This window comes from Oryzias latipes, chromosome 10 (assembly GCF_002234675.1).
Source record: "Oryzias latipes chromosome 10, ASM223467v1".
Classification (NCBI taxonomy): domain Eukaryota; kingdom Metazoa; phylum Chordata; class Actinopteri; order Beloniformes; family Adrianichthyidae; genus Oryzias; species Oryzias latipes.
The window spans coordinates 13008415-13080503 of NC_019868.2; the positions used below are offsets into that span (position 1 = coordinate 13008415).

The 72089-nt window shown below is 40.8% G+C and overlaps 2 protein-coding genes across 2 annotated transcripts; both read right to left on the minus strand.

Annotated features, from left to right (window-relative positions):
• Nucleotides 1-10431: 10431 nt before the first annotated feature.
• LOC110017657 lies at nt 10432-13259 on the minus strand. Its single transcript, XM_020714314.2, has 2 exons — nt 11365-13259; nt 10432-11255 (listed from the first exon to the last, which is right to left on the minus strand). The coding sequence occupies exons 1-2, from the start codon at nt 12277-12279 to the stop codon at nt 11061-11063; spliced, it is 1110 nt and encodes a 369-aa protein (XP_020569973.2). The 5' UTR covers nt 12280-13259; the 3' UTR covers nt 10432-11060.
• Nucleotides 13260-17935: 4676 nt separating this feature from the next.
• On the minus strand, nt 17936-20763 carry LOC111947982. The gene is made up of 2 exons (XM_023959098.1): nt 18869-20763; nt 17936-18759 (listed from the first exon to the last, which is right to left on the minus strand). Exons 1-2 carry the CDS (start codon nt 19781-19783, stop codon nt 18565-18567), a joined length of 1110 nt encoding a protein of 369 aa, XP_023814866.1. The 5' UTR covers nt 19784-20763; the 3' UTR covers nt 17936-18564.
• Nucleotides 20764-72089: the final 51326 nt, after the last annotated feature.

Consider the following 72089-nt stretch of genomic DNA (forward strand, 5'->3'; position numbering starts at 1 on the left):
GGTATGGAAAGTATGTTTTTATGTCACACAGAACTGAGTTTTACATTTATTTTAAAAAGGTAAAGATTATTTTGAGAAATATTTACAAATGATAGACGGAAGTGTTTCGTAGTCATTGCAGATTCGGCAAGTTGTTCCACTTGAAAATATGAGAGGTCTGTTCAACTGTAAGAAACAGAATGAACCAAAAGAGAATTCAGACAATCACAAGTGTATGATTTTTAAAGAACCTGTTTGTATAATAGAGCACATAATAGGAATTTGGTCAATAACTAAAAATCACCTCAGTACTCTCCAACACAACCCTGGTTGGCATTGACAGAGGTCAAACATTTCCTGTAGGTTTTCAGCAGGTTTGCACTTTAGCTACTCTTTTGTTCCATTCACCCATATAGATCTTCTCAAGAGCAATCGTGTTTTGGGGCTATTGTTGGGCAACACACAATTTTAACTCTCATCACAGATTCTTTATTGGATTGAGGTCCACACATTAGCTGGATCACTCCAGGTCTTTGATGTGCTTTTTATGTGACCACTCCTTTGTTTCACAGATGGTGTGTTCAGAATCATTGTCACACTAAAAGATCCAGCCATGTGTCATCTTCAATGCTCTCACTGATGGAAAGAGGCTTTTGTCGAAAATGTCTTCCTACGTCGTCCCTTTCATCCTTTCCTTAATACAGAGCAGTCCAGTTGTCCTGTCTCCTTTGTGTAGAAACAGCCCCAAGCCTCAAGCTTCACATTGGGTATGGTGTTCTTGGGATGGCAATCCTCCTCTTGATGATCCAAACAGTCTCTGGCAAACTTTAGATGGGTCTGGACATGTGCTGATTTAAGCACAGAGACATTTGGAGCACTGCAAGATTTGAATCCATGACAATGTTGTGTTTTACCATAATAACCTTTGTTCTTGTGGTCTCAGCTCTCTTGGGGTCGGTGACCAGCTCCCTTAATGTAGTTCTCGGCTGTTTCATGGATGTTCTCAAGATCATTAGTACCCCACCAGGTGGGATTTTGCATGGAGCTCCAGGTGAGGGGAGATTGACTTGTACTGTATTTTCTTCCATTTTCTAATACTTGGCCCAACAGTTGATCTTTTGTAGATTGGCTGATCCCAGTCTCGTTCAGGTGAACAATCTTGTCCCTGGTGTCCTTCAACAGCTCATTTGTCTTGCTCATGGTGGAGAGGTTGCAGTCTGACTGCTTAACATGGGTGTCATTTTGGTTTAGGGGCCACATACGACCTGATCTCAAGTGGGCTGGACCAGTGACATATAAGAAAATGACCTAAAGTCAACTTGTGATATGTACAGGTAGATTTGTTTTGTTTTTTCCTCAGTTAAAAAATGCCCTCAACCAACATAGGAGCCAAATAACTTATTATTATACATTCATTTACAGAGGCCAATGAATTTGAAATAAATTGTCCGCGGGTTCTCCAATGAGTCTTGAGCAAGTCATTTGTTGACCAAAACTCCTGAGCATGACGACAATTGGGTCTATCCGCACTAAAATTGAAGTTGTGTATCTCCTGGAAAAATTCAACAGACCACTAACATAAACAGTGTTTTTGACATTGGGTATGTGAATTGTGCCATATAGCTGACAAAATTAACACCACCTATTGGGGAGCGGTTCGCAGAACTGTGCCGGGACTCAAACAATAAAGTAGAATTTTGAGTGCAGCCAAACAAAAACAGTTTTTTATTTTTATTTTTATTTTTGCCTGAATTGTGTATATGAGAAATGTAGTCTGTGCAATACTTGGATGTTGACAAAAAACATACTATGAAAAAATTCACAGTCCAAATATTGGTGTTTGTTAGGAAAAAAGGAGTGCCAAACCTGTTTTTTTTTACATTGTTTTTTTTCTGTATGATTCTCCCAGACATTTGGCCGAAATGATTAGTGAGCACACATGTAAAGTGGTAGCTGCAGCCCTGTTTATTATAGAAGCCCCACTTGCTCCTCTTTGCAGTTCTAGCTTCCAGCTGTTTCCTATCAGAAAACCTTTTGAATGTTAGATTTAACTTTGAAGGTGGGGATTGTGCTATCGTTCTGGGGTGAAGCTGCTGAACTCAGTGACTACACAAACACACCCACTTTTTTGTTTTTTGGAAGCTATGCCTACTCAAATATCTGGATTTGCCATATCCATTCCATCAACGCAATCAACTCTGTTTGAGCAAAAATGAAACGGATGGAGATAATAGTATACAATCTAACCTAACAAACAAAAACACAGAGACGTCGGGAAACCAAACTATAAGAAATCATAATTGAGAAAACATTTTCAAAAACATTTTTAGGGAACATCAAATCAAAGACTTTTTCATTATTTTTTTTTCCATTAATTTTTTAAAAGAAAAAAAAAGTCAAAAATGAAGTCCAGGAAGAAAGAACACGTTTCTCTATGCAACCATTTTTTTTTTTTTTTAGCCAGAATTAATGTTTGCAAACTTTGAGTTGAATGTGCTTCCTAACAACCTCAGTTAACCTAATTTACCAGTGTTCTACGGGTTGACAGTATACACACCATCTCCCTGTGACATATGAGAAGGATCCAGCCACAAGAAAACAAATAAGTGAACCTGTTTACTTATTTAAATGCTGCAAAGTGCCTGAAAAACATTTTGGATTGAGGTGAACTCTTTGGAAAACAAGGCTGAGGACAAATAAGACGTTTAACTAACACAATGTCAGTAGCATTAACATAAGTATCCCAATGAAATCCACTCATTTTGAAAACTCTTTGGTCTACAGAAGCATTTGGGTCTGCGCTTTTATTTTGACAGTGTTGTTCTTCTTCATCCATGGTTTTTCTAACTGCTTGGTTTTGTTTTTTTCCTTAAATTGGGTTTTATTTATTAACGGCTGCTCTGTTGGCTGCATGTAGGACAGTCGCATAGGATAACAGGGTTCGTTTCCCAGGGGGCACGATGAGCTTCATCCAACAGTGTGGTTCATTGGGCAAGACCCTTAAGCGCTACTGCCTAACTATGTAGCTACAAGGGGCCCTGGTCTGGGTCTCCTTGTGCCAGTTACCAGCCCACACACAGGGTTTGGTTGGGTTACAGGGTTGTGTTAGGAAGGGCATCCAACATAAAAATCTCTGCCACAACCCCTGTGCGATTTACTGGAAGCTGATTCACTGTGGTGACCCCAAAAGGGATGTGCTGAAAGGTAAACAATGGGTTTTATTGTGTAGGGGCCTTCTTTTGGGCCCATGCAGACTCATTGGACAGGAATCGTTGTGTGGAGGCCTCTAGCCAGGTCATCATTGTAAATGAGACAATCTCCTAAACCGATCCTCCTGGTGAAAGAAAATGTAGAAAAATAATTTCAAGGGAATCCATACTGAACTTCCTGTCTGTTCTTGATTAACAAAAAAGATGTCAGGTGGAACCAAAGAATAAGTCTCCCATTGATTTTAATATAGTCAGGGACTACAAACCTGCACAGACATTTTTTTTCCTTTAGATGATTACATTTTTACTGTCTGTGTTTTTCATTTTTTGTTTACAATGTTTTCATTCCAGAGTAAGCACAAAAGCAATCGTCTGTGTCTAGTGCCTGTTTAACCTGGTGATATGGAGGTCTCCATGTGGTTTCCTGTTGCTTATGACTGTCCTGTCTTCTATAGATTAATTTTGTTTCTATTGCAACAATTTCAAATTTCCTCTCTGGTTCATATTGTTTTTGGTTAGTATAAGGCAACAACCTAGAATCTGTTAGATTTCAGCTTTAAGTTCCAGGATGGCGCTCTCAGCATCTTGCAACAATCAAAGCTTGCCATCAGAAAAAGAAAGTCTACAGTAAATAGAACAGAAATGGGAAAACAATCATCCATGGCTAGAGCATGGGATGAGTGTGCAAGGTGCACCCCTCACTCCTGGCACTGGCTTTTCTGAATTAGTCATGGAGGATTTTATGACATCAAACAGCATGAAGAGGAGAGGAGCACGAAGCAGCTGAGAGCACTTATGAAAGGAGCATCTTCAGGGTTAAGTGTCTGCCAGGCATCACTAGAAGCAGGCAGATTATGCAATAAAAAGTGGAAAAAAAACCAATGAAACACCAGCTTTGCCATTTGCTATTTATTATATATATCACTAACTGTTTTAAGATAACTCTACTGAGTGACCCTGCACCCCTCGTGTTCCAAATAGGAAGGACCCGCTGATTCTAAGAAGTCAAAATACCATAAACCTCTATTGAGAAACAAACAGCTGTTACTCAGTCATATTTGTCAGAACAGCTATTCTTGCTCTGCCACCTTTTTCAGTGTTTTTTCATGATATTTTTTTTCTTTATGGCTACTTATTCAGATTAAAAAACTGGCCAATCAGATGCCTCAATAAAATCATGTGGTGCCCACTGGCCCCCACCTTGATTGTTTGAAATGTTTGATTGACAGATTCTCCTGAGCCTTCTTTCAGTGGAAGGCGTGTGGACTTTGAAAAAGCTTATTCCTGATTGGCAACAGTAGATGCCATAGAAACATTGACTCAGACCAACCACTGCTTGCTAATCTCGTCTGGCTCCAAATGGAGGCGTCCGTACCGCAAGGAAACGGCAACTGAAATGGCTGGAGCCTGAAACAAGGCCTTTTCAGTGGGTGATATCACAGTCGCTCAGTACAGTTTTTCTTATACAGTCAATGATAATTACATAAAAAATCAAAGATGATTTCTTTAAAACAGGATCAAATTTGTAATTAATCTCGCTAACATCAAAGGCAACAGACAGTTTCTGAACTGGTTACAGGCACAAGGCAGCCTGACTTACAGTATAAAGCATTTCGCGGAATCTAATGCTGCTAGAATTAAATTATGTTCACTAAGAAATTAGTTTTAATTTGTATCAGTTTAAGATTAAAGAAAAAAGTTTTACCCAAAGGGACATCAACCTAGTGTTGCAATTAGCACTAAAATGGGAAAAAAACACAAATTGTGAAATAAAAACTTAAAAATTGTTTTCTTTTAAATTTAATTATTACTTTTTAATGCAAATTAAAGCACGTTTTCATCCAGATTCCATGTTATTTTTTTTATCACAAGAGGTGAATGACCAAAACACTCCACACATCTGCTCCTAGTCTGCCCTTTCTGACAAATTTTCACGAGTGAAAAAGTTTGCCCACCCCTCGTCTAGCCTCTATCCCTTAATGAAATTCGCTAATAACATGTTTTGTTCCAGGTATATGGACGTTGGTTTAGTGATTAGTGCTGTACATTTACAGCGAGAAATCCCTGGTTCACATTCCAATTGGGACCTTTCTGTGTGGGGTTTTAATGTTCTACCCATGCATGCGTGGGTTTTCTCGAGGCACTCCGGTTTCCTCCCACAGTTCAAAAATATGCTTCATGGGATGATTTGCATCTCTTAGTTGTAGGTGTATGTGTCTTTTGAGTGTGTGACCCTGACCTGTTGTAGTTCTGGGCCTGTCCGATGTGTACCCTAAGTTTGCTTAACAGTGGCTGGCAGTGACGTGCGGTGAGGTTAATGGCTGGTGAGGTATGACGTCATCAGTCAGATTTACAAACATATGAACCATACTGAGTAACTTATTCACCATTTGATTGACAACAGTTAACGTGTTTTGTTTAAAATATCATTTCAACATGTTTTTTTTTTCATATACAAACTGCAGCGTGGAAAAAAGCACAAACGTTATTATCGTCTTACCTTTACTTGTAAATAAAGTCCATACGCCGCTCCTTCTGAAGAAAATGAGTTGCCGCTTGCCATCACTTCTTCTATTCTTTTTTAGCGTCATAATCTCATGGCTCACCGGCGCCCCCTAACATGAGGCACGAGAACTGCTGGCCTCACCCAGCGGCTTTTTCGCCGGCGTTTAGCGCTCAGCACAAGAAACACGTCCCTCACATACAGTTATTTATAAAAACTAACACTGTACATCATATACATCTGCTAAATTATGTAAACTCAGCTCATATAGTACAAGTGATTGAACCGACATACAGAGAGACAGCAGTACCGTCTGACTGCATAGGTATTGCGCAATCCAAGGTGAGGCTCAGCGGGCTGGTTCCTCATCGCATGTCACTTAGTATCTGAACGGCAAATGCGGAAATTCAGCGATTTTGAAAAGAAAAAACACCCAAAAATGGGACATTTAAATGGAAAATGACTGCAAAACACAAATTACTGATTTAATATAATAATTGAATTTATTTTTTCTATTTTCTTCCCATAATGACAGGTGAGGCACAGCCTTCTCATTTGTGAACCTCACTGGTGTCCATGGATTACATGAAATCTTTCCACCTTTATCCACCTTTGTCATGGTAGGGAGAACACGTCAATGTAAGGGTGGGGTCATCTAGCACAAGGGTTATAAAGGTTTTGCTTGTGAATGAATAAAACATCCTGGGTCTTCTGGGGCATGAGAGCAAATTTCCTTCATGGGATACACAATTTTACAAAAATCACACAAAACCTGATCTCTTAAAACTGGAAGGTGTGGTCAGAGTAGACTAACTTTTTCTTTATCTCTAAGCCATCATTAGCCGCGGTTACATGGGCAGAATATCTTGATCGGATCAATGGTCGGGTTAAAATTCACCCGTGCACATGGGCACAGAAAACCTTTTTCCGATTAGAACAAACGTTCCCATGGCTCACACTTTCATTCGGAATGAATCATCTAGGCATGCGCAGTAGTGTAAAATCACCCGGATTAGGAAATAGGTCCCGTTGTAAACAAACCACTGCCACAGACAGACAGCATGTGCTGCAGCTCCGTAATACGAGACGATAATAGCGCACATAAATGTATGGAAATAACATCAGCCTTTATTTTGGTGGGACACAACTGGAAACACAAATCCACGTGACACCACGCGACATTTATTTCTGCTCTGAAAAGTTCACACAGGCCGCCCCAAAGCCACTCTGTGAGCTAGCGGCCCGAGCTCTGTTCGAACACGGTTCCTCCTGAGTCCTGCAGCCGCTAACCCAGAGCGGCGGGGCGGCTCGCAGTCTGGATTCTCCCACACATAAAACGCACACGTAACAAAGCATCCTCCCCCCTCGGACACAAAATTATTAATCCAGCTCCTCTGCTCACTCGGGTGCCAGTGGACTGAGTGAGCGTCGGGGAGCACGAAGCGAGAGGGAGGGAAAAGAGGGAAAGAGAGGGGAGAGCCAGAGGGGCGAGAGCGGAGCGGCGCTTTTCACGGGGCGTCCGCAGAGCCACACACCATCTATGCGTGACGTAACCCAGAGCAGCAGTGACACACGATCGGAATGACCGTTTACATGCTCCACGATCGGATAAACGATCGGTATAACCCACCTATCTCGATCGGAAAGAAATTCTGATCCGAACGAGTCTGATCGGGGCAGAGTATTCCGAACGGCGTGTTTACATGACGCATTTTCTTTCCGATCAGGCGTTCTTTCCGATTACTTTTGCCCATGTAAACGCGGCTAATGATGGACGTTTCAGGACCTTTTTTGGATTTTTTCTGGTTTTTAATGCAAGTTAATGAACAATCTTTAGAAATACTGATACTTGTTTTCTTAACCTTTAAAATATAATCACATGCATGTTTACGTTTTTCTTATTTTTATCTTATGGTCAACAGTCAGTCACGAGACAAGTAGAAACAACTTTCTGTCTGTCTCTACAATCAGTTTAGTGTCACCAGTTAAGCAGACAAGCATGTTTGATGTTGATAAATCCGTCAGTTTAATCCCAATTTACGAAACAATGTAAAGAAGTTTATTAAGCCAACTTCCACCATACTTAACTCAATAGATCCACTGCATTATTATGGCCCGCAGCACTCACAGAGTGCAAGGACCATATTGTAACTGGTACGAGAGTCGAACACTCAAAAAGGTCCAAAACGTCAAAAAAACGCGTCAAAACGCCAAAAAATGGGGTCAAAAGTCGCCCAAAGCACAAAACGACACGACAATTGTGTAACGCAACAAAAATACACACACACACGCACAACACCAACGCAAAAACGTAAAAATTGTAGTCGCAAAAATGACGACAAAAACCCAAAAAAGCCCCAAAAAGCCCTCAAAAGACGGGTTTAAAGCCAAAAAGACATGCCCAGCCTATAGTAAAAGACAGGCCGCATTGAAATACATAGGCCACCTGACTGCAAAAACTTCTATATTGTTTTTCGAATGTTTTTAGGGCCCGAGCACGGAGTGCAAGGACCCTATTGTAATTCGAATGTTTATTATTATTAGGGCCCGAGCACGGAGTGCAAGGACCCTATTGTAATTCGAATGTTTATTATTATTATTATTATTATTATTATTATTCTACCGGAAGAGTCGCCTTTTTGAGGCCTTTAACATACCCCAAAACTCACCAAATTTAGCACACACATCAGGAGTCGCGAAAAATTTCGTATTTTATAGGAGATTGGCATGGGCGCACAAAAACGGCTTGATAGCGCCACCTACAGTGACTTTTGTCCCGACGCCCCGCATACGCTTTAACGTACAAGCTTGATTTTTACAGGGCATGTTCTTCAGATGGAGACCTACAAAAAAGTCTGAAAGGACCCACCTGTCACTCGCACAGGAAGTCTGATATATTGAGGTCAATATGTCATTTTTGCTTCATTTTGGACATTTGCAGGCCTCGCTCTAGAGCGAACTCCTCCTAGAGATTTGTGAATAATGACTCCAAACTTTGGTTTTGTAAACTAAACACATGTCCAATGTTAAATTGCGAAGCTTTTACGTTTTTACGGTTGTTTGTGACCGTGGCGGCGCGTCGAAAATGGAGGTCATTTTGAAAACACGCCATGAAAAGAAAAATGGCCATTACTCAGCCATGCAAAATCCAATATGATCCAAAGTTGATATGCATGATTGTAGTCTGACTCTGAACACATCTGCAGTGGAAGAATCTGGAATAGGTGTAGCGCCACCTGCTGGTAAAAGGAAATGACATGTTTTACTTGGAGCATCACTGCTCCAAGTAGGATGAGCCGACACACCTCAAAATGATGTCCACCTGTTGAAAAGCCATTGATGTTTACTCTGATAAAAAGCCATAACTTTCAATGCGGGGGTGTGGTCGTGACAGAGCGGCGAAGTTGGGCGTCTCGCCATGCACACAAAAGTTGCTCTCACGTGCACATTCCTTGTCCAATCTCACTGAAATTCAATAGAGGTGATGAGGCTTCCATTCTGAACCCATGGATATGACAATCTTGGACGAGCTCTATAGCGCCACCTAGATATTGACAAATACATTTTATGTCACATTCTGACCTATCTTTTCTCTGTGCTTTGTCCGACATTCATAAAATTACAACAGGAGATACTCATAAGGGTCTTCTCTCATCGTCTAAAGTTTCATGGGTGTACACCTGACGGTGCCTGCGTAAGCCACCACCAAACAGGAAGTGGTTGATTGCGTTGCAGTCAGGTAATTAAAAATTCATAAAAAATCAGCCGTTTGTATCACGAGGCTGAGATTTCAGAATGAGAGGCCTCTTACATATCTCCAACTTAGATACACAGCACTTGCATGGGTGAACAAGAAACGGCTCAATAGCGCCACCTACCATGTTTGTTTTTGAGAGCCCCGCCATGTTCTTTAACATACAAGCTTGATATTTACAGGACATGTTCATCAGATGGAAACCTACAAAAAAGTCTCTTGGGACCAAGCTGTCAGTCGCACAGGAAGTCTGCTATATTGATGTCAATATGTCATTTTTGGTGTATTTTGGTCATTTGCAGGCCTCGTTCTGGAACGAACTCCTCCTAGAGATTTTTGAACAATGACTCCAAACTTTGGTTTTGTAAACTAAACACATGTCCGATCTTAAATTGCGAAGCTTTTAAGTTTTTACGGTTGTTTGTGACCGTGGCGGCGCGTCAAAATTTGAGGTCGTTTCGAAATCACGCCATGAAAAGAAAAATGGCCATTACTCAGCCATAAATAATCTAATCTGATCCAAATTTGTTGTGCATTATTGTAGTCTGACTTTGAACACATCTGCAGTGGAAAAATCCGAAACAGGTGTAGCGCCACCTGTTGGCAACAGGAAATGACATGTTTTACTTGGAGCATCACTGCTCCAAGTAGGATGAGCAAACACACCTCAAAATGACGTCCACCTGTTGAAAAACCATTGAAGTTTACTCTGATGAAAAACAAATCTTTCAACGCGGGGATGTGGTCGTGACAGAGCGGCGAAGTTGGGTATCTCGCCATGCACAAATGTTGCTCTCACGTTCACATTCCTTGTCTGATCTCACTGAAATTAAATAGATTTGATGAAACTTCCATTCTGAACCCATGGATATGACAATTTTGGACGAGCTATATATGTTCATGTTACGGCCCCCGACAGGCAAACCTGTCCCAGTCTAGGGGTAAATCAAAAAGGGGCCAAAACATATGGACGATGGACACCAAAGTTTAGGAACACAGTTTATTAGATGGTAGAAATAACCTGTGTCCTGTAAAACAGAAAGCAATAATTACTGTGCTGGTCCCAACAATAGACAAAACAAAGGGATTGGAGCCTTGGCCAAACAGAAAATAATTCAGGGAGACAACTGACCCAGCCACGTTGACCGTCGGAGTCAGCAGGTCCCTGCTAAGGCTGCCTAACAAAATGTAACTATTGAAACAAAATAAACAAAGCCCGCAAATAAGGACTACCAAGGTCCAACCCCAAACTAAAATAACAAAACCCAGCAGTATAAGACTGCTGAGGACCAAGAGGGAATCAAAAATGGAAACAACCAACCAACCAGCACAGCTCCAACTCAACCCACTGTTCCTCAGCCTCCTGCTCTGCTCTCTCTGCATGCCTCTCTCCTGGTTATGGCCTCCTCTGACTTAAATACCTGGCAGGTGCTGATCAAGATCATTGGCTTCACCTGCCAGGTGAGCAGAATGACATGGAATGCAGCAAAGCAGAAGCAGCAAGACATAACACCTCCACCCATAAACTTGTGAACATGGGGGCCAGTTTCCTGCAAGTAGAAAAATGAAAAAATAAACATGTTCACAAGCAATACTGTCAGACTAAATGTTCTTTTTAAAGGCAACTTTGAGGTCTTGCTGATCTTTTGCACTGATTCATTCCACCAACAGGTTTTGTGGTGGAATAACTCAAAACCTGTAGGGCCCAGTCCTTGAAGAACAAATGCTCCAGAATTCTCAAGTTCATCATCACAGAGCCACCTCTCCTGTAAAAGGTCTGCCTTGGTTGTGTGTGAGTTGAGGATGGCTTCTGTGAAGAGAGATAATAGATAAATGTTTAAAGGAAACTGATGTGTACCTTCAGTGCCTGGTAATAGGGTGCTGTCCACAGTGACCTGCTCAGATTGTTTATCCATTACCAGAAGCTGGCACTGAAGTCCAGTCCTGCTTTGGTTCCTTGGAGCACCTATTACTAAGTGGGATGTTAATAAAAGGTAACGCATGTTTAAGATCAGTTGCTTCAGAGGAAACACAGTTGGTCCCTTTGAAGCAGTTCCAGAAAAGGGTAAACACCCAAGCGGAGGGGGATCAGGGACTCTGGCCTCATGGCCACCAATGCAAACATGAATTTCGACAGGCTGCAGGCCAGGTGTTTCAAAATGAGCCATGAAGCTGTCACTCAGGTCTAGAAAGTCCTTTTCTGCAGATTCGTCCTGCTCCTGCCTTCTGGCTTGGGCAGGAAAAACTTCAGGACGTTTCCCAACCAAATCAGAAACCTGATTAACAGAGACGGGATCATCATGTTGGTTTATCAGGGCTTTGTCGTCAGCCAGATCATTTGTTTTCCTGATAAATCCACCATCACCTCCACAAACCTCAGGCTCAAGTGCATATGCATGTAGCACCTCAGCCTTCACCCTGTCATAGTCCAGACTCTCAGTGGCTGGCAAGGACACCACCGCTTCTTGTGCCTTCCCAGTAAGGACTCTCCGCAGCAAAAGTGACCAGACAGTTTTAGGCCACTGCAACACCCTAGCAGCATTCTCAAACAGAGCAAAATACTCATTAATGTCCCTGTCACCTAGTGGAGGTACAGATTTAACACATTTGTCCACATCAAATGGTGTCACACAAAAGGAAGGAGGTGGTACAACTGAGGTGGCTTGTTGCAATTCGAGCTCCTTTAGGCAGATTTGCCTGTAGTTTTCCTCCTTAATTTTTCTGAGCTCAAACTCATAACAAACTTCCTTCTTTTTGATTTTCAAACGGAGCAGTTCAACCTCAAGCTCCTTAAGACGGAGAGACGTAGAAGCTTCGCTGTCCGGCAAACTCATCTTCCCAAACAAAATACCTCCAACGGGAGCAACAAAATTTCACTCAGGTCAAAACAGCAGACCCTCAGTCAACTGACAGGCAGGGGCTTAACAAAGGAGTAAGAGAGAGAGGGAAAAAACCGAAGCAGAAGATTACACAAAAACCACAAACTGGTGTCCAAAGATGTGTAAATAAATCTACACAAATGAGCAAATAAGCCCAAACAAAGTGTCAGCACGAGGCACAAAGAAAAGCACCCCAAAACGGAGTGCTAACACGAGTCACAAATGCGCATTCCAGCACCCCAAAACCCTGGGCAGATGACAAAGACAATACAGGCTGTATAAAGACAGACCTCCAAATAAGTATTGCCAACACAAAAACTGCCACTGGTCAAGCGGGATAAAGCTTTAAGGACGAGCCCCCAAATATGTTACGGCCCCCGACAGGCAAACCTGTCCCAGTCTAGGGGTAAATCAAAAAGGGGCCAAAACATATGGACGATGGACACCAAAGTTTAGGAACACAGTTTATTAGATGGTAGAAATAACCTGTGTCCTGTAAAACAGAAAGCAATAATTACTGTGCTGGTCCCAACAATAGACAAAACAAAGGGATTGGAGCCTTGGCCAAACAGAAAATAATTCAGGGAGACAACTGACCCAGCCACGTTGACCGTCGGAGTCAGCAGGTCCCTGCTAAGGCTGCCTAACAAAATGTAACTATTGAAACAAAATAAACAAAGCCCGCAAATAAGGACTACCAAGGTCCAACCCCAAACTAAAATAACAAAACCCAGCAGTATAAGACTGCTGAGGACCAAGAGGGAATCAAAAATGGAAACAACCAACCAACCAGCACAGCTCCAACTCAACCCACTGTTCCTCAGCCTCCTGCTCTGCTCTCTCTGCATGCCTCTCTCCTGGTTATGGCCTCCTCTGACTTAAATACCTGGCAGGTGCTGATCAAGATCATTGGCTTCACCTGCCAGGTGAGCAGAATGACATGGAATGCAGCAAAGCAGAAGCAGCAAGACATAACAGTTCATAAATGATCATGAAGCATGATCATATAATCAAGCTTCATAGGAAATCAGCCGTTTGTCTCAGGAAGCTGAGATTTCAGAATTAGATGCGTCTTACAAAGCTCCACGTTTGAAAAGCAGCACTATACGTACGAGAAACATTTAACCACCTTAATCACCCTATTGTGCTGAAAGCAAATTTTTGGACATTTTGACTCAAGCAAATATTTTTATCATAACATCTGTTTAGTTTATCAGCACCAAAATAAAAAATATTTACATTTATAAAATGAACTGGTCAACTCTAGGATTTTATTTATTCAATCTTACATCCTCAAGCTTTTCATCAGTCTCCCCTGCTGCAGGAGTGGAGTTAGCCCCCCCCCCCCCCCCGGCTGTGTGCTCACATGTAAATTAGCCAGGAGTGGCAGACAGAAAGTAGAACAGTTAGAAGGCCAAGTTCAACACTAAAATACAGCAATTTCCTTTGTTTTGTTTGTCTTTTATACATCCTTAGCACTAATCATTGCTTTTTTATTCATCCAAAATACAATTAACTTTATATTTTATCTTTTTTTTTTTTCACAAACAAAATATATGAATGTGCTCCAAAACAGAACCCAGCCTCAGTACACTCAAACAGATGTAACATCAGACAGTAAATGTCTCTTTTATGCTTTTTTAATCAATGCTGCAACTTCTTTTCATTTCCTTTCAATACATCCAAAGAAATTAAACTACAACGACAACAAACACAACATATAGCAAATGTCTCTAAGAAGATTGTGTATATACATTATGTACCACCTTTAAACACCAAATAAATAACAAATCTTTCTAATACAATCACAAAAAATGGAACAAAAAATGTAAAACCCAAATTAGAAATTGCAATTTTAAAAAGATACATTTTTCAGCAGCTTTTCAAAATCAATCACATATTTTACTCTTCTGTGGATGAAACAAAGAAGTCCAGAGCAATGTAGCCACTTCTCCAAAGTCTCTGTCACCTTCAGTTTTACACAAAGTCTGTGAAAATCCACCATACATTGGTCACATGTATTCAGAGACCTGCTAAAAGTCCACAATTGTAAAAGCTCTTATATAGACAACTGTTTGTTTGCTTGGAGCTCTAAATATAAAAAAATGCTTTTCTATCACCTAGACACAGATAAGAACCATATCAACTGGATTAGTAACAGGGAAACATGTTTAGGCTTAAACTTACATCAATAGACATCATGAAGCTGTTCATCACATTTTTGACCTAAACATGTAAACACATCCTTGGCTCTGCGGTTAGGAAATGGTACTTGGGAATCTCTTCATACCAGGAGCCAGCCTGAACATTGGAACATCACCACAGTGCCCATCCAGACTGGGACACCAACGGGGTCCACTTCACAGCCGTGAGGCTGCTGTGTTTAACTCCAGCTGTCCCAGCAAGGGAGACAACTGCAGCAACATCCACTGACCAAGCTGGAAAGCCCTGGCAGAAAAGATCCCCACAAGAAAAACACTGGCTCAGGCAGGCTGGTCAATAAAAAAATATAGTTTTACCAATGTCTTGCAGCTCGCAGATCAAGTGGTTTAGTTTTCCAGTAATGTCAGTCAAGAATACAAGTTCAGATTCACCATATTCAGCAGATATCTCCACCAATAGCACCTTAAAAATCCTGTTCTGTTTTGCTTTGCAGCTGAGGTTTTTTATGATTTTCACAATAGGAGTCATTATATGTCCAGAGCCAATCACTTCTGCACATAAGGCCTACTGGTGAAAGAAGCAGCAGTAATGCAGACATTTTGGAAAGTCTTGGTCAGCTTTACAGTGAGTGATGAAACCTGTTTGTCGTCAATCATAGCAGGAGCCCCGTCTGCAGGTATGGCTACCAGCTTTTCTAATGGTACCTTTTTCTGCACAAAAACTCCTTCACCGTGTTATACATTTCAACTCCTCTTGTAGTTGTCTGTTAGGGCAGATGTGTCAGGAATTCTTCTCTTGTGGAAACCAAAAGCTATGCTGAACTGTTGCCGTCCACAGACTCATCACACTGGACGTTAAACCACCTGCACTTTGTAAGATCCCGGTCCAGCTAATTGGCCAAGTTATCAGACATAGCTGACACTCATCTAGACATTGTAGTGAAAATTGAATGAGTTCTATTGTTCTCATCCTTAGGGACAGTGATAGCAATTATCATCATTGCTTGTTTCTTAATCTGATAAAAACCTTCTTCTACTTGATGAGAAAATGAGCAGGTCTAAACGAGCTTAGATTTAAGAATTTTTTTCATGCTATATGCAAAAGTCTTTGTCCTTTAAGGCAACAGATTATAGTCCCCCCCCCCCCCCCCCCCACAGGCTGCTGTCATATTAACATTAGCTTGGAGCTCCAGAATGGACAAGAAAAAACGACGAGAATGGCTCGAGCAGGGCGTTGCTCACGGGGCGGTCGCTCGTGCCAGGCGGTGGCACGTGCTCGGGCCCGCTAAATGCTACTTGTAGCTTTAATTATTATTATTATTATTATTCTACCGGAAGAGTCGCCTTTTTGAGGCCTTTAACATACCCCAAAACTCACCAAATTTAGCACACACATCAGGAGTCGCGAAAAATTTCGTATTTTATAGGAGATTGGCATGGGCGCACAAAAACGGCTTGATAGCGCCACCTACAGTGACTTTTGTCCCGACGCCCCGCATACGCTTTAACGTACAAGCTTGATTTTTACAGGGCATGTTCTTCAGATGGAGACCTACAAAAAAGTCTGAAAGGACCCACCTGTCACTCGCACAGGAAGTCTGATATATTGAGGTCAATATGTCATTTTTGCTTCATTTTGGACATTTGCAGGCCTCGCTCTAGAGCGAACTCCTCCTAGAGATTTGTGAATAATGACTCCAAACTTTGGTTTTGTAAACTAAACACATGTCCAATGTTAAATTGCGAAGCTTTTACGTTTTTACGGTTGTTTGTGACCGTGGCGGCGCGTCGAAAATGGAGGTCATTTTGAAAACACGCCATGAAAAGAAAAATGGCCATTACTCAGCCATGCAAAATCCAATATGATCCAAAGTTGATATGCATGATTGTAGTCTGACTCTGAACACATCTGCAGTGGAAGAATCTGGAATAGGTGTAGCGCCACCTGCTGGTAAAAGGAAATGACATGTTTTACTTGGAGCATCACTGCTCCAAGTAGGATGAGCCGACACACCTCAAAATGATGTCCACCTGTTGAAAAGCCATTGATGTTTACTCTGATAAAAAGCCATAACTTTCAATGCGGGGGTGTGGTCGTGACAGAGCGGCGAAGTTGGGCGTCTCGCCATGCACACAAAAGTTGCTCTCACGTGCACATTCCTTGTCCAATCTCACTGAAATTCAATAGAGGTGATGAGGCTTCCATTCTGAACCCATGGATATGACAATCTTGGACGAGCTCTATAGCGCCACCTAGATATTGACAAATACATTTTATGTCACATTCTGACCTATCTTTTCTCTGTGCTTTGTCCGACATTCATAAAATTACAACAGGAGATACTCATAAGGGTCTTCTCTCATCGTCTAAAGTTTCATGGGTGTACACCTGACGGTGCCTGCGTAAGCCACCACCAAACAGGAAGTGGTTGATTGCGTTGCAGTCAGGTAATTAAAAATTCATAAAAAATCAGCCGTTTGTATCACGAGGCTGAGATTTCAGAATGAGAGGCCTCTTACATATCTCCAACTTAGATACACAGCACTTGCATGGGTGAACAAGAAACGGCTCAATAGCGCCACCTACCATGTTTGTTTTTGAGAGCCCCGCCATGTTCTTTAACATACAAGCTTGATATTTACAGGACATGTTCATCAGATGGAAACCTACAAAAAAGTCTCTTGGGACCAAGCTGTCAGTCGCACAGGAAGTCTGCTATATTGATGTCAATATGTCATTTTTGGTGTATTTTGGTCATTTGCAGGCCTCGTTCTGGAACGAACTCCTCCTAGAGATTTTTGAACAATGACTCCAAACTTTGGTTTTGTAAACTAAACACATGTCCGATCTTAAATTGCGAAGCTTTTAAGTTTTTACGGTTGTTTGTGACCGTGGCGGCGCGTCAAAATTTGAGGTCGTTTCGAAATCACGCCATGAAAAGAAAAATGGCCATTACTCAGCCATAAATAATCTAATCTGATCCAAATTTGTTGTGCATTATTGTAGTCTGACTTTGAACACATCTGCAGTGGAAAAATCCGAAACAGGTGTAGCGCCACCTGTTGGCAACAGGAAATGACATGTTTTACTTGGAGCATCACTGCTCCAAGTAGGATGAGCAAACACACCTCAAAATGACGTCCACCTGTTGAAAAACCATTGAAGTTTACTCTGATGAAAAACAAATCTTTCAACGCGGGGATGTGGTCGTGACAGAGCGGCGAAGTTGGGTATCTCGCCATGCACAAATGTTGCTCTCACGTTCACATTCCTTGTCTGATCTCACTGAAATTAAATAGATTTGATGAAACTTCCATTCTGAACCCATGGATATGACAATTTTGGACGAGCTATATATGTTCATGTTACGGCCCCCGACAGGCAAACCTGTCCCAGTCTAGGGGTAAATCAAAAAGGGGCCAAAACATATGGACGATGGACACCAAAGTTTAGGAACACAGTTTATTAGATGGTAGAAATAACCTGTGTCCTGTAAAACAGAAAGCAATAATTACTGTGCTGGTCCCAACAATAGACAAAACAAAGGGATTGGAGCCTTGGCCAAACAGAAAATAATTCAGGGAGACAACTGACCCAGCCACGTTGACCGTCGGAGTCAGCAGGTCCCTGCTAAGGCTGCCTAACAAAATGTAACTATTGAAACAAAATAAACAAAGCCCGCAAATAAGGACTACCAAGGTCCAACCCCAAACTAAAATAACAAAACCCAGCAGTATAAGACTGCTGAGGACCAAGAGGGAATCAAAAATGGAAACAACCAACCAACCAGCACAGCTCCAACTCAACCCACTGTTCCTCAGCCTCCTGCTCTGCTCTCTCTGCATGCCTCTCTCCTGGTTATGGCCTCCTCTGACTTAAATACCTGGCAGGTGCTGATCAAGATCATTGGCTTCACCTGCCAGGTGAGCAGAATGACATGGAATGCAGCAAAGCAGAAGCAGCAAGACATAACACCTCCACCCATAAACTTGTGAACATGGGGGCCAGTTTCCTGCAAGTAGAAAAATGAAAAAATAAACATGTTCACAAGCAATACTGTCAGACTAAATGTTCTTTTTAAAGGCAACTTTGAGGTCTTGCTGATCTTTTGCACTGATTCATTCCACCAACAGGTTTTGTGGTGGAATAACTCAAAACCTGTAGGGCCCAGTCCTTGAAGAACAAATGCTCCAGAATTCTCAAGTTCATCATCACAGAGCCACCTCTCCTGTAAAAGGTCTGCCTTGGTTGTGTGTGAGTTGAGGATGGCTTCTGTGAAGAGAGATAATAGATAAATGTTTAAAGGAAACTGATGTGTACCTTCAGTGCCTGGTAATAGGGTGCTGTCCACAGTGACCTGCTCAGATTGTTTATCCATTACCAGAAGCTGGCACTGAAGTCCAGTCCTGCTTTGGTTCCTTGGAGCACCTATTACTAAGTGGGATGTTAATAAAAGGTAACGCATGTTTAAGATCAGTTGCTTCAGAGGAAACACAGTTGGTCCCTTTGAAGCAGTTCCAGAAAAGGGTAAACACCCAAGCGGAGGGGGATCAGGGACTCTGGCCTCATGGCCACCAATGCAAACATGAATTTCGACAGGCTGCAGGCCAGGTGTTTCAAAATGAGCCATGAAGCTGTCACTCAGGTCTAGAAAGTCCTTTTCTGCAGATTCGTCCTGCTCCTGCCTTCTGGCTTGGGCAGGAAAAACTTCAGGACGTTTCCCAACCAAATCAGAAACCTGATTAACAGAGACGGGATCATCATGTTGGTTTATCAGGGCTTTGTCGTCAGCCAGATCATTTGTTTTCCTGATAAATCCACCATCACCTCCACAAACCTCAGGCTCAAGTGCATATGCATGTAGCACCTCAGCCTTCACCCTGTCATAGTCCAGACTCTCAGTGGCTGGCAAGGACACCACCGCTTCTTGTGCCTTCCCAGTAAGGACTCTCCGCAGCAAAAGTGACCAGACAGTTTTAGGCCACTGCAACACCCTAGCAGCATTCTCAAACAGAGCAAAATACTCATTAATGTCCCTGTCACCTAGTGGAGGTACAGATTTAACACATTTGTCCACATCAAATGGTGTCACACAAAAGGAAGGAGGTGGTACAACTGAGGTGGCTTGTTGCAATTCGAGCTCCTTTAGGCAGATTTGCCTGTAGTTTTCCTCCTTAATTTTTCTGAGCTCAAACTCATAACAAACTTCCTTCTTTTTGATTTTCAAACGGAGCAGTTCAACCTCAAGCTCCTTAAGACGGAGAGACGTAGAAGCTTCGCTGTCCGGCAAACTCATCTTCCCAAACAAAATACCTCCAACGGGAGCAACAAAATTTCACTCAGGTCAAAACAGCAGACCCTCAGTCAACTGACAGGCAGGGGCTTAACAAAGGAGTAAGAGAGAGAGGGAAAAAACCGAAGCAGAAGATTACACAAAAACCACAAACTGGTGTCCAAAGATGTGTAAATAAATCTACACAAATGAGCAAATAAGCCCAAACAAAGTGTCAGCACGAGGCACAAAGAAAAGCACCCCAAAACGGAGTGCTAACACGAGTCACAAATGCGCATTCCAGCACCCCAAAACCCTGGGCAGATGACAAAGACAATACAGGCTGTATAAAGACAGACCTCCAAATAAGTATTGCCAACACAAAAACTGCCACTGGTCAAGCGGGATAAAGCTTTAAGGACGAGCCCCCAAATATGTTACGGCCCCCGACAGGCAAACCTGTCCCAGTCTAGGGGTAAATCAAAAAGGGGCCAAAACATATGGACGATGGACACCAAAGTTTAGGAACACAGTTTATTAGATGGTAGAAATAACCTGTGTCCTGTAAAACAGAAAGCAATAATTACTGTGCTGGTCCCAACAATAGACAAAACAAAGGGATTGGAGCCTTGGCCAAACAGAAAATAATTCAGGGAGACAACTGACCCAGCCACGTTGACCGTCGGAGTCAGCAGGTCCCTGCTAAGGCTGCCTAACAAAATGTAACTATTGAAACAAAATAAACAAAGCCCGCAAATAAGGACTACCAAGGTCCAACCCCAAACTAAAATAACAAAACCCAGCAGTATAAGACTGCTGAGGACCAAGAGGGAATCAAAAATGGAAACAACCAACCAACCAGCACAGCTCCAACTCAACCCACTGTTCCTCAGCCTCCTGCTCTGCTCTCTCTGCATGCCTCTCTCCTGGTTATGGCCTCCTCTGACTTAAATACCTGGCAGGTGCTGATCAAGATCATTGGCTTCACCTGCCAGGTGAGCAGAATGACATGGAATGCAGCAAAGCAGAAGCAGCAAGACATAACAGTTCATAAATGATCATGAAGCATGATCATATAATCAAGCTTCATAGGAAATCAGCCGTTTGTCTCAGGAAGCTGAGATTTCAGAATTAGATGCGTCTTACAAAGCTCCACGTTTGAAAAGCAGCACTATACGTACGAGAAACATTTAACCACCTTAATCACCCTATTGTGCTGAAAGCAAATTTTTGGACATTTTGACTCAAGCAAATATTTTTATCATAACATCTGTTTAGTTTATCAGCACCAAAATAAAAAATATTTACATTTATAAAATGAACTGGTCAACTCTAGGATTTTATTTATTCAATCTTACATCCTCAAGCTTTTCATCAGTCTCCCCTGCTGCAGGAGTGGAGTTAGCCCCCCCCCCGGCTGTGTGCTCACATGTAAATTAGCCAGGAGTGGCAGACAGAAAGTAGAACAGTTAGAAGGCCAAGTTCAACACTAAAATACAGCAATTTCCTTTGTTTTGTTTGTCTTTTATACATCCTTAGCACTAATCATTGCTTTTTTATTCATCCAAAATACAATTAACTTTATATTTTATCTTTTTTTTTTTTCACAAACAAAATATATGAATGTGCTCCAAAACAGAACCCAGCCTCAGTACACTCAAACAGATGTAACATCAGACAGTAAATGTCTCTTTTATGCTTTTTTAATCAATGCTGCAACTTCTTTTCATTTCCTTTCAATACATCCAAAGAAATTAAACTACAACGACAACAAACACAACATATAGCAAATGTCTCTAAGAAGATTGTGTATATACATTATGTACCACCTTTAAACACCAAATAAATAACAAATCTTTCTAATACAATCACAAAAAATGGAACAAAAAATGTAAAACCCAAATTAGAAATTGCAATTTTAAAAAGATACATTTTTCAGCAGCTTTTCAAAATCAATCACATATTTTACTCTTCTGTGGATGAAACAAAGAAGTCCAGAGCAATGTAGCCACTTCTCCAAAGTCTCTGTCACCTTCAGTTTTACACAAAGTCTGTGAAAATCCACCATACATTGGTCACATGTATTCAGAGACCTGCTAAAAGTCCACAATTGTAAAAGCTCTTATATAGACAACTGTTTGTTTGCTTGGAGCTCTAAATATAAAAAAATGCTTTTCTATCACCTAGACACAGATAAGAACCATATCAACTGGATTAGTAACAGGGAAACATGTTTAGGCTTAAACTTACATCAATAGACATCATGAAGCTGTTCATCACATTTTTGACCTAAACATGTAAACACATCCTTGGCTCTGCGGTTAGGAAATGGTACTTGGGAATCTCTTCATACCAGGAGCCAGCCTGAACATTGGAACATCACCACAGTGCCCATCCAGACTGGGACACCAACGGGGTCCACTTCACAGCCGTGAGGCTGCTGTGTTTAACTCCAGCTGTCCCAGCAAGGGAGACAACTGCAGCAACATCCACTGACCAAGCTGGAAAGCCCTGGCAGAAAAGATCCCCACAAGAAAAACACTGGCTCAGGCAGGCTGGTCAATAAAAAAATATAGTTTTACCAATGTCTTGCAGCTCGCAGATCAAGTGGTTTAGTTTTCCAGTAATGTCAGTCAAGAATACAAGTTCAGATTCACCATATTCAGCAGATATCTCCACCAATAGCACCTTAAAAATCCTGTTCTGTTTTGCTTTGCAGCTGAGGTTTTTTATGATTTTCACAATAGGAGTCATTATATGTCCAGAGCCAATCACTTCTGCACATAAGGCCTACTGGTGAAAGAAGCAGCAGTAATGCAGACATTTTGGAAAGTCTTGGTCAGCTTTACAGTGAGTGATGAAACCTGTTTGTCGGTCAATCATAGCAGGAGCCCCGTCTGCAGGTATGGCTACCAGCTTTTCTAATGGTACCTTTTTCTGCACAAAAACTCCTTCACCGTGTTATACATTTCAACTCCTCTTGTAGTTGTCTGTTAGGGCAGATGTGTCAGGAATTCTTCTCTTGTGGAAACCAAAAGCTATGCTGAACTGTTGCCGTCCACAGACTCATCACACTGGACGTTAAACCACCTGCACTTTGTAAGATCCCGGTCCAGCTAATTGGCCAAGTTATCAGACATAGCTGACACTCATCTAGACATTGTAGTGAAAATTGAATGAGTTCTATTGTTCTCATCCTTAGGGACAGTGATAGCAATTATCATCATTGCTTGTTTCTTAATCTGATAAAAACCTTCTTCTACTTGATGAGAAAATGAGCAGGTCTAAACGAGGCTTAGATTTAAGAATTTTTTTCATGCTATATGCAAAAGTCTTTGTCCTTTAAGGCAACAGATTATAGTCCCCCCCCCCCCCCCCCCCCCCACAGGCTGCTGTCATATTAACATTAGCTTGGAGCTCCAGAATGGACAAGAAAAAACGACGAGAATGGCTCGAGCAGGGCGTTGCTCACGGGGCGGTCGCTCGTGCCAGGCGGTGGCACGTGCTCGGGCCCGCTAAATGCTACTTGTAGCTTTAATTTTTTTTAGGTTTACAGAGGTTTATAACCATGTGGGTTCAAAAAAAGTGTAGCCAGAAATGTCTCAATTTTATTCTTTTTTTTCTATTGAATTCCAAAACTTTAAAATCATGTCAGCCAAAATATTACACCCAATAATAACAAGATTACAAAAAAGTGGTACACAATGAAGTTGTATGCTATTTTGCATAGAATGTACCTCATTTTAAATGTAATGTCAAGTCATAATATTGTTAAAACACGCAATTAATTGGAAAACTTAAGAATGAAAGAATAAGTCAGTGAAGATGAGCTACTAATTGTGGTAATTAAGAATGCAACTTATTTGTTATGTCATGTTATCAAGTATTTTTTGGAGTATAAGTCGTGGTTTTTTGCATAGTTTGGCTAGAGGGCAACTTTTAAAGATATATAGCAACAACCTCTAGAGGGCACTGTGGGCATGTGCATCAGTGTTTGTTACTAACAGCAACAAAGAAGAAGTAGCGCTGCACAATCTTAAGCCAGACTTACACTGCTCCATATGCGGTGCGTCTCTGTTACATTTATAAAGAAAATAGAAAATTCATTATTCAATGATAATGTTTAGTTTGGCTTCAGTGCCCTACCCGCCAATTTTAACTGCACCCCCTTAGTACACACACCCTTCACCCCTCAAAATATACATTCCAACAATAAAAACACACACATGCACACACACACCCTCAAAAACACACACACACACGCATTTCGCAAGGAAGGTGGGACCTTGGACCATCTGTCCCCTACCCCATCCCTGGTAGGGGGTACTGGACCCTTGGCAACGGCGGCCGTGTCCCCTGGGTGCTGGTTTCATGGGCCCGGCGGCCCTCTCTCCACGCAGGGAGGGGGATTCCTGAGCTTTCTGGCAAGGCCAGAAGCCGGGAATCACATCACACCTGAGCCGGGGGTGTCCGTTTCCATGGGGAGTGGGTTCTGGTCCTGGACCTCTGCAAATTTCCAACTGTGGCCGAGCCTGGTCGGCCCACGTTTACAACACCCCTCGTGCCCCCCCCCCCCCCCCCCCTTTCCCCGGGGTGCCCCCCTCCTGGGCGGGGGTGGCTGGCCCCTGCCTTGCTCCTTCTGGACCAACCGTGGGCCGGGTGGGTGGCTGCCTGGGGCGCAGAGCGGGTCTCCCTTTGGGGGTCCTGGCTCGTACCTGGGGTTGGGGCAGGGGGATGCCCGGAACTCCTGGGTGGTGATGGGGTGCTACTCTGGGGCTGTGGGCACCCTTTTCGTGTGGGGCCCTGCGTTGGGCCCTCCTGGTGCAGCGGGGGGGCTGCTCTCCTGGTTGGGCTGGGGCAGCACTCCCTTTTTTATAACATTTGAGTGAAATCAGAAATCAGAAAGCCTTTATTGTCATTGTAACACAAGAAACTTGTGACAACGAAATTTCTGGTGCTCTCCAGCTGCTTAAACAATAAAATAGATAATCTTCTAAAGAACAATAAAATTGAGTTTAACTGAAAATATACATATGTACAAAGCTACATAACTATTCTAAATTGCATTATATTGCACTGGGAATTGTTAATATTGCACATTGGCTTCTGATATTGCACGAGTTACAGTTTTGTGGGGTTCACATTTATTCAGGAGGATGACTGCTCTGGGAAAAAAACTGTTCTTTAGTCTATTTGTGCGAGCCTTGTGGGATCTGTACCGTCGGCCTGACGGTAGCAGTTGGAACAGGTGGTGGTTGGGATGGTGGGAGTCCTTGATTATTTGCCTGGCTCTGCTCGTGTAGCGAGAGCTAGCAATGTCCTCTAGGCTGGGCAGGGGGGAGCCGGTGATTTTCTGGGCCGTGTTGATCACCCTCTGCAGCGCCTTCCTGTCTGCGGCCGAGCATCCTGCATACCAGGCTGTGATGCAGTACGTGAGGATGCTCTCGATGGTGGCTCTGTAGAAGGTCACCAGCAGCTTCTTGTCCAGGTTGTTCCTCCTGAGTATTCTCAGAAAGTGGAGACGCTGCTGGGCCTTCCCTACTGCCGCTGTGGTGTTTGCAGTCCAGGAGAGGTCCTCTGTGATCAGCACACCTAGGTAGCGGATGGAGTGAACCCTGTCCACGCTGACCCCATTTATATAAAGTGGGGGTGGGTCCACTCTCCCCTTTCTGAAGTCCAGGATTATTTCTTTCGTTTTGGTGGTGTTAAGGTGGAGGTTGTTTCCTGAACACCACTTTTCCAGTCTGCTGACTTCATCCCTGTAGAAAGTCTCATCTTCCCCTGAGATGAGCCCGACCACAGCGGTGTCATCAGCAAAGTTGATGATGGTGTTGCAGGGGTGGGTTGGCGTGCAGTCCGATGTGTAGAGCGTGAAGAGGAGAGGGCTCAGTACACATCCTTGAGGTGATCCTGTGCTGATGGTGATGGTGGATGAAAGGTGGGGTCCAAGTTTAACAGATTGTGGTCGTTCTGACAGAAAGTCTTTAATCCATGAGCAGATGGGGGAAGAAAGGCCCAGGTGAAGCAGTTTCTCTGTCAGGATCTCTGGGATGATGTTGTTAAAGGCTGAGCTGAAGTCCAGAAAGAGCAGCCTTGCGTAGTTCCCTGGGTGGTCCAGGTGGCTTAGGGCAGAGTGAAGAATGGTGGAAATAGCATCATCTGTTGAGCGATTTGGTTTGTAGGCAAACTGAAGCGGGTCGAGGGTGGGTGGGAGATTATCTTTGATGTGTTTTGCTATCAGTCTTTCAAAACACTTCATGATTACAGGCGTGAGGGCGACTGGCCTGTAGTCGTTGAGACTGTCTGCTGCTGGCTTTTTGAGAACCAGAATTATGGTGGAGGTTTTGAGGCAGGCTGGGATACTGCACTGTTGTAGGGACTGATTAAAGATACTGGTGAAGACGTCCGCTAATTGGTCGGCGCATGCGCTGAGTACTTTGCCTGGTACTCCATCTGGTCCCGTTGCCTTCCTAGGGTTGGCTGATTTAAGCACCCATCGTACTTCCTGCTCCTGGAGTACTAGGGTGCTGTTGGTGTGGGGTGGTGATGATTGTGGCGTGTCTGCTGGGGGCCTCTGCGTGTCAAACCTGGCAAAGAAATGGTTTAGCTCCCTTGCCAAGGAGGCATCCGCTCCAGTGGACACTGTGTTGCTGCTCTTTTGATTTGTGATGTGGTTTATCCCCTGCCACATCTTCCTGGGGTTGTTGTCAGCGAAGTGCTCTTCAATCTCCTTTTTGTAGGCCATTTTGGCCTTCTTTATGCATTTTTTTAGGGCAGATCTGGCTGCGCTGTATTGGAGCCAGTCACTGTCCCTTGACCTGAAGGCGGTGTCTCGTTTTTTAAGGAGAGATTTTACTTCGCTGGTCATCCATGGTTTCTGATTTGGGAAAGTTCTTATCCTTTTGTTCACAGTCACATTGCCTATGCAGTGGTTTATATAGGAAAGGACTGTGTCCGTGTGTTCTTGTAGATTTTGGCTGTAGAAAGTGTCCCAGAGTGTGTTTGAGAAGCAGTCCTGCAGTTGTGTGAGGGCAGCTTCGGGCCAGATCCTGATGGTCTTTGTTCCTGGCTTTGTTTTCCTTCTTAGGGGGGTGTAGGTGGGGGTGAGGGACAAGCAGAGGTGGTCTGAGCCTGCTAGGTGGGGGAGGGGGGTGACTTTGTAAGCCTGTTTAATGTTTGAGTAAACTTGGTCTAAAGTGTTTACTCCTCTGGTGGCAAACTTCACATACTGTGTGAATTTGGGGAGCACAGTTTTAAGACGTGCTTGGTTGAAATCCCCAGCAATAATCAAGAGTCCATCAGGGTGGGCGAGCTGTTGCTTGTTGATGATAGTTAGCAGGAGGTTGAGAGCCGTGCTAGTGTTAGCATCTGGTGGTATGTAAACAGTTAGCACCAGAACAGCTGTGAATTCCCTCGGGAGGTAGAAGGGCCTGCATAAGATGGCTACAGCCTCCAAGTCCGGGGAGCAGTGTCTTTCGGTGATCCTGCTGTTGCTACACCACTCGTTGTGCACATAAACACAAAGCCCCCCTCCTCTGCTCTTACCGGAGCTGTGATCTCTGTCCTGACGATGTAGCGTGCGTCCCGCTAGCTCAATCGCGGCGTCGGGGATACGCGGTTGAAGCCATGATTCGGTGATGATAATCAGACTGCAGTTCCTTGTGAAGCTGTTTTTGGCTGTTAGTAGTTCCAGTTCGTCCATCTTGTTGATGATGGACCTCGCATTTGAGAGGAGGAGGCTTGGAATTGCGGGTCTGAGCGGTTGTTTACGTAGCTTAGCCTCTGGGCCAGCCCGGCAGCCTCGCTTCTGCTTCCTCTCTCTCCTCCGCCTTCGTCGCTTGCCGGGTGGGCTTACCATCCACGGAGACCCCGGTAGCCTCGCTATTTCCTTTGGGATGTTGTGGCGCTGCTGAAAGTTCTTTGTTACCGACTGGGTTTGTCTCAGCCCAAGGTCTATCAGGTACTGGCGGTGGTATTTAAAATCGGCGTAGCAAAAATCCAAAAGTAAATAAAATACAAACAATAGAACAAAAAGCCATGCTGGAGAGCTGAGAGCCGCTGCACCCGCGCGCGCCGCCGCCATTGAAAAAATTGTGTGTGTGTGGACAGGCCCCGCCCTTTGAGATTTGTATTAGATCTGATTCCTACCGTAATGATAAACATCCAGTAGCTTGTTGCTTTATGCTGCTTCATGGTTTTATCCCCCTCCCCCTCCTATGATCACCCTCCTATCCCCCCCTAACATCCCTCTCTCTTCTTCCCCCTTTGCCTTTTTCGTCCAGTCCAACACAAAATATTTTCAAAAACGATTAAAATGAATAACGTTTGGCCTCGATTACAAAAGGGGTTTATTTAGACATACCTCTGGTTTGTCAGAAGATTCATAACCCCTTTTGTTAAAGTAAAATATTTCCAACACAAGAGGCCTTCAGCTCCCATCTGTCTGCCCAGCTGTTGGACAGGACAAGTTAATAAAAAATAAAAATAAAGAATGTTTACATCGCCTCAGTCATGTCTGCAGCTGACGTTTATCTCAATGCAAAGCAAGCTTTAAGCAGGAGTTCTATTTCCAGTTGATTGACGCTTCAATTCTGTGGCAAAAGCTGGAGAAATGAAAAACAGGTGTGGGTTTCAAAATAAAAGCTTCTGATAAAAGCTTCATTCAATGATTACAATGCTTTACTTTACATTTAAAGAGATATGCCCTAGCGAGAATGCACATTAACACACCACATTTTGGCTATTTTGGCCATGGCCGACAAAAGTTTAATCTTGAAAGAACAAAAGCACAACATCTTTTAGGACACATGCATTTTACAAGGACTCAGAAAGAAAGGGGCATCGGATCTGATTGCCAAAGTTTTGGATGTGGATGGTAAGTAAAATCTTTTTCATTTCAATTCCTCCAGACAAAGGGTGGCAGAAAAAACCACTCCTCCGGTAGCCAGGGGGGAGGGAGCAAGGGCCTAAGACGCAACGGAGACAATGTAAACCTAACTGATGGCCGTGTGACATAGTGACCACACAACGCAAGGAAGACTCACTGCAGACGGACCAGTATAGGTCCGGGGTTTCGCTGGGCTTAGAAGAATTGTTCCAAACCAACACATTACAAATTCAACAGATTTTGTGATTTAAAGTGATATAATTAGTTTAGTTGACTTGTTAGCATGTCCTTATGATATAGTTATCTGAATAATTGCCCCTTTGTTGTGCTTATATACTAGGTCTCTCCTGTTTCATGAATAAAAATAGCATCAATGTGTTTTGGTATTGCAGCGTGCAGATATTTAGTCTATTGTTATCTATTCCATTATTATGGTTTGCCATTCAAGATAAAATGTCCTTTCTCAGTCTTAAAATTAAAAAATAAAAATCATCTTCAAAAATGCAACTTCCATTATTTTTTTCTTATTTAATATTCATTTTTTGGCTGGTGCGACTCATAATCTGGAGCAATTTATAGTCTAAAAAATGCAGTATTTCTTTGGCTTTAAATACAGTTCAATTGACTAAATATCATCAACCCATCTGAATTTTTTTTAGTTTTGTTTTTTTTCAAATTTTAAAGGAAATAATCCACTTTTTAGAATGTTATTCATTTTCATTGGATCATTTTAGAACCCTAAACAATGCAGCAGTGCCTGTTAATGCTGTGCTATGATTCTGAGTCTTTTATCAAAATATCATTGGTCAAAAAAGTGGAAAAATTCTGCACCTAACTGTAGTAAATGTAACTTTTCCACATGCTCCCTCCTCAATCTTTCCATAACAAAGCCATTAGACACATTTGCAAGGTTGGTTATCTCATGTTCCTTTTACAAAGCAATACCCTCCAGCTAGAGGACTCTAAGAGATTGGAATTTTAGTTCTCTTCATCATTTGTATGTGTCGGGGTGCCCACCGTGGCAAATTGCAATTCTGCATCCCATGAGGTCAGCCCTTGCACTTCCTCCTTGTTCCGTTTCTTTGGGTAGAAAATAGCTCTCAATAAATGTAGAATGTAAGGCGGAGGGCTTTAAATACTCAGAGAGAAAAAAAAAAAGTTGAAGTCATGAAGACGTGAATTAAGGTTTGCTCTCAATTTCAATTAAAGCCAATAAAAATGTCTGTGCATTGTTTAAATATGACCAAAGGTGGGAGGGTCTTTGTAGTGATGTCATGATGCACAGACCTATTCTGACCTATTCTGGTGGTTTGACTCTTTGCAGAAATCTTTGTGGACTTTGATGATTCAATATAAACTGTAAGGATGTTTGATCTGTTTCTTTGTAACCTTGTAATGGATTGATTGTCTATTTGAAGTAAAACCTGATTTTGGCCTCATAGCAGCGCCCCCTCCCCCCTCAACATCTATAAAGGGTAAAGAAAATATATGGATATATGAACCACGGACTGAAAGGCTCAGACTAATCTAGATTCTCTATTGACGGATGTAAGAGGGCTTTAAAGGCTTTGTTCTTCGGATAAACAAAAGCACAGCCACTCATTCAACATAAAGTGATGTCTTCTAATAATCAACAGAGTATTTTTTATTATCACTGTATTTTGCTATATGTTTGCCCTTAACCTTGAACTGAAATACAAAGCTGGATTTTAGGTAGTTTTGGCACAATTTTCTTGTAAATGAAGGAATTAATATTAGAAACATCAGCAAACCTCGGGAGAAATTTAGTTAAAATCTAAGTGAAAGAAAAATGAATGTGTGCAGGGGTTGACGTAATCCCCCTCCGCCGTGACCAGATGTGGCCTTGTTTTCTGAATATGATTCACAATACGGTCTATATTTATCTGAGATTTGATCTGTCAGCATTTTACTCTCACCTGGGTTGAGAGGAGGGTGGGACAAAGCTTTAATCACGTCGACTATATCAGTTAAAAGAACTCAGCTCTAAGTCATTCTGCAAAAAGGTCATAGCTGTCCATTGAAGATCAGGTCAGTTGGCCTGTCCTCCGTTTTTTTCTTTTTCTTGTCATTTTATCCTTGGTCTGCTTTTGTGTCACTTTTGTAGTTTCTGTTTCTTTAACTTTGTCTTTCAGACTCTTTGTGAGTCTCTTCAATAATTTTTCAGCTTTCTATTCCGGTTGTGTTGAGGGTGGCAGATGGTTGGGATGTTTCCCGTCTCAGAGGGATCATGCTCGTCTGATTCCCTCCCCTTTCTTCCTGCCAGGAGGTCAGCAAGGTGGGCAGTAGAGTAATTGGCAACTGGCGGAGACAGAGCTGAATCGAGTGCTACTCAGGGTGGCATTAACTGACAATTGTAAATAACGAATGGAGCCGTTGATTCAAATGACCCGTTCCCATGATTCTTCTCGTTAATTGTGTGCAGATACGTGGCCTTACATAACAAGTGATTTTTTAAGATTTAGTCTTCACCCAAGAGCAAACCGCCCGGAAGAAGGGAACAAGAAGTGTGAACGATAGAGAGAAAGAACCGGAGCGAGAGCAACACATCAAGGAACAGATTGTTAATATCAGCCGTTTCATCTGGCTGATTGTGGAATAAATGGCAATGGGGCTTGCAGTAACATGGTGTGACACGGCACAGGGTCTAATGGAACGAGCAGCTCGCCATCGGCAGAGGCGTAATGAAGTGCAACGTCATTTTTCACCCTGGAACCACGACATTGTCAAAGTGCTGCATCTGGCCGTTTGAGAAACGGTGGTGGCAGGACATCACCTGCTCAGCTGATGGTGCATGTGGACCAGTCAAGCTTCCAAATAGTTCTTGGATGACTTTGGGAAAATCAGTCATTGGTATCATCAATCGAACATTCTGTTGACCATGAAACGGACATCCTCCTCTTCCTCGGGTTTGGCCACACACCCACAGGACAGCAGAACTCAAGACTCAGGAGACGACCTTGTCGGGCGTAGTGCACTGGGACATGTTTTTATTATTACAGGTCTGGAGGCAGTCAAGCTCCAGAACACAAAGCATGTTTTACGGGGAGGGCTTTTGACTGATGATGGGGGGAAAGCTGCAGAAAGGCTGCAGTGTGGTTTGATTTACTGGCTTCTCACTGCACTGTAATGAGGAGTAATTCTGTCTTGACACCACTACATCTCCCTTTCCTCTTTTCCACCATTTTTATCTTTCCCTCACTTTACCTTTGCCTTCGGCAACCCCGCCACCTTTAGTGTGGCTTGTCAGTGTTTTAAAACAGTACCCTCTGCTCCCTTCTTCCACAGGCATGACGTGTGTCTTATTTACCTGAGGGATTTTTCATATATCTTCATTAACAGGCTATTATCAAAAAGATATGCAAAAGGAGAAAACGTGATTTTATTAAAGCCGCAAAAAAGACTCAAGATAAAACCAGAGGATTTAGGATCTCACAAAAAATGTAATTTTATCAAGAACACCTTCAGAGGCAGCTGGTTATAATTTAATATTTTCTCAGAAATGGCTACGAAAGTTGCTGTTGTGACACTCATGTGACATATCTGTTAAATTAGTGTATTGGTATTTGATGAAGTCATTCAAAGATGCTTAATTAACTTCTACTGCAATGCATGAGTAGAGACAGAGGTGTGTAACGCTCATTAAGATGTTCAAGTTTGACGAAAATCAAATCCATGGTAATTAAACTTTGTTGAAGAAACTCTTCTTTGGTTTTTAACAACCTGCTTACAACGCCACCAGCAGGGCTGTGATGTTTGCAGAAGAAGTGTGAACTGGACTGGACTGGAGAACCGAACTGTGGTGCTGTGAGCGCAAGCTGTGACAAATCTCAATAAAAGGGTACATCACCATTCACTGCACTGGCGTACGTTTAATCTCTACCAGGGAACAAAATCACCCACCCGACACAGCCCAACTGGTGCCCTAAACCCATTCTGTGCTCTAAAATGTGTGAAGTGGCCTTTGTGTTATCTCTTCATGTTATAGCACATCATTTTCCATCTTATGTAATTATTTAGAAGTCTTATGTTTGGCAGTCGTGTGTGTTTGTGTGTGTTTCACTTTTCAGTGTAAGGAAGGTGTGAACACATACTGAGAAACTGACTTCTCACTCACTAAACAGATGGAGGATGAATACGTTCAAAGTTGTTTAGAAGTGAAAAGTCACTTTGTCTTGAGAACAGAGTCTCAAGACAAAACCAGAACCTTTTCTGTCTGGCGAGTGCGTCCTAAACAACCCTTGTGTGCTAAAGGGGGGGGGGGGGGGGGGGGGGGGCAGATAAAAATTGAAAAATAACAGTAAAAGACCAATTTTCTGCTGGAAAATTCAGTGCTACCACTGCTGTAATGCTCACTGACTTACAGCGTTTGAGGGCATGATGTTAATATCAGTGTGAACTCCACACAGCAGCCTGTTGGTTGACCTGTGCAAGGTGAGCAGTAATGTAGGACTTTCTTGCTGGAAGCCCTTAAATCTAGAACTCTACGAGGAATGAGACTTTATGCTGCATGTTTTCAATTAAGCTACTCTTGCTCCTTTCCACGGGTAATATTTCCAGAGCAAACTAGAGCTGACGGATCCGCGCGGCACGGCTAAAATCTCCTGGGCACCTTCTGAGATCTCACTCCTGGAAAATGAATATGCAGACGTAAACAAAACATCAGACGGCACGAACGCAGCGCGTGCTGAAACAATTCACCTGGTGTCACAAAACCAACTGTGAAAAAAAATGACAAACACATAATGACATCTTTAGTAGTTCACACCCTCAAGTGTGTTTTTTTTATTTGCCTGTTTGTCTTGAAGACACACAATGTCACTGTTTAGCAGAAGAGTTTACTAAAGTAGGATTCACTAGTGAAGCAGCTCTGTCCTACTGAAATAAATAAGATATTTTCTAAATGTAGAAAAATATAAACTCAAATTCCATGGCTGATATCGAAGCAAAGACGAGAGACTGGAGGGAAAAAAAGAAATGACAAAAAGAAATAAGCAATCAGTGTAAAGCTATGTTCCACGCATGTTCAAGAGAACACTTTCAAAGAAAAGTCTATAAATGCGCGTAAATGCATGTTTCAGGCTTCCGCGTTCACACGTAGCTAGGCAGGTTTCTGCAACAGTTTTCAGGCTCTACGCACAAAATGCGCAGCCACGGAACATGCGGTGAATGTTAAATCGGGCTTAATTTTGACCAATCATGGACTTGGATTTGATAATGACATGTGGATGACATCCCTTCTGATTCCCAGTAGTGTCAACTATGTAACCCTTGTGCTATCCTAGGCACTTTAACATTGGGAGTTGGGTCATCTAGACCCACTAGACAGTGCACTGACCTTTTTTTTTGCTCAATGATTTGTGAACCTCACTGGTGTCCATGGATTACATGAAATCTTTCCACCTTTATCCACCTTTGTCTTGGTAGGAATAACACGTCAAAGAAAGGGTGGGGTCATCTAAGACAGCACAAGGGTTAAGCTCTGATTTTCAAGAAGAAATTCATAATTGCGGTTTGCGCTCGGTCAGAATTACATGTTACCAAGTCTTTCAGATACTGGAACAGAGTCGTGAAAGAAAAAACCAAGGGCAGCATTCACAACATTTGCCCCCACTACGACATTTTGCACAAAGGCATGTGCTGATAAACAGTAGAAAAAAAAGAAGCTCCTGCTTGTCCAGTGTGGACACCATGGGCTATATGCATGTCTACAAATGCGCGTTCTTGAACTCACGTCACATGTGCGGTGTCTCCATGGCTTCAGAGTGTGGTCGTATGACGTCAGGTCATGATAATACAGGTGAGATCAGTCATCTGTCTGACAAACTAAACCAGAGGAAGTGTGCGGGTTCAAAGGGAATTCAGTCTGTGTTGTGTGTGATTAATAAATAGGACCGCATCAGTTTCAAAGCTTTGCTGCTGTGTTTTATTTTTCTCCTCCTCCATATTGGTTTACTTTCCCCACTAGAGTGGAGGAGTCAACTGCAATTTCTTTCCTGCAGATAAATTTGAAATGGAAGCAGACATAACTCTCTCGATTTTTCCTCTGTTTCTTACTCGCCCTCCCGATCCTGAGTCTTAATTGGCCGCGTGCAAAGGCAAACAAAGCCACTGTCTATTGAATGCATTTATTTAAAAGGGCTATTTAAAGCCAAGGTTTTCTGGATCTTTTGTTGCATTAACTTTGCCAAAGTTTTCCACCTCTCCTGCCTGTTTTACCTTTAATTTAATGCTCGTTCACCCGTCACTTTTCCTTTAAAACACAGCACAGTGCAGGTCAATGAAATGTATGTGTTCATTAAAACTCCACATTGTGATTCTGGACAGCTGTTACGCTCTAACAGTGGATAAAACTGTTGTGTTTAATCAATTTGTTGCTTCCAGGTTTGAGGCTTTCAAGCACATTTTGTGTCTGTCATGCTCATGAGCACTCCTCTCTCTAACAGGAGGAATATATTTTTCCAAGAAAATTTTTAAGTATTTCATTTCTGTGAAGAAACAAATTTTACAGAGCATGTAACTCAGGGTCAGGAGAGTGCTGGATCATGTTCCTGCCGACATCATGTCAGGAGAATAGTAAAACTCTGCTTTCATATTCATCGTTAAGTGGAACATGTCAACACTGTAAACACAAAACAGGGCAGAACAGTAAATTACAGGACATTGATAGAATTTTATATTTCTCGAATTACAGTACATTTTTTTTGCCTATATTGATTATTTTAAAATACTTCCTCCATCCTTTAAAGTGGAGTCGTAATCTTTCAAAGTCAAAAAGCAAAATCCTTAAATGCAATTCTTTGTTTTCCTTTTTCGAAGACTCACTCTTTCTGCAAACCATTCATTTGAAGTAGTTTGAACCCAAACTTGGAAATGTGTTTACAGACTTCTTTAAAGAGGATTGGGGAAAAAATTAAATAAATAAAAAGAGATATCGATCATGCGATCTCAGACGCACGCTAAAATATTTGTAAGGGGGCCTAGTATTTTAAAGGGTCTATACCATGCAAAATACACTTTTTTGGCCTTAAAGGTGTATTATAATGTTTATTTCTCCTCACAAAAAAATTACCCCAAAGTGGTATTTTGATCTTTTCAGGAATTTCTGAGCATTCCTCAGAAACTGTGAAAACAAGCAGGTTCTCATATTGTGATGTAGATACGTGTGAACAGCCCCTTCCAGGAAGAGTCTGAGCTGCAAGCTCTGCCCCCAGACTAACACACACACACACACACTTTCTCTGCAGAGCTAGAGGTGATACGCAAAAACTCTTTCCTTTTATTTTCACAATATGCACATCCATTCTTCGCGGGCAAAATGCAGACACGCTGCTGAGGCCGACTTTAGGATGACGTCATGAAATGGACGGCACCCACACAGAGAGAAAGCCAGTGCCTCAGAGATCCTGTTGTCTTACTTTCAGAAAAGAACTGATATTCAAAAAACAAAACAAAAAAATTTTGTTTATTGAGCCTATGGTAATATATGATTATATATATGGATATTCATCCTCTCTAAAAAATCTGCAGCTGTTTTAAACTTTCAATTTTGTGTAGGAACCATTAAAACATGATATAGATTTTCCCTTAATCCAAAACTGTCAAAGTGGAAGCTTAAAAGTCAGACGCTACTTGTTGAATTTTTGCTGCCAGCTAATGACGTTTGGGCGCCAAAAACAGTAGGTTTCCAAAAGAAAACTTCCATCAGTATCCTATTACAATTGAAAGGAAAAATGTAGGTTACACCTCCTTTTTTCTCTGTGGCCCGGTAACTCACAAAAACACAGTGCTCATCATACATTTGGGTGCACATGCCTGAGAAAATTCACAGATATAGTGTATTTTCCTCTTTTGTGTTTGCAAGAAAATACAAAAAAAGAGGAGAGAGGAGGAATTGGTAATGTGTGCACACAGGAAACATGTCATTCCTTTACGTCTGTATGTTTCCCTGTCAGATCACTTCATCATTTTTGTTTTACCAAAGGTAGAGGGAATCCTGCACTTCATGGATTCGAATCTCAAGACGAGTGTGCACTCCAGCTATTCCAGCACGGTCCTTTCCCCAAAGGTAGATCATATCCCTGCGGCAAATCCCTAACACACTCCCCCACCTCCATTCCGATGGTAAATATTTCAGGAGCTGAAATAAGAAGATATAAGGGAAGCTGTAAAGCTGCTCTGTATGACTTGAGAGACTCAAGTTCACATTACAATGATGAAGGGGAGAAGACTCTCAGGAGGGATTATTACTAGAATATGATTTGTATCTTCACAAGAAACACTGCATCGAAATATTCACAAATGGTAACCCAAAATGCAGCATTTCTGGAACAGACTGTACAACCTCTTTTGCCTAATGTTTTAAATCTTCTTTGAAAGCAATATCAAAGTGATTATTAGATATATCACAGGAATCCCAAAATGTAAAATACTGTATGATTTTCCCCACTCAAACTGGATGGTCTTTTCGCTTTCCGAATAGAAGGCTTGTGCCTAAAATGATCAGAGGAATAACAACACAATTCATGTTCTGCCCTTTTCGCTTAATTCCTTTGTGGTAACATTTCAGATTTGTGGCAAACAACTGCAGCACATTTGAATGCAGTGCCATAACTTTATGGCTGTATATACGACTCCCCTCAGCCTTTCTTTATGGTCATTAAACAGGTTGCATGTGCAGGTCATGGGAGCTCTTTCGCTCTGTCACTATTTGCCAACCAGACAGCTCTGTTTTATTACACTTTCTGGTGTGCGAGCAAAAGGAGAGCGCAGGGAGCAGGGCCTCCGCCTCGTGTCTGCTTTTGGTTCATGTCGAGCAGGTGAAGGTTAGTCCAAAAATGGAGGGAATCGAAGCCCCCGTGTCTGCCAGACCTCACTGTAGTTTTATGTTGTCCTTTGGCGAAGCACCTCTCAGTCTGATATATTTTTCTTTGAATTCTTACTCCCAGTCTGGCCCTCCGAGCTCTTCTGTTTTGCCCCTTCCACTCATTCTCAGAAGAGGACTCTCAACCAACATCCTTCTCTGTATCTTTTCAGCTTTTGTTTTTTTTTTCTTTTTCTCTGCGAGTGTGTTCTGTGGTTCAACACAGCCTAAACTCCAGTCGTTCCGATACTGGCAGCATTCCAATGCGTGTTGGATATGTTTTTCCTCGTCCTGTCTGTCGCCCTTGTCTGTGAAGGTCTGATTATACAATGTCCTAACAACATACAGTTTGTGTACATCACCGTGTCTTTGTTTGTGTGTGTATATATATCTTTTTTTTCATATCATTTCCATAGTGAGAATCTGCATCATTTGGTTGGTTAAGTTTGTTATTGGTCTTTCTATAAAGAAACTGTCTATTATATACTGTATTTGATACAGGATCCTCGCCTTAAAAAAAGTTCAGTTTAGAGAAGTGGGACGTAAGTTAACATAAGAAAGAAAGGGTCAGAAAAATGAATATTAGAAAGAGACAACACAAAGACTCACAAAACCAAATGTCTGTAACTTTAGATTAATAAAATTCATTTACTGTATATGAAAACTAGACCAAGCAAATGTGATATCACCCTTAAAAAAAGACTTTCTTCCAATTCTAATGAAACAAAGTCAAATCAGTTGCCTTTTTTGTAATATGGACGTCACCATGTTGAAGCCAAATTACTTCAGGAAGCAGTAATAGGTCTGAGTTGGTCTAAGTCAACCTTTCTATGGTAACCACTCTCACCAATCAGGAGTAAGCTTGTTGGAAGTCCGCACACCTTTCAATGAAAGCGGGCTCAGGAGAATGTGTCAATGAAATGTAACTTTCACTATAAAAAAAGCATATATATCATGAAAAAAAGGATGATCAAGAACATATTTAAAAAATATGTTCTAAAAATTTAAAAAAGTTGTTTATTTCTCTATAGAAGTCTTTGGGATTTTGGCTTCTTGGAGCTAGCAGGTACTTCCTGTTTGAAACGCAAGGTGGGAGGGGTCACTCTGTTCAGTTCTTATACAGTCAATTATAAAACCATATAACCATCTAGAAGCAACATTTTAAGCCAAGATGAAAGGGCAAGGTCACTTGGATACAACTAGCAGGTTGTTCCAGTGGGTCACGCCCATCATAAACAGCTGACAGTGACATGTCAGGCTGAGTGTAGAATATTCTCAGATTGACTGCAGGCCAGCGATCGAAACAATTCAACGTAAACAACCATATCTTTATTTTTCCATTTGTCTGACAAGACAAAAACATACCTTTATGTACATGAAAAGGGCTGGACGGTGGTGTAGTTATTAGTGCTCTTGCATCCCAGCAAGAAGGTTCAATTGTTCAAATCCCTTTATAATATGCATCATAGGTTAACTGGTGATTCTAATTTGCCCCTAGATGTTGACATGGGTGTGTGGTTGTGGGGCTCTGCAACAGCCTGTTCAGGGTGTACCTTACCTTCACTCAATAGTGGTTGGTTTCAGGCTCCATGACTCTGAAAGCAATTCAACAGGCTTAGAAGATGGATAGATGTACACGGATGACAATAGGAACTTTTTCTACGTGTTTGTGTCTGTTTATCTAACCCAGAGATTCAGAAAAACTCACAAAAAGTGAGACCAGTAATCAAGAAGACTACAAACTTGGAATCAATTGAACACATTTGTTGCTCTAAAATCATCTGTGATGAACAAATGAACTCATTTTACAGACTCCCCTTCAATCTGATTGATCGCCTGTTTCTGTTAGGTATCCTTATTTTTATCTGCCACTGCTGAAGGGGCCTGGGTCATTTACTCCCTGTGCTTGACTGCTTAACGGAAATAAACCTTGGGATAATTGCAATAGGAGTGTATGGGGGTTGCGGATTGAAGCTGTGGAGTGCCCTAAAGCCTATTTATAGATGTTCAGCCAACTGCTTTATGGAGTAAAGTGCAAAAGCTAGCTTGTACGGTTGTGTGGGTACTAGCATGTGGGTGTAAACCTGAATACGTGGGGTGTAAAAAGTTGTGTGCTCCTAAGTAAGTGTAATAAAACATGAGTTTTGCAAATGTTTTTGCATTTGTGTGCATCCTCTCTTGTGTTTACCAGGATGGGCACATTTGTGTGTTTCTGTGTTGACTTTACAAGTTCATCTCCTTCAAACTTGCAAATCTGGTAGATACTTGTATACCATAAAATATTTAAATATGTAAACATTAAATAGAGAAATTAAATACAATGAGTCATTTTTTTTGCATACTTTGGCTGGAGGTGCGACTTATTGATTTTTTTAAAATAAAAACCAATGCCTCAGTATTTGCTTCTAACAGCAATGCAGAAGATAAAGCGCCACTTAGTTTAAAGCTACTTTCATATCGCCTTCGGCAACATGTTTTCAAGCAATTACTTTCAATAAAAAGTCAAAGTAAATGCATGTCAATGCACATTCCGGACTACCACATTCAAAACTCTTGCTTTCACCCATTGCTATGCAAATTTTTAAGACTGTTTTGGGGCCCTATACAATATAATTATTCGTATGTATATGTACAAAATGTGTGTCCATTGAACACGCCTTGAAAGTTGAACCAGGTAGAACTTTGACTAATCAGGGACTCAGATTGGATAGTGATGTATATGGCGTCGCTTTTAATTCACAAAACTGCCAACCATTTGATAATTGATCATGGAGGAGAAGTGAATAATTGCTGTTTGTGCCTGCTTAGAATTATACAACACCAAGTCTTTCATATATCAGAATAGAGCTGTGAAAGAAAAAGCCTGTAGCAAGATTTGCAACTGGTCGACACTTCACACTAAGCTTCTTCCAACTGTTGGTAGTGGACATGCCCTTGTATCAGGTGGTGACAGTCCAGTATGAACACCATGCTAAACGCATGTTCAAGAACACACTTGCAGTGCAGAAAGTAACTTTAACAGTATGCAGATGAGTAATGTACGGTGAGTACAAGGAATTAGATGTATAGTGTTTCCCCACTTATTCATGTTTTATTATTTGCGATTTCACGTATTCTCACATTTTTTTAGTCATGCGACAGGTGTCTCTGGTCCCTAACCCCCGCAAATACAGAGATTATACTGTATCCAATAAGGATAAAAGATACCACGAGAAATAATTTGGAATTGTACACTGTACATAGAAAGGGTAAATTACATTGAAATGATACGCACAACCAAATAACTTTTTGGTCACTTTGTGAGTGTGATAAAGTGTTTAGTCATCGCGTGTGATTGAGGAAAGACAGTTCAGCTGTGGGGAACAAGTTTATCTTGAACCTGCTTGTCTTGGTTTGGAGGCTCCTGTAAGTGCGTCCCAAATGGCAAGAGGGTAAAAAAGCCTATGGGCAGGGTATAAGAGTTCCTTTATAATTTTGCTTATCCTGCTTAGAGAATGCTTTCTGTGAATGTCCTCCATCTAAGGAAGTGGAACCCCTAAAATGGATTGGGCAGGTGTTGCTGGACTGACAAAGTTCAGTTCCCATACCAGACTGAGAAACAGCCAGTCAAAATATTCTAGTAGATCTAATAGTATTCACATTACGTTTTTAGTAAAAGTCAAAAATCTTCATGGGAGGCAAAAATGTCAATGGAACGAGTTAATTCCTTCAGAATTTTATTTTGGTGCATGTTTTTGACTCCTCATATAATCTCAATATACATTTGTGGTTAAGTCTGTTCAGTTTTTCTCTTTTAATTCAGCTAAACTTGTTTTATTTCCTAATTGAGGATTGTTTTTTCTTTTTATTCCCGTTTGTTTGATTTTCTGCTCATACTTTTGTCGTTGTGTGTGTTTTGTGTTGAAGTTCTTCTTGTTGATTCATCTTTACTTGGGAAAATCATGAAAAATTGACAGCTGCTCTTCATTTTTCAGTATAGTTTCGTTCAAAGTCCTTCTAAAAAAAAAAGCCCTATATCGCAAGTATTGCAAATATTATCACATGGCTGCTCCCCCATTGGTGTTGGGTTGTTTGAGCGTGCAAATTCTCAGTGCAAATTGGTAAAAGCACTTTAGGTACCAAAAGGCAGAAACGCATTAAATAAATGCAGAGCAGTCATCATGGATGGATGGTAATAGTAACTAATGTACACCCTCTGATGGGGAATTTTTTATGTAATAGAGTAAATTTTTTTTTATTATTACACTGATATTTTATGAAAGCCTCGAATCCATCACAATTCTGGTGACTTGACAAATCGTCCAATCCAATTTCAGTCTCTGTTTACTGCCTTTTTAAAATTGAAAGGTTCTAGCAAAATTGCTAAATGCTTTCACAGCAAATCTATAGCTCCAATTTTAAGAAAGACAGGTCTGTCAACCAATCAGAGGGCAGGAGTGATCGGGTGGAAATTGCCGTAAATGAGCAAGCATGCAAAAAAAAAGAAAGAACAGAAAAGAGGTTGCTAGCAAAACCAAACTATGTATGTTTGCACTCCTTTAGTGGAGTCATCCATTTGCAAACCAGATTTGGGTTGTAGCTTTCTTGGTTAAAATTATGGATTGGAAACAAATTTGTTTAAAAGATTAATCAGAAAAATCTAGATAATAATGCCTCATTATGCAGCATCTAGTGGAAATTTGAATGTTTGACTTAAAATTGATTGCTATTTTTTTACTCCATTTAAATCACCTAAATTACTCTTCTCACATCATCTTATTTTACCAGCATTTGATCACACAATGGACTGCTTGTAGTGTAGTCCATCCATCCATTTTTTTCCACCCACCAAGGACCAATTTGTGGGGGCAGAGGTTTAGGCAAATATACCCAGATCTCTGCCCCCCTTTATCACGGGGGTTATGTTCTAAAAATAATCCACAATAGGTGAAATCAGCAAAGTAGGATTGTAGAAATTCCAAGGCTCTAAAATTCCTTACTTATCCCTTGTGCTATCCTTTGGGGTCAAGATGACCATTGACGTGAAATCCTCTCCACCTTTGTGGATAAAGGTGGAGAGGATTTCATGTAATCCATGGACACCAGTGAGGATCACAAATCATTGAAGAAAAAAGGTTCAGCGCGCTGCCTAGTGGGTCTAGATGACCTCACCCCCAATGTTAAAGTGCCTAGGATAGCACAAAGGTTATGCACTTTTCTCAGACAGACACGAACATTTTGACACTAAAAGTTCAAATTTTCATAGAAAAATAAGTCCAGAATTATAAAATAAAAAATAAAAAATCTGATCGCAATCAAAGATTCATGTAACTCAGGCAGGCTGAACGAATTCTGTAGAGGAGAGCAGAGGATATTGATTGATAAAGTCTTAAGCCAATCAGGGCGCAGAACACAATTGTCTGTGTTAAATCAAAAAACAAAACATGCAAAACTCATCTGAAAAAAACAACGAGACCATGAAAGGTGATATAGCAAGGTAGCACTGTAAACATGTTAAAGTATTACAATGCTCATGTTACCGACACCAGGAGTGGCGTCAAAGCAACAAAATAGATTTTCTGTTGAGAACAGAAGAAAATGCCACAGCAATGAACACAGGATGCTTCTCTGTCGTCGTCCAGATTGCGTCTGTTTATTTACAGTCACTTAACATAAAACCCTTTGTTCATATGCACCAAGTTTTCATTCAGCATTTTCAAAACTGCAGTCTTTATACAATCATTACATACCAGTTCAATATTAAATAAAATCTTTCAATTCTCCAGGTGTATTATCTCTAATCTTTACATAAACATATATACAAATACACCTTATCAGCCAGTGTCTGACCATTGAGTCCCATCATTTTATGATGCACAAAATTAGAAGCAACATTCTGCATTCAATAACATTAACATGTTCAGTCTGGACAGCTTAAATCAATTTCAATATAATACTTTTCTGATTTAAACTCAATAAACATTCTTCACATAAACTCAAACCACATCAAAATCCTTGAAAATCTGTGTTTTAACATTTTGCCTGCAAGTTCTTACACGGGGCATATTGTTAGCAAAATACGTTGTTAGCAAAACACGGTGCCTGCCAGGCAGCGCTCAGGGCAAAGACGCGCCAGAATCACAGCGTAACGGTTTCGCAGCGGCAGTTAAGCCAGATGTCTTTCAAGTTGCCGTCCGCTCCGTAAAGTTTCTTTATATTTCCCTTTTTCTTTCAAAGTACTCATAAATAATATATACTAATTTTATGTCAAATCAAGTGATCAAAAGAACATATTTATGGTACACCAACCTGTTGAGAACAGAAGAAAATGCCACAGCAATGAACACAGGATGCTTCTCTGTCGTCGTCCAGATTGCGTCTGAGGTGCTCATGCACAAACCCACCGTCAGAAACAACCCAGCACACAACTGTCCGCATCAGTTTTGTTCCTTCCGTTCTGCATTTGTTAAATTCCAAAATTAAACATAAGACAAAATTGTGCGTTTCACATTTAATAAAAAATATATATATATTTTTTTAGATACTTAAATTTAAGTTGTGCATTTAAAACCAACAGGCTTATTTTTGTGTTTACCACACACTCCCCTACAAACAAAAGTGGCTCCCGACACTTGCACATGGCCTCAACTTGGATTAACTTTTTTTTCAAAACTCTTTAGAACCATGAAACATTCAAAATAATAAAAAAAAAGCATGTATATTCAAACTAAAAGCAGTAGACTGGATGGTAAAACGTTGGGTATGTTTGTGAGGTGAAAGTACTAGGCTGAACTGAATAGAAATGTGTTTGTGGGAAATGGTAATTGTAGGGTGTTAGTTGAGTTGCTACTGCATTGATGACAGCACAAGGTTGATAGGATGGCTGGCCAAGGGTGTTGTAGGTGAATATCTGACCAGGGCGCCTATTTCTGGTAGATTTCCTAAAGACGGGTGATGAGTGACTTTGGATATCTTCTTCCTCATCGATCTGAGGAACATTGTCATCTTGTTGCAAAGGCTGGTCTATGAATGGCAGACTTTCATTCTGCCTCGTCTGTTCTCCTACAGTGAAACTATTCCTCTCAGATACAAGTTCAGCTGGTTCCGATTCTTCAAAGTCAGCGTTATCATTTTCACACAATATTGGTTCATTGTAGTAAGCTGGTTGATCAACCAAACAATCAGCTGTCCTCTGTGTTTCCCTTGGAAATCTCAGCCAGTAAGTCGGTTCCTCTTCTTCCTCATCAGACTCATTTGAGTTATGTGACTGGAACTGTGTTGGTGTTAACAAGAGCCTTGTTGACCTTTTCGCCTTAGCATGGGCTTTTTGTGGTGGTGGTTGTTCAACAGGTAAGTCGTTCACCTGGAGCAACAGATTTCGGTGTAGAGTTCGAATGGGATGGCTGTTTGTTTCAGGACTTACTTTATAGACTGGGTTGTCACCTAGTTGTTCTCTGACAACATAAATGGTCTTCTCCCAGTAGGGCTTCAACTTACATGGTCCTCCACGTTGTGCTACATTGCGTACAAGTACTCTGTCCCCTGGCTGAAGAGTAACACCTCTATTTTTCTTGTCATAATAGCGCTTTCCTTTGGCACTCGATTGTTGGCTATTAGTGCTGGCTATTTTATATGCTTCAATCATCTTCTCTGCCCACTTGTCTGCATAGTCTGTGCCTGTTTGGGCTTTGTCTTCTCCAACCAATCCAAAAATGAGGTCCACTGGGAGTCGAGGGTGTCGGCCGTAAAGCAGATAGTATGGGGAGAACCCTGTTGATTCATGTTTGGAGCAATTGTATGCATGCACAATGTGGGGTAAGTGATCTTTCCAATTTTCTTTTTCTTTCTCACCCAGTGTGCGGAGCATCTGCAATAAAGTTCGATTAAACCTCTCAGCAGGATTACCCTGGGGGTGGTAAGGTGAGGTTCTTGAGTGGTTCACACCAGCAAACTGTCTGAGAGTTCTAAAGAGTTCATTCTCAAACTCTCTACCCTGGTCATGGTGGAGTTTATGTGGATATCCAAAACGGGGGACAAAGTCATTGAAAATCTTGTCGGCAGCAGTTTTCCCAGCCTTGTTTTTAGTGGGATAGGCTTGGGCAAACCTGGTGAAATGATCAACTACTACCAGGACATACTCATATCCGCCTCGACTGGCCTCTAAGTGTAGAAAATCAATACACACTAGCTCTAGTGGCGAGCTAGATGTGATGCTCCCCATGGGTGCTCTTTCAGGGACAGCGGGTTTCTTCTGTTTAATGCAGCGACATCTGCGAGTTACATAATCTTCCACATCCCTTTTCATAAATGGCCAGAAGAATCGCTCTCTTACCAGGCTTAAAACCCTCTCTACGCCAATATGTCCCATATTGTCGTGCAAGTGTGTCAGTGCAACCTGCTTGTAGGTGTCTGGCAACACTAACTGTTTCCGTCCTTGGGTTTTCCTGTACAACAGATCATTTTCCACATGGAGCTTGCTCCACTCTCTAGAGAGCTTTCTTGTGTTTGTGTCCAAAGATCTGCGTTTTTCCTCTGTTAGTTCGGTGAAATTTTTCTTCAACTCCAGAATCTTTCTGATTACAGGGTCCCTCTGTTGTTCTCTCACCAGTTCCTCATGGTCTATCACAGGAAAAGACTTTGTGTGAGTTGGTTGTTCGGATGTGATGCTAAGGGAGGCCACCCATGCCACATCATTCTGCTGGGCTGTCCTGCTACCATCCCAGCTGGCACCCACTGCCTCCTCAGAAAGTCTCTCCGAACACTGACTCATATAGGTGTTAATATCTAGAGGACAGCGTGAGAGAACATCAGCATCAACATTCAGCTTTCCTGGTTTGTAGCGTATGTCAAAGTTAAAATCTGCTAATTGCCCCACCCACCTATGACCAACTGCATTAAGTTTGGCGGTGCCCATCACATATGTCAAAGGGTTGTTGTCAGTATAGACAGTGAAATGGGGGGCATAAAAGAGGTAGTCTCTAAATTTCTCACACACTGCCCACTTCAAAGCTAAAAACTCAAGCTTACCACTGTGAAGGTGGTAGCTCTGCTCTGCTGGTGTTAATGTACGGGACCCATACCCAATCACTCTCATTTTCCCATTTTGGTTTTGGTAAAGCACAGCTCCAAGGCCATTTTGAGAGGCATCTGTATGAAGTGTGAAAGGTTGGTCAAAGTCTGGGTAGGCTAAGACAGGTGGATTGGTCAGGATATTGATTAGATGTTCAAGGATCTGTTGGTGTTCAATCTTCCATTCCACTGGGGTAGAAGAGGATAATTGCGGACCTTTGTTGTTCTTTCTCTGAGACTTTGTTTGCAGGACACTGGGGTTTTTCTGTAGCAATTCATACAGCGGTCTTGCTATTCTAGAAAAATCTTGGACATATGACCTGTAATAGCTAAGGAAGCCCAACAGTCTTCTAACATCTCCTACTGTTTGTGGCGCCTTCTCTTTCAAGGCCTGCACTGCTTCAATGTCCTTTGGATCCACTCTCACCCCATCTGAGGAAACAAGGCGACCCACATACCTGACTTCTTTGCGGAAAAACTCACACTTTTCCGGTCTCAGCTTTACCCCATGACGTTTCAATGCTCGGAGTACATGGCGCAGAGACTCAACATGTTCCTCAAATGATCTGGAAAAGCAAAGAACATCATCTAAATAAGGAATGCAACATTCGTCCCTCAGGTCTTGTAGCATCTCTTCCATGCTTCTCTGAAATGCTGCTGGTGCGTTTGATAATCCAAATGGGATCCTGATCCACTCGTATAATCCCCAGGGTGTAGTGAAGGCAGTCAGATGTCTTGAGCCTTCGGAGATGAAACCTTGATGATAAGCTTTGCCTTGATCTAAGATAGAAAACCAGCTAAAGCCTCCGAGTGAATCGATCAAGTCTTGTATGCGTGGAAGAGGGTGTTTGTCTGGCACTGTCTTTTTGTTGAGGAGACGGTAGTCAATGCAGAGTCGCAACGATCCATCCTTTTTTCTGACACATACAATAGGTGCAGCATATGGAGACTGTGACTTAATAATCCACCCTTTCAATAGCAGTTCCTGGATGTATTCTTTTACCTCTTTATAGAGTGGTTTTGGGACTGAAGAGTACGCTCTTTGCACGGGGATGTCATCTGTGAGTCTAATGGGCATTTGGAGGGATGGAATGCACCCAATATCAGTGCTGTCTTTGGCGAAAGCCGTACTCTCTTCATACAGCATTTTCTCAACAATCTGTTGCTGTTCTGGGTTGAGGTGACTGAGGTCAACAGGTGGTTGCCATAGCTCAAATAAGGATGTGACAGGGGCGTTGACATTGTTGACTTCAGCCGGGCTTGTTGGTTTTGATATTTCAACTTGTTGTGCCTTTGCATCTCCTGTCTCAATAACTTTGCTGATGTGTTGGATGAATCCTATTGGGTGTCTTCTAGGAAGAGTGATATCCTGTTTGGTGTGGTTGGAGACTGGCACAAAAAGAAGAGGGGTTTTACTTTCGTTGACTTTTAAAAGGCTCTCTCCGACACTCAGTTGATCCAGTGTTGTGTCATTGTCTGTTGGTTCATACAGAACAAAAGGATCAGAGGTGTCAAAGTTGGGAGGTACCCTGCACTTTACATATACAGTTCTTCCAGCTGCTATGATAACGTCATCTTTTCCAACTCTCACTGTTGCAATGGAGTCTGGTGTCTCTTTCAGCTGAATAAAGTTCACCATTGCTTCAACTTGTTCTTCTTCAGCACCCAATGTTTTTCTGAGCAGCTCAAAAACCATAGCATGTGCTTCAGCAGGAGACTCTTGTAAGTTAATCATAGCTTGGAGAACATTAGCACCTAATAGAGGCTGGGGCAGAGGGAGCTGACTGACCAAAAAGGGGACCTGTATAGCAAGGTTTGGATTTTCATTCCCCATAAGGTTGACTGTAAGCTCCACCCATCCATCATAGGGGATTGATTGTCCATTTGCAGCAACCAGGTCAAGGCTGTCACCTGGATCGAGAAGCTCTTTTAGTGGCCGCACAAAGTGGTTTGGAACAAACATCTCTCTCCAAGCCCCATCTATTATGCTTACTTGAGATCCAGAATCAAATAGTGTAGTTGTTGCAAAGCCATTGATGAAACAAGTGAGCAGGCATTTTTTTCCAATGAGTGGTACTGTGCGAGAGAAGTTCTGAAGAGTTTTAGCTTCTTCTGAGGGGTTGCCTCTGCCTAGTCTTTTACTTTCTTTTTTTCTGCTTGAGTGAGTGCGGTTACTTCTTGGGGTGGTACTGTGGGACTTGTGTTGTGAAACGGCCTCTTGTTGTCCCTCCACGGAGACCGCTCCTAGTTTAAAGGCTTCTTTGTTCTTTTTAGGCAACCAATAGCCCTGTGGCCTGGCTCTCCACAAACAAAACAGTGACTGCAATCTTCTAAACCTTGTTGTATACAGTTCATACAGCAGAAGGGCTTTTCCTTTCTTTGGGGAGGAAGAAGATTTTGAGAGACAGCTGTTCTACTGGCTGAAGGAGGGCACTGTGTGTGGGGTTGGCCCAGCATTTGGGAAGATAGGCCCTGTGCAGAGGCTGCATGGTTTTTTGTTGTTTTCTGGTCCATTAAAGCAGCAACCATGGTTGTTAGTGCTTCAACCTGTGCACTGAGTTTTTGGATGGCCTGGTGGTCTTTTTCCATCATGGCATGATTCTCATCACCTACCCTTACACTGTGCATGTGTGCAGGCTTTTGTCTGGAAGTGTAGCCCAATCTACGCTGATGTTCATTTTCATCTGCAATAATTTTCATTACTTGTGAAAGAATTTCTTCATCAGTCACTTGACTCCTAGAAAGGAGTTGTCTCAGTTGCTGTCTTATGTCTGTGTGTTTTGAACCTAAGCCCTGGTAGACTGTGTGCAGAAAAACTCCCTGGATTGTTTTTGGATCATAGCATATATCTGAGTTGCCTTGTTTGGACTGGAACAGTATTTTTTGTTTGAGCCCAATCATGCGGTATAGGAATTGCTGAGGAGGTTCATGCTCATGTTGTTTTGCACATACAAGCTCCTGAAATAATTCTGTGCTTGCCTTTTCACCAAGATGCGATCTAAGGAACCCCTTGAGCTCACAAAGCGCCATTTCCTCTTTGTTGGTTAGCATGTCCCTAAAGGCTCCTGGCTTGACTATTCTCAAAGCCCCCCGAATCACTTCAGTCTCTGTGAAGCCCTCTTTGATCCCCTCATCCAGTTGTTTACATATGTTATTGTAGGTGATATCAGAGTTCTGGTCTCCTATCTGCCCACCATGCACTTTGAATTCTCTGCGCTGGAGGAAGGGCAGATCCTTCAAGCATACCACCTTCTCTGTGTCACCTTGTGCTGTAACTTGGTTTCTCAGATGAGGAACTGATGTCTCCTGTGGATCGTACTGTCTGGCTCCATGTTTGTAACTTTGCAGCTTTTTCCCTAATTCTTCATGTATTGCTTGCAGCTGTTCTATGTCTTGAGTGGAAGAATTTGTGTTGTTGGTTGGTGGAGTCACTCTTGGTATGGAGACAGTGGGTAGTGAAGCTGGTTTTGTCACATTACCATCAGCCTGAGCTAATGTCCTAGCTGATGCAGCTGTGACATTCTCTTCCCCTTGCGTTAAACTACCCCTGATAACCATCAAGTCACGATTCTCAATAATGTTGCTTACAAGATCATTTAGTGCTAACAAATGACTCATCCCTTCATCTTCAGTGTCAAGCAATGCATTGGACTTCATATATTGAAGGATATACTCAACACATCCTTCTTCATCAGATGAATCAAAGTTAACTGCTTCCTGGAAGTCTCTGGACACCTCTATAGCAAGCTGGTAAACTTCATCACAGGTGAGCTGGTACAGGCTCTTCTTGATGCTCCATGTGAGTTCTTTACGTGGCGCAGACATGACTTCTTTTGCTCTTGGTTAACAGCAGTGCGGCTCCCTTGGAAGAAAAGGTCCTTTCTGGCTTCAATCTTCCCTCGTGGACGTTCACTTGCTGTCACTTCGGCTGTAGTCACGTTGCGGCACCTCAGCTTTGGTTCTTTTGTTACTGGATCTGCTCCCCTGGACACTTGAGTGGCGCCGGAGAGAGATCCCGGACGAGCCCCCACAATTTGTTACCGACACCAGGAGTGGCGTCAAAGCAACAAAATAGATTTTCTGTTGAGAACAGAAGAAAATGCCACAGCAATGAACACAGGATGCTTCTCTGTCGTCGTCCAGATTGCGTCTGTTTATTTACAGTCACTTAACATAAAACCCTTTGTTCATATGCACCAAGTTTTCATTCAGCATTTTCAAAACTGCAGTCTTTATACAATCATTACATACCAGTTCAATATTAAATAAAATCTTTCAATTCTCCAGGTGTATTATCTCTAATCTTTACATAAACATATATACAAATACACCTTATCAGCCAGTGTCTGACCATTGAGTCCCATCATTTTATGATGCACAAAATTAGAAGCAACATTCTGCATTCAATAACATTAACATGTTCAGTCTGGACAGCTTAAATCAATTTCAATATAATACTTTTCTGATTTAAACTCAATAAACATTCTTCACATAAACTCAAACCACATCAAAATCCTTGAAAATCTGTGTTTTAACATTTTGCCTGCAAGTTCTTACACGGGGCATATTGTTAGCAAAATACGTTGTTAGCAAAACACGGTGCCTGCCAGGCAGCGCTCAGGGCAAAGACGCGCCAGAATCACAGCGTAACGGTTTCGCAGCGGCAGTTAAGCCAGATGTCTTTCAAGTTGCCGTCCGCTCCGTAAAGTTTCTTTATATTTCCCTTTTTCTTTCAAAGTACTCATAAATAATATATACTAATTTTATGTCAAATCAAGTGATCAAAAGAACATATTTATGGTACACCAACCTGTTGAGAACAGAAGAAAATGCCACAGCAATGAACACAGGATGCTTCTCTGTCGTCGTCCAGATTGCGTCTGAGGTGCTCATGCACAAACCCACCGTCAGAAACAACCCAGCACACAACTGTCCGCATCAGTTTTGTTCCTTCCGTTCTGCATTTGTTAAATTCCAAAATTAAACATAAGACAAAATTGTGCGTTTCACATTTAATAAAAAATATATATATATTTTTTTAGATACTTAAATTTAAGTTGTGCATTTAAAACCAACAGGCTTATTTTTGTGTTTACCACACTCATTTGTATACAGATGTATTTTGCTAAAGCAGTCTAGATGGTTGTGGTGTTCTTGTGAAGTCCTACTTTATTCCATTCCTTTCCAACTGAGGCTAACTAAATCTTAAGTAGTTCTCACACAAACAAATTCTAGTGGCTGCACCATGCAGTTATGGTGCAGAGATAGAGCGGTCGATCTGTGACTGGGATGAAATAATCAAAGCTCTTTCAATTATGACTAATGAGAATTACATTCTGTACTGTGCAACTAAGATTACTGTAATGTTTTAAATTACAATCAATAAGATATTGATTTTCTTTATACTTGACCTACAATGTTTAGCATTAAGGTTTAATATGAGAATGTATTCTAATAATAATCAATGATTATTACATATCGGTTACTGTTACGGTTAAATGAAATCATGAATGAATGTTTTCTGAAGACAATCAATCATCAATAAGCACTTTTTGTGCTTATGGGAACCATAGCTAATAATTTATGTGGAATCATATAGGTTTTATTACTGAGAAGTATTCAAATCTATTTGGCAAGGAATGTGTTACTGTGTTATGTTTCTCCTTAACTGTCAGAGCATGGAACCCCATTTAGGATTAGAGTCTGATGGGGCTTTCTGGACTGAGTTTGTGCTCAACAAGGATATTTCACAGCCAAGCCAAGCCCCCCTCCAGCTAAAACTGCAGGTGATTATGCACGGCTGTCAATCCAGTTAGCCTGTGGTTCTGCACTTTAAAAATGGACACAAAGCCCTCTGGTTCGTGTTTTGCCCTATCCCTTCAGATGCTGCCATTTGTTTACCCAATACAGGACACCAGCATGTGTCTTTGTGGAGATAAGGAGTAATCTGGAGGATACACATTTGGTAGAAGTCATTAATGTGCTAGTGATGGTCTAGAGCTCGAATCATATTGCATTATGCCCACTTCATAACTGGCATTTTCAAGTTGAGAAAATGAAAGAATTTGCGGAGCAACACAAGAGCTTCCTGCTCCACAATTTTCGAAAAATTCAGACCTTAAAGCCCAGAGAAACGTTTCCAAGAAATCATTGTTTAAGGCACTAATTTCTGTGGCGGTCCTTGAAAATCTTATCAGGGGCTGCTGCTATTTGACTTGGCCTTAGGCACAGAATACTTAAACAAATCTTCTCCCTGCTGCCCTTTGACAAGAAATATGTGAATAAAAAAGCTTTAGCGGCTCTAACCAAATTAATTTTTATCTTTGCTTGTTGAATGTTAGCTGTCCTCAGAGGACATCAGGCCAAAGTTTTCTCTTCATTTTCCCTTTTTTACCCTGCAAGCAAGTGTAAGATATGTCTATCATCTTCAGTCATTTGAAATCTGCATGGAAATACCAGTTACAATACATCCGTCATGGTGATTTACAGCTCGATATCAGTGACTTTTATAAATTGTGCATCAGGGCAGCTCAGACCTGATTCTTGAGATCTGCCACCCTGCTTGTTTTTCAGCTACTCACTGCTGATTAGCTCGACTTTGGGTTTTATATGTTTGAATTTAAGATTTAGCCTTGGTTTTACGTAGCATGCCCTACCTAACCAAGCCGTCTGCATTTACCTTTTAGATTAATTTTGATTACAAATCAGAAGTAGAGAAGACACCTTTCCCAATTTATTTACCTCATAATTTGAAATATTATTAGTTTTCATTAAGTGCAACATTGAAAGAAAACCAACCACAAGTCTAGTGAAAGCAGTGTATTCCATCTACTACTATAGTGAGAATAATAACTGTAACTTCATAATCCTAGAAACACATAGGCACAATGCTGCATGCAGTGGCAGTGTAGGAGTAGCACAATACCCCAAGGTAAAGCTCTTTCGTTAAATATACATAACTCAAAGCTGAGACATCTTTATCCACTAGTTTTGAGCAACAGCATAATCTGATTATCAAAATGAATCAAAGCTGAAAACACAAATATCTTTGTGTAATTATTTAAAAGTTTTACTTATCATAACTTGAACACAGCTTAAAGGGAAACATCTCCAAATTGGAAATGTGAAGATCATTTTTACTATGTCCAAGTGTTCCATTGATGTTCTTTCAAATTACACTTGCAGAAGGTTATTAATTATACTGCTAATAGTGTGTCAATCATATACAATGCAGGCTCAATTATGCAGTGCATGCAAGCTCTGGAAGTTTAGGAAGTCGTTATGTGCATTAAATGTCTGGAAAGTCCTGCCAGTTTTAAGACACAGGATGAAGCGATCACAGATTGAAAGTGATGGGAAAGTTTTTGCATTCCTGAATGCCTACTTTGACTCCTCGGTGGCATCTATATTTTGGCATAGCAGCTGTCTTTCTGAGTCACTTAAGAGACTACAAAACGCAGACTGAGATTGTCCAGTCCAGACCAGAAGGCAGGGGTTTGTCACCCCATGGAAGGTACAGAGAGCAGAATTGGGCTAGTAAAAATGAGAACTGACAGGATATTGATTTGCTTATCGCAGCTGTGCAGACACACAGATGTGAAGGGCAAGAGAAGGGGGATGTGGCGGTGTGGCAGCGGTTATCAGGCCTTCATGTCTGATAGGGAGAGGAGAGTAAAAAAAAGAGGGGGGGGGAAGAGAGATTTATCAGCTGATTGCTTCGCCTAGGTGTTTGTTCCACTTTTTTTCATGTGCTTTACACTAAAAAAGCACATAGGTTTTTGAAAAAAATAAAAAAATAAAGTGTGCTCATTTATTGAGTCAGGTAAATGGAAGACACTATCTAAAATATACATTTATATTCACACAACAGCATCCCTTAGTTTGAAATTTAAAGCAGTTTGCGCAGACTTTTAAATTAGATCGCACGGCGCAATCACAACAGGAAGTTGACAAAGCTAATTTCACGGTGTTTCAAGTGACTAGCACGTTGAGATTAGGTTTTTACATTTAATGTGATGCTTTCATCTAGAACTTACCGTAAATGCAAAATTAAAATAAGTTTAAAATACTATCCGGCTGGTCGGGAGCAAGGCTCCGACTATAAAATCTTTATATCTTCCTGCTGGAACTTTCAAAAGAAGAGGCAGTAATGAGAAAGGTTGAAGGGATTCTTTTTGGAACAAATTAGAATGAGTCGACTACAAAGGGGGAAGAGGAGACGCGATTCATCTTTTAAAGAAAATTTGATGAAAAGCCCCCGTGCACTGCTGCTAAATAAGTGGTGCAGCTGCAATGATAAGTAAGTGATTTATGTGTTAATCGTGAATTATTGGTTTGGTCTGGAAAGCTGTTAGAAAGCATCACCCCCTTTATTAGAATGCAATATTTTAGAATAATAAGCATAAGCAATGCGGGATGATATATAGATTTACATACATATTCTTTGATAATAATGAGCCAAATTTGGCTACGTGTCCCTTTTACAACTCCACTTTCTTGCACCATTTTGTTAAAATACAATCAAAATTCTCCCATATGTTTCTAGCTGTCGGCGGCACAGTCTGATTAGCCAAAATATTGTGGCTTTCCTGTCAGAATAGTGCATATAATGCCAAGTAACAAATAATTGAAGTAATCCATGACCTAAAATTTATTTTGCAAAATCTCTGCAGGAATTTAAATAATGATGAAGAAACTAATGTAACTTTTTTGCAGAAATTATTTACAAAAGTGAGCTTGTTTGACTATAACGAGGGAAGCAAAAAATGAAATTAGTAAAAGTTGGAACATCCAGAAAGTTGAACTGCCCAAGCTATGCTCTAAACTCAAACATCAAAACAGACCTAATTCAAGGCTGAGATGCATGCATCCCTGCGTTTATTAATTTCACATTGCTGCAAAAAAAAAAAAAAAAAACGCATGTAAAAGAAACTTCCCTTTTGGAATCAATTTGCCTCAAAACATTTTTATTTAAATAAAAAAATGTTAGCTGGAGTTATTGGGATCAACTGTTCAGAGCAAACGCAGAGGGTGAGGAAAACATGGAGAGGTGAGCACAGGCAGTCTGGAGTGGGTGGAGAAATGCGCCAGGAGTAATGTGGGACAAGAGAATCAGTGAGAGTCAAAGGCTATATTTACAAGAAGGTGGAGTGAGTCGGTGGTTAGCTTGGCTTACAGGAAGATATGCTTCTGAAAACATGAAAGTGTGAAAAAAGCTGAGAAAGTTGAGGTGAAAGTAAGACAGAATTCAAACTATATATTTTTTGCACAAAAAGGACACTTCAAAGCCTTAATTTTGTTCAGAAAACAGCAGTGTCCTTTAGAATCCGGAGCACCTGATTAATTCTGGTTGTGAGAGGTCCACAGCTCTCTGTCAATGTGTCAGTCTTTTTTTCTTACGGCTTCTAAGCAAGTTTGGGAGTTATTGTTATGTGTAGCGATGTTCAAATGTGACTTTTTACGTTACTAACCATGTTGGGATTCAGCATAGATTTAGTAAAGTTTGTTTTAATAGTATCAGTTGTTTTTTTACGAGTTGCAAACAAAATTGGGTGTTGTCGTAAATCCTCTAACGCAGCTGACAGGTAGTGCTGTGGTAATATGTTTTTTAATGTAATGCTAACAAGGTTGGGAGTAAGATTAGTCACAGTAACATTTGTTTCAACAATTTCAGTGTGTTTTTTTACGCGTTACAAGCAAAGGTGGGTGTTGTCAGTATTCTGAAAGCGCTATCGCGGTTAACACTTCTAACGTGGGTCACTTGTAGAGTGTTACAATTTCTGGAGCTACTGTGAACGTCTGACTGATGTAAGGACTCTCGCTTAATGCACCTTATGGTTCAAAAATAGACAATTTATTGTAGGTACGGCTTATAATCCGGTGCACCCTATAGTGCAGAAAATACAATATGTAAAATTGACAGATGAGATTGCCGGGCTAAAGAAAGAAAGAAGAAAGGTTGGTAAAAGAGACACTGAAATGAAATTGTGTGACCAAACATAAATTGTTAAAATGCCTTCGGAGGATTTGTTTATCAGTTAGGTTAAATTTTAAGTTTCATGCACATTTTAGCCTTTTTCCTTTTTTTTTTTTTTACAGTCTCTACTAACCCATTTCCTCCACATATACTTCTTTATTTATTTTCACTACATTGTTAAACAAGTACAAGCAACTTCAGGAAATTATGTTCAAACAGCTTTAATGAAAACTAATTTCAATAGTATGCTATTTACATTGTTTTATTAAAGTATGAACCTGTTAAAAAAATAACAGCACAACATTATATTCTTTATGTCTGGTAGATATATTCTCTTGAGTTCTTTGTTTTAATATACTCTAAAGATAGCACAGTTATTGGTGATAATATATATTTCTTACACTTAAAATGACTTATAATCTTTTATCGTTTTCCAAACACTCTAAAGTAAAGTATTGTGTCCTAAGCGCTCTTTACAAAACTTTCAAAAAAATCTCATTTCAGAAATTATTCAAAATATCAAAATTATTATTTTTAGAAATTAAGAACAATGTTGTCAGAGCTCTTTCTCCCCGTCTGGTCACCTGCGGGAACATTCTCCGCAGTTATTTACCACACTACATCTCCCAGCAACCCCAGCGCACACTTCCTGGAGGCCGCACACCAGACTCTCATTGACTCAAGTCACTCTCAGAATACCTAAGCACTGCACTGAGCTTCACTCAGTATAAAGTGTTGTTTCTGCCACTCTGCCTTCCTTACGCCGTTTACCTGCTGCCTGCCCTGACTCTCGCCTGGATCCTGACTATTCCTGGTTCTTCTCTGATGCTCTCATGGCTGTTATTCATCCCTTCCTGCCTGAGCCTGATTTAGCTGAGCTAAAAAACCTGCTACATTTGGAATGTTTAAGGCTACACGTGAATTTAGCTAAAACTGCTTGAGCAAATACAAAGGCTTAGACATTCAAGAATGCTCACAGACTCACTTATGGGCAATTCAAAACCTAAATGAAGAAGTTTCCTAGGCAGTAACCTGGTTCTCTGAGGAAACGCCCCCTCGAGCCTAAAGGGGGGCACATGAGCTCAACGCTGAAAGAACACTGCTCACATTTTGAAAAAGGAAGGATTTTATTGTTTGCAACAATAATAAGTGCTCCCCCACTGTGCCAACACTGCTTTAGTTGTTGATTTAAAATGCAAGGGATCTGCACATGCTGGTCCCAGAAGACAGTTAAGGAAAAAAAATGGCTTCTGGAACAAGGATGAAATACAAATGAACACATCTGGTGGATCTGACATAACAGCCATCCAACTAAGACAAGTAAAAAACAGAATTAATAAAACAGTGCCAGCAGGCAGTTTATGAGACCGCAAATTAATTTTTGGGTGGGCAATTAAATACCCAGTACAGTTAGGTAACAATAGAGCCTGACTGCATTAAATCAGAAACCACAAAGGCTAGTGTTCCAGTAATCATTTCAAACCGTTTTCCTGAATCAGTACCTTAAAGCTCCACAATGTTTTATTGATTTCAGTGTTTGTAAAAATCTCTATCTTGTTTTCCACACTATAGGGTTGTGTTTACTGATGTTGAAGTGTTTTTGAGAGGCACACAGCACTCCGTCAAAATGCCAGTCTGTTTTTTTAAGTGTTGCAAACAAGGTTGGGTGTTTTTGTAAAATGCTAACATGTAGCAGTGACTGACGGGTTTTTTTTTTTTTTTTTTACATGTTACTAACAAGGTTGGAAGTTTACAGTTAATTTGGTTAATTTGGTCCCAATCAAATCATGAACCTTACACTTGGTTTGTGTTCAGACAGCCTTTTAATAGGACGTTTCTGTTTCGAACCAAAGCTTGTTAACAAAACTACACTCATTGGCCAGGAATTATGAGGGCGGGGCAAAGAAATAAGAGAAAGAATAGTGGAAATCCTACAACTTAATCTTTGTCGGGATAGTTCAGTTATTTAAACTTTATATTTTGCTAACCAATTTTAAACGTCTGTCAACGTCAGCTACAACAATTCTGAGAAAGTCTGAGAAAAACTCAGTCCGATTGGAAACAAACCGAGACCACCTTGAAAGATGGGTCAGAGAACAGTTCCTGGTACCAGACAAGGGCCTGCTTGGGTCCATTCAGACTGAAAATCTGTTCCGGATTATCAGGGGAACTGAAGTCTGATTCACTTTAAGCAAACCAAATGTGTCCAGTCTGAATACACACTAAGACTTATCTTTGACTATTTGTTTCACTTAATGTGCTTCATAGTGTGGTTCCCCCTTCTATATAGCATAAGTTTGAGAGTTTATCATTCATTGACGGTGTGTCCTACAATTCAGTGCGCCTTATAGTTAAGAAAAAAAAAACTGTAATTTTCTTTCACCTATTTATTGAATACATTTTTATGTGCTTTTAAAACAAAGAATCCCTTCAGTGGGACTTTAGCAAAAAGCATTAATTTAGCTGGTGTTTAGAACAGATTCATCCTGGAGTGACTCTAAAAAGTGAACTGAATATGGGTACGGAGGGGAAAAGATGCTGTCGGGATCTGTCAAAATTAGGCTCAAGTAATATTTTAAAAATTCTTAGCATCCTTTGTTTTTGTACCGAAAGACTTGCTACACTGGCTAAAAAGACAGCTTAAATGGATCTCTGAACTTCTTAACAGAAAGATGTAACTGTCACACAGGAAGCCAACAACAGTGGTGAAAGACAGAGACAGCAAGGAAAAGATACTGATTAAACTGTCTTCATTTACTTAACTGGCTGCTAATATTTCAATTAGAGAACCTGGAGGCAGTGACACCGGAGGGTTAAAAATGGAACATAGGGAAAATTAGTCCAGCTGATTAATAGCAGGAAATGACTTCTGCTGCACACTGGAGACCTGCCTTTGGCGTCATTTATAACTGACACCGGCCTGCAAATGTTCATGTCATTCAATTTACCATCCCAAAAAGTGTATCAGCTATATGTAGTCCTCAGAGAGTGCCGGTCCTATAAGTGAACTGTCAAACTGCAAAGGTGCAAGTTAGAACTTTTAACAGCAGTGATCAAATCCAAACTGAATGTGACAGAGAACACTTCCTTTTACATTTTCATCCCCTTCATTAGCATAAACCCATTCATTCATGATAAGCCTTAATGTAGCATCTTATTAAAAAGCTATCAATACAGCCTCTGCCAGTGTGCTAATGGTCAAGAATTCCTCTCAGTTAAACCCCCACTCTGGTCTCCCAAGCCGAGTGTAATGAGAGACCATCACTCAGTATCTCTTTGAGCTAAATCTAAATTTTTTGTAGCAGCCTTTGCAGATACTTGGCCTATAAAACACACACGTATAATGTTTTGCTGAAGCTCACGTGGGGACGTTCCAGGAAGGATTGGGATAGAACATAAGGGGAAGTTTGCATGTCCTTTCTGCTGATTTTGTGCCAAGGAACATGGTGAGCGGTTCACTGTGGAAAATTGCAGCTCTGGTATTAAAAGAAGGCACAGTGCTTCCACCAATGAGGTGCTGCTGCCTGAGAAAGGCTGATCTTCAGTGCCCAGACACAGTGGGGGCACACATGATGCAGAGGCTCTACAGGAGTTTGCTGTTTTAACTCAGGGGAGGACTTGAACATTGCTCTATCAATCTGGGCCTTTTACAGCCCAGGCTCTCCCAAGCTGTGAGAAATGCGGGGGTGGGTTTTTGAGTGTTCCTGGTTGTCTCCTATCTAAAACAAACCATAACAGTTTAGGAGATCTACTGCACTATCTGCAATATGAGGCACACCTAAAAGCCTTTTTTTTCCTCCCAAGAACAGACAGTGCGCCTTATAATCCAGAGTGTCTTATATATGGATTCATTCTGTTACACAGTACTCTGCTTATGTGTTTGGTTAGGTGTCATTGTAAATACGCTATTGTGGCTAATCTGTAGTGTGCTAAAAACAAGTTCTAGAGTTACTGTGAATGCATTTCATGAAGTCTGACTGATTTGCTGACTTATTCCTTACTCTTCTGTCTCGCCCAATGCACCATATCATTCAATGCTTGATGTATGTACTCTATAGTACAGAAAATGCAGTATAAATAATTAAATATAATTACAAGAAGATGTTTTTAACATGAACCTATTGAACGTGTCAGCTTTCGTGCGGCTAAGAACATTAATGTCTCATGTTGTTTCAGAAGGATCTTGAGTGAAAAGTAGTAGCCTGCATCCGAAACACTGTTTGTCTTGATTTATAGGATCAAAACTGATTACAAAAAAAAAAGATAATTTAGAATTAAGATAAGTAAATTAACACAGGACACAGGCAAAATTTGGCCTAGATTACAAAAGGGGTTTATTCAGAGATACCTCTGCTTTGTCAGAAGATTCATAAACCCCTGTGGTAACAGTAAAATATACCCAACACAAGAGGCCTTCAGCTCTCCTCTGTTTGCTCAGCTGTTGGACAGGACAAGTAAAAAAAAAAAAAAGAGAGGCAACAGGATTCAAAGCCTCTATATGTAGTGCATCGTCCAGACGAGTGTTACTTAAAAATGCACTGAGATGCTAAGTAGAAAAATAACCTGTTTATAAAAATATCTAAATAGTGCCTCCTCACATAATCGTAACAGAGAGAAATCTACAAAGAATAAAAGACAAGAGGGGCATAAGTGTAGCATTTGTGTAAAAGCAATAGAAAGATCCAAGATGGCTGAGTGAGAAATGCTACCAGCTTCTATCTCCTCAGAGGTCATGTGTCTGGGCACTTTGACTTTATCTTAAGCTGAAGGCAGACTTTGTAAAAGGAAAAATAAACACATTGCAAACTTTGTTGCTAGTTTTGCCACAAAGGATGCCTATCCATTTGCAGTTTTGCCTTTTTTTCATTGTGTCTCTGAGCTCAATCATGAGATACATGACCCCATTGCAAAGAGAGATTTAACTGACATGGCGATCTGGGCACTCCGTAACGAATCCAGCATGTCAAGGCTTCCAGGCAGGGTGAGTTGCATTATTTTGTTTAGAAACTACCTCGTTCAACAGAGGCAGCACTACAAAAAACAAGCTTAAGAAGAAGCAGAAGCTGTTTGCTCTGTTGATCTACACTCAGAAAGTGATGGGAGCTGCAGGTCGCTCGGTGGATATGAGATAGTTGACATTTGTGCGGTCTGCGCTATCTCCTCCAGTAAAGAGAGGACAATCTGACACCTGCGCTGTCTTTGTCCGCGATATTGTGGGAGATAAGAAGTTCCAGACTCACATTTATTTGATAACAAGGGCAGCCCTGATATTTGGCGTACGCTCAAGTCCTCAAGCGTTTGCTGAAGAGCGGCTCCTCTGCAGACTTCTGAATTTTGGCATCAAAACTTTTTGGGCTTTTGCTATAGAAAGACGTGTTTTTCTTGCTATCATAGACCTTTTTTTCAAACATGCTTACATCCATATTTCTATTGTGAATATAAAGCAATTGACATAAATTAGGCATTTAGCTGGCATACATTAAATTTCTTCTTTGTCAAATTAACAATAAATGCTTAGTATTTCAAATGCTTTATAAAAACAATTCGCCAAATAATCCTTTCTGGGAAAAGAGACAATGATAAGTTTTTTATTTAATTTCGTCTTAAATGATTTCAAGCAATTGTGAACAATTTTCTGCTGAGTCATTCCTCTAATTACAGCAGTTATTTGCAGCCATGATGTTCAACAGTTTAAGTTACCTTGAGTGTTTCAGTCATAAACAACACATCTGTAAATTATATAGAGATTGATGCAGCGTCCTTATGGACAATAAGCTGTTTGAATCTCAGCTCAAACATAATCTCAAACATAAGAGAAAATGTGTCCTTGTCGAAATCTAAAGCAGAACTATTCAGGGTAGAAAATGAATATTTTTATAATAACAAGCAGCACATTTTTGTGATATAAAACTTATGGTGTATCAGGATAACACCAAATGCACGACTAGATTAAAGGAAGATCCAGAGTTCCTTTAATAACAAGACACCGCACTAGGTGGGAAAAATTCCACAAACATAACAGGACTCAAAAACAGCATGACTCCAGTAAGGAACCAGGACAAACAGACTGAACTAAAGCAACACTCTAACACAGAGAGCAGAACGAGAATAGACACACTTAAATAGAGCTCAAACAACTTAACCTTAAGTGCAGACAGCTGTGTGTCACTCATGGAGGGCCACTGGAGGGGGGCGGAGCCCAACAGGAGAACCTACAGCCAACAAGACACAACAGGTAAAACAAAACAGAAGTGAAGATTGTGACAACCTTTTTGAGTTTTTAAAGGAGGTTGTTTTATCCCAATGTCATTTCATCTGTGAAACCATTTTTCTTATACCGTCTTTTTTGGACTGTAGGTCGCAGCAGTCAAAAAATGACATTTTGAAAAAAAAATGAAGAAAAAATTCATGCATATGCTAAACTGGAGTATAAGTGACACATCACTTTTGGGAGAAAAGTGCGACACTTCTAAACAACTCCGCCAAGCCCGGCATAATGCTGCATTCACACCAAACGCTATTTACGCGTCAAATTTGCTCCCCCGTCTTTACTGTTAACAGTTTTTTGCTTCATCGCTTCTTGGAAGCTTTGACTGAATTTCTCATTTACCATGCACAGAAGACACGGATGATAGCGAGATCAGGTTTATTTATTTTGAAGAGCTCTACAAAGGCACCGGTTATCATGTGTCGATCTCAGTCGATTTTTTTTCTTTTTTTTAAGTGAGGTTCTCCATCTACTCCAGGAGCTGGGTCTAAAATGAGGGCCCTTTTAGTCTTACTTCTGTCTCTGTAATACAATTTTATTACTTGCTGTCCTGCATTAGTCCAAGGAATGAAAAATAATAATAATAATAATAATAATGTCTCGATGCCAATAAGAAAAACGATCAGATTCTCTCCATGTTTGTTTTGGACGGTGCTTCTTCTTCTACATTATAGACATCTACAGTTAATACTGATACACACACCAATAAATTTGCCCTTTAGCAGTTTTCAGTGGGAAACAATTGCTAAAGGAAAAATGGTTGTTAGTGGAAATTATGAATGGATGAGCCTATTAATTCTTAAAATAAAGCACATATAATTTGCTCCTGAGTATAAGTCGCACCCTTGTCCAAACTATGTAAAGATATGACTCATACTGAGCATAATAAAGTATAGTTGATCATAGATCAGACAAGCATTGGTTAGTTTTGAAGTTGCCTGCAATGCATTGTGAGTAGGCTTGTAACAATTCATTTGAACGATCCAACTCACCGACCTAAGATCAATCCAGGACATTTTTAGTCAAAACTTCCAACAGTGATACTCAGAGATAAATGTCTGAATAGTGAACAGTGCAGGTGAAGTTTTCCACATTCCTTGTATTTCTTGCAAGATAAACAATTGTAAATTATATATGTGCACAAACAAACAAGTAAACAAGAATTAATGGCAAATTTTTTCACGTTATGATTTCATAAAGTTCATCCCACTATTGTTTTTCTACACCAAAATAATCAAAACCTCACTTTATTTATACATTCTAGCACACTGTATGGTCACATGCTGAATTTAAATTGTTTCCAAGTGTTTGGACTGTAACGATGACTTGATCATTTTTGCTGCCATCACATGTGTGTTGTCTGCTGTGATGAACTTTTATGTAAAATAAACCTACTGTGCCTCAATCCATATGATATTTTTCAATAGCGATATAATTGATTAATTTAATTTGGAAACAATTAATAATGGTATAGATCAATGTGATTCGATTTGATTAACAACTTGCCTCAGACAGATCTGGTTGGATTGTAGAAAAATAAATAGATTCATTGATTAGTCAATTAACCGTTACACCCCTATTTTTGAATCAGCACACTCTCCAAACTTGTTTTTCTCCAAGTATGACATTACAGTTTAAAGACTTGATAACTCTGGTGTAATCCATCCATCTATCTACCAAACTTGCTCAATCCCTTTTATGGTCTCGGGGTTGCTGGAGCCACTGTTGGGCAAAAATTGGTGAAACCCGGAATGATTTGGTAGAACATGCCATGAGCCACTCAGAGACATGCAACAACACACACAGTCACATTTAAGGTAAAGTCTAGAATTACCAATTGATCCATAATGCATGTTTTTTGGACTGTGGGAGGAAGGCGGAGTGCCAGGAGAAAACCCACACATGCTCGAGGAGAACATGCAAACTCTATACGGAAAGCAACCAGCCAGGATTCAAACCAAGGTTTTCTCGATGTGAGGCTAACCACTGCATCATCATGCAACACACTTTAGTGGAATATCAATAAAAAAAAAAATCACAGTCTGTTGCCTAATATTTTGAAAATTCACTCTTTGAAATAAATTGTCAGAAACTAAAGCTATCCACCGGGAATACTCTGTAATATTCACTCTATACTCCACAATATTCACTTTGCTACAATATAACCTTGCACAATTGTTTTTTTTTTTTAATTACTTTACTAATTCATAAAAATATTTAGGTTTATTCCCTATGAGTCAAGGGGGTCCTTTGATTTTCCTGTGTGCTTTTGTGTGTCATTGAGGAAAATGGTGCTAGACATAATTTTCTTTTGACTTGTTTAAAATGATTTAAAAGATCTCACTTTACTTATTCAATAAAATTATTTACAATAACACATTTAGTTGTGAAGCTATGCTCTATTTAATAATTATAGTCTTTTTAGACAGCAAACACGTAGTGAAGAAAATGAAGATGTTACCATTCACTTGACTTGCATAAAATGCAGTTTGACCTCATGGAAATGAATGTAAAAATGTCCACAGGTATTAACAGGTACTAGTAATATAAGTTTAAGATTATGGTGCTCATGTTTATTTGTATTGACTGTGTTCATTACATCATTCCACTCTGTAGAATTTCAGTGATGTCATTTATTTTGAATTTACTTGTTCTTATTTCACTGTTCTTGCTTTTGTAAAGACAACAAATGGAAATTAGCAATTTTGCTATGACCTGGCAGAACACATCATTTCCTGTTTCACATGATCAATTATCCATTGTGCATTTTTTATTGTTTTAAATAATTAAATTCTTAAACCATTAATGGAAAAAAATAGATTAATGTACGAGAATACATTTGTAAAAGTATGAGAAAAAGAAAAAAATTACCCAGATAAAGTCATTAAAGTGTGAATAAAAAAGTCGTAATTTTATTAGAATAAATTTTTAGAATTAGGAGAAAAAAGTCGTAATTTTGCAAAGACAAAGCCAGGCTTTTTCGAAAAGATGGTTGGTTGTGTAAGCCTCTATCCTCATCTGTGCCGATTGAATCCATCAATGCACCTGTTTATGTTCTGTAGTTTATTATAGGAATCCATGTCCCATAATGTAAATTTTGGACCTTTACAACTACAATGTCGATGGCGTAAACAGGGGGCCCACTGGAAATGTACTTTGTACTTAAATTCATTTAGAATCAAACGTGCACGTTTTCTTTGCCCTTCCAAAACAATCTTACCAACTTCAAATGTCTGAAAGAGTTTAGCTCTTAACAGAAATTCACCTCAGAATCAAGAATTAATGTTCTTCTTCTTTTTTTTTTTTTTTTTACCAGAGCAACTGGACTTTTATGTTGTATTCAAGATGAGAAACTCCTTCAGTTGCTCTGAAAACGAAAAACTTCTGCTGCAACTTGAGCCAGAAAAATTAAAACCTGAAACTTCTGGAGGGACACCCTGCAAAAACATCCCTCTTTAAAATGCCACCTACTGGAATCTTTGTCAACTCAAATTCTTGACGCAGTTACAGTCGATTAACAGTAAAGGGCACAAAGCAATTCAAAACATAAGAGATGTATACATAAATATATAAATTTATCTAAATAAATAGTAATTTGTGTAGCTAGAAAACAACTGCAGCCCTAAAATACAGTTGGGGAGATATATGCGGGTTTTCAATACACTTGTAATAACCGCCGCCGAACAAGGCCGATAACGTTTTTTTATGTTATAGCCATCATAATCATCCATAGTCTGGGAGGTGCTTCAGGCTTAACCACCAGAGAGGCCTGCCTGCCTGCCTGCTAAGAGAGCTAGTAATGTAAATGCACTTTGAAGAATGAGAGGGTCAGCATGCTCTTGGATGGTTGCCAAATACACATCCAAAGCTGCAAAAATCACAGCTGCAATGACAATCTTGGTCTCTTCTTTCTCCAAGGATTTGTCCCTGGCAAGCCTTTGCTGCATTATGTAAGGTTACAAACAAATTATGTCCCAGATTTTGCAAATCAAATTTTAAAAACACATAAAAAAAGTGCTTTATAAAAACCATGCTTGACAAAATTGCATGTGATCAGATGGAAGCTTCTATTATCATGAATACTTTCATTTGGTCATGTTGGCTTAAAAATAAAATGTAATTTTAAGGGCAACAGATGTGTGGATTTGAAGAAGAGAAAACATGTTTGGTAACACACTGAGAAAACAGTGGGATCGACCAAATTGAGATTTGCCTTCAAGCACCTTATGTGGTTTTTTGCTCAGCATGCTACATTGCACTCATCGCCGACTTTACTGCATAACAAATGAATGGGAATGTCAGACTGGCGAGCATCTGCAAAAACGCAAATACAAGTGTGGACAACAAGTCTTCAAAGGAGGTTTTTAGTCTGACTGTAACATTGAGAAGAAAATGCAGAAGTTCAGAAAAAATATATTTGTGGTTTGGTCTGCTTTCACTGTAAACTCTTAAGTTATGGACAAACCAGACATGTCATTCATATACCCCATTTTATTATTTTTTATTTATTTGTTACATTTATTGTGTCGCCTGCCTTCACCCACAAGTGGCCGGGATAGGCTCCGGCAGCACGGTGACCCCGAAAGGGAAAAAAACGGTAGAAGATGAATGAATGAACGATTTAGTGTGTGTGGGGAGGGAGAGGGGAAGAATGTGGGGGGTGGGGGAGAATAAAAGGTAGAGAGGTGGAGAAAGTGGGGGATACAAGCACTGATTTGAATAAGTTATTTTTTTAAGCTGTGTAACAATTATATGAGATCTGCTGACGCAACAAATATTACATCCAAAGGTGAAATTCTGACATCAGCGGAAGATGTCTGTCCATCAATACACTGTGGGTTAGGAGGAGGGATAAAGCAAACAGGGAGCAGTGTGGCAGTGGGCACATGCACGTGGAGGTGGAGAAATATGAATGCTGTCGAAGTGAACCGTGTGTTCATAAGAGGTGGCTTCTTTTTTTTTCTAATATTTTCTAGCACATGTCCACCAACTATAGAAGAGGCTTGGTGCAAAATGTCGAAGTGGTGCAAATCTTGTGACTCTTGCATGCGCAAGAAATATTCTTTGCATTTTACCTTCATGCATATTCACACAAGGTGTGTGATGTGCATTTAAGAACGGGCTAAACGTGCACCCTTGAATGTGTATTCAGCATACAGTGTTCACTCTACAGTTGGAAGAGCCGTGGTGTGAAAAGTCAAAGTGGTGCAAATCTTGCTCCAGGTTTTTTCTTTTGCAGCTCTATTCTGATATATGAAAGACTTGGTGTCACAATTCTGGAATGGCACAATTTCTCGATGATCAGTTTTCACACGGTTGGCACTTCCGTTGGTTAAAAGGGATACCATCCATAAGTTACTATAAAATTCGATTCTCTGATTGGTTAAAATTTGACCAAATGAAGTACTGACTAAAGCTTCCACACGCGAGCAATGGAGTTTGGTTTGTCAGTTTTTGCTATATGCATCCAGTTTATTCACACTTCACACTAGTTGCTTTATTATTTAAAAAAAATCAGTAGAATGTTCCCCTACAACAACTTTTTTTAAATGTTTTAATTTTTCATAACTAGACCTGTCCAACAGTTGGGCAAACAGATTAGAGCAGAAGGCCTCTTGTGTTGGACATATTTTATTTTAACAACAGGGGTTATGAATCTTCTGACAAACCAGAGGTATGTCTGAATAAACCCCTTTTGCAATCGAGGCCAAACTTTATTCATTATGATCGTATTTGAAAATTCTTTCTGTTGGACCAGACGGAAAAGGAAAGGAGGGAGGAAGAAAGAGGGATGTTAGAGAGGGGGGGTATGGTGATTATGGGGGGGGGGGGGTGTAAAACCATGAAGCAGCATAAGACAACAAGTTTCTGGATGTTTCTCATTATGGTGAAGTTCAGATGTAATCTAGAAGGGGCGGGGCCTGTCCACACACACACTGAAATGTTATCAACACACCTGCTGGCTGAAAAAAATGTCCACATGTCAACATGTACACAAAACCGATAGTGTTCCCACATGCATACTTATGCCTTTAGACCAACTAATGTGAAATATTTCATTCATTCAATCATGCAAACTGTTAGTGCAAAGGTGAGCTAACACCTGTGCTCAGGTGAGTGTTTATGTCCTTCTAAAATGGATGATAGAATGTGAAAAGAAGGCTGGAGAGTGCCTAGCCATCCCCACACCAAGACCCCCGCCGCAGCAGCAGCGGCAGCCAAAACCCCCAAACGCCACACGGCAGCAGGCGCCCCCCAGGTGACCACATCCGCAACCCAGGCCAGGGCCAGCAGGACCGCCGCAGCAACAACAACAACTTTTGCTGAATGTTCCCAGCAAACAACATTAAAAGAAAAGACCCCCCACAACTGACGGGTGGGGCAAAAAGCTGCATGGACAAGAAATAGAAGGAATAAAGGGCGTTAGAGCTCACAGCTCATGGGTAAAAATCTACACCAACTAGGGGGAACTACATGAAAAGACAACATTTCTGAAACAACAACCCATCATGTCTTATGATTAGAAATTATAACCTATGGTTAACTCTGTTCTAGCTCTAAGCATATATACACCAAATAGACAAACTATTTTATTTCACTGAAAGAGAAACGTAAAAACACACATTTCCTTTGAAGAAAATTGTCTAGAAATAAATTTTAAACCATCCATCTCGTTCTTTTACTTAACATTCTTTTTTCAAGCATTTAAATTAAAAGTAATACATTATAAATATGTTTACATGCATACATCACACCAATAAATGCCATTATGATGGTGATACATGTCTACTAATGTTCCAACATGTAACCTCTGTAGAGACAAATGAAAATAGGTTTTAATGTTTACTATTGCATTTTAGAAAAGTGTCACATTTTGTTCTAAGGAACCAGACAGATCACGTTCATTCTGTCTGCAAACCAGACTGAAGATTGGAAGAGTATGTCCCAAAGGCAATATTTTATTTTTCTTCTTGAGGGTAGTTTCAAAAATGAAAGCCAGCCAGGTCAGTTCACCAAACAACCATTAAATAGCTTCTTACAAAACCAAGTGGCTTTCTACCCAAAGCTTCATATTCAAAATGGCGGTGCCCAACTTTACACACCTGCCTATTTTTTCTATTTTTAAGTAATTATTGCACAGTTTCTTTAAATCCAATAAACTTCATTTCACTTCTAAAATATCACTGTGTTCATCTGCTATATGATATATTTAAGTGAAATTGATGATCCGAACAACCAATGATTTATGAAGAAAAATCTTGAAAATTATCAGGGGTGCAAAAACCTCCTCATACCACTGTATCTGTTATTTATTTATTTATGCCCTGCAGGGTTATCTGTTATAGGTTTATGCTTTATTCTATAGACCCTTGAAGTAAATATTGGTATAATATTCTAGCTATAAGACCTATATTAGCTAAACTAATCTAAGTGTTTCACATCTATTAAAGCACTGAATTGCTTTCTATTGGAAACTGAATTATCTTGATTCATTCTCTGCACACCCACTCACTGAGTAGTTTGGCACAGAGGAAAAGAATTATTCAAAGCAATTCGGAGAAAGCAACATCATATGACCACAATGCTTAATTGCTAGTGAACTTAACAATTTATCACCAGAGATGTCGCCAACTACCTAAATAAAACACTCTTTGACATATCTTAACTCCGTGACTGTTTACGGGATTAACAATCAGCTGTAGTCATATTGGCTTTGTACTGAAACACAACACATTACTAACATAAAAGGTTGTATAACGGTTTCTCTGCATCAGAATCAACTGATTTACGTTGATTGCATAAGCACGTCTCTACTGTAAACTGTTGCATGATCTCCGATTTAGAATCTGTTGGAATTATGCTAATTGCGTAAATGGTTGAAGAGTTACGATTGTTGAAAGAATGTCAACACTTCAGCTAAAGCTTCAGGGTTCTAGGGTTAAAAACAGAACAAAAGGACCTCAGTGAGCAAAATACAGTAACTATCCTAGCAACAGTTGATTTCAAAAGGGTCTCACACGTGAAGAACTGGACAGCACCAGCCCCCGATATTATCCACACCCAATGGCCACAGAAGCTGAGTGCTTTTTTACTTGCAGCACACCTAAACTAGTTTCTAGTGGCTGAGACCGACCCTGAATGGCTTATTGAAGGGTATAGAGCCCTAATATCAACCACCTGCCTCTGGACAACGTATAAGCTCCTATCATGTTGGCTAAGATGAGCAGGCAGATGGATCATTCCAAGAGGGGCCCAGAAAAAGATTGAAAAAAAAGCAGGAGAGAAGTCTGGAGAAATCTGGGCTGCTAATACCTATAGCCTTCTGGTCAGCAGATACCCTGCTGGGATGATAAACTGCCATCAAGACAAGGAAACTCCTAAAAAGGCATGGATGGTTTCACTCTAATCCATCTCCCTGGGACTGAACACTAAACGAAATGTTGAGGACCTGTAAGTGACAGAGCCGCTATCCAAAACAACCGAAATTCTGCAATATGTCAGGAAGTTGGCTCCAAGTGATGATGTGCTTAGTGAATACACATGTTCCGGACACCTGATGTATTTCAGTATAACCTGAGGAGGAAGATAGAGAAGAACAGGAACCATCATACAAGGACAAACTCCAGCACACTATCTACCGCCTACATAGTGGTTAGGGTTAGGGTTAGGGTTATTTCTGAGGTTTCTACCAGTGGCTGGACAAAGCTGCACTAAAAGAGAGCACAGACAAACTAAGCATGGCAAAATGTGAGCAGGCTCTAAGTACAAGCTCAGTAGAAGCCAGGATCTACCACACCATACAGGACTTGGGTGTTAGCTTTGCAAATACACCACCGAGACAATCCAGCACATAGCAGCGTGCTGTAAGATGCCAGCATTGAACACTTTAACCAAGTGGCTCCAATGGTGTACAGAAACATGCATGCCAAGTGTGAGATGAGAAACACCTCTAAAGAAAGTTCAGAATGATCAAGCCAACACCCCGTGGGACTTCCAGATACAGGCAGGAAAAATGGAAATGGCTAAAAGACCAGACACGGTAGTGCTGAAGAAGTAGAAGACAGCTATTCTAATAGATGGAGCAATCCTAAGTGATAGCAAAATCAGGAAGAAAGAACAAGAGAAGATCAAAAACTATCAAGGAGGTAAGAGAAGAGCTGGATAAGTGGTCCCCATGGTAACTAGAACCTTGAGGGTGTCACCTTATTGACTCATTAATGGGGTAATAGTTCCAGCAGATTCCAAGAACAATATCTGAGATCTTTGTCC

Coding starts and splice junctions, on each gene's coding strand:
- LOC110017657 (XM_020714314.2), bottom strand. CDS start 12,279: ATGAGTTTGCCGGACAGCGAAGCTTCTACGTCTCTCCGTCTTAAGGAG. Junction 11,256..11,364: donor GACTTCAGTGCCAGCTTCTG/GTAATGGATAAA, acceptor CTCTCTTCACAG/AAGCCATCCTCAACTCACAC.
- LOC111947982 (XM_023959098.1), bottom strand. CDS start 19,783: ATGAGTTTGCCGGACAGCGAAGCTTCTACGTCTCTCCGTCTTAAGGAG. Junction 18,760..18,868: donor GACTTCAGTGCCAGCTTCTG/GTAATGGATAAA, acceptor CTCTCTTCACAG/AAGCCATCCTCAACTCACAC.